Below are 72,089 nucleotides of genomic sequence, written 5' to 3' on the forward strand. Positions count from 1 at the left end.
AGATGCCATCAGCCAGATTGCCCCATGTGAATATAGCTGTCTGATCATATGAACGCTAATCTGGTGATCCAAATGTCGTTCCACCATGTGAGTTGTAGTCCACATGACGCAGTATCCTTAGGTGACAGCTGGACAAGCGGAGGCACTGATGCATTCATGATAATGGCCATACCAATGGCTTCCAGTGGATTGTTTGCTGTTGTGATGCTCTTCCAAACTTTACACGGTTGTATACATTTCTTTTATTTCTGTTTAGCACTTTTCTGGTTGTTAAGTGTATCTACTCTGAATCTTAATTTAACTACAGTCCTGTTGTGAATTGCTAGCAGTTTGCATTCGTTAGTGGCTAGCAATCATTAGTGGTTAGCTTTCACTAGCTAGGTCAACTACCCCCGCCATTACTTTTATAGCTGTTTCTTTTTTTTTACCTGTTTAATACTTCTGTTAGTTTTTCCAGTATAACTGCTGTGAATTTGAGGTCATTATTTTACTCTTGTGTAAATCCTAGGAGTGGCTAGCATTTTCAAAAGCAGTTAGCTTGCATTAGCTAGTTCGACCCCCCCCCGTTTTTAAATATTTCTGTTAATTTGTTAGTGTAACTGTTGTGAATTTTAGCTTGTGTTAATCTTAGGAGTGGTTTACTCATAGGAATTTTTTTTTTTTTTTTTTTTTTTACTGTTCCTAAAAGTCTACTTCTGCTTCTTTTTCAGTGTAACTGCTGTGAATTTTAATTTCTTGATTTACGTCTGTGTGAATCCTGTGTGAGCCTTAGGAGTGGAGTAGACTTAGCTTATTCATTATTGGTTAGCCCGGACTGGCTTGGTGATACTCTTGAATTTCCTAGTGCACAAAGAACACTATTTCTGTGTAGGCTCTCAGTTGTCCAGGTGGTTTCCATAGTAGAGAAGCTTGAATCTTCGACTGGACTGGGTTGCTTGATGTGAGGACGTTTTGCTTCAAATCACAGAAGCTTCCTCAGCTAAAATTCTTGCTCTGGTAGTCTGACTTCTGTCTTGACTCTTGTAGAGAAGACTAAACCAGAAGCTAACAAAAGCTGGAGTTTTTTTAACCTAACCAGACCCCACCAACCGAAAGGCTGACTGCTATAGGCTAGTGACTAAACAATAGCTCTAATTAGGACCTATTGTGCTCTAGTTAGCACTCTCCTAATGACAGGACGGAAGCCTCCCCTGATGGCTCCCTTGACAACTCTCTCCTGATGACGTGAATGACTCATTACCATGAACAAAAGACTGAAACTGCTTTGACCTGAGTACCACATTGTAAACAGGGGACAAAGCGTGTCTGAGACCCGCTCCACGGTTAAGGCTGGGTTTCAACTGCTTTACAAAGAATGCTTCCTTGACACCTCTCTCAAACCATTTCTTCTCTCTGGCTAAGATTTTAACTTCCTTGTCCTCAAACGTGTGATTAGTGTCTTTCAGGTGGAGATGAACTGCAGACTGAGGTCCACTGGCGACCTCTCTGCGGTGCTGGTATAGCCTTTTGTGTAAAAGTTGCTTCGTCTCACCTATGTAGTGTTCATTACAGTTTTCCTGACATCTGATATGATACACTACATTGCTCTGTTTGTAACTAGGGATCCTGTCCTTAGGGTGAACTAATTTCTGTCTCAAGGTGTTGACTGGTTTAAAGTAAACTGGAATTTTGTGCTGTCTGAAGATCCTCTGTAGTTTGAGACACTGAATTTCTTTTCCTGATCAGGAGAAAACAAACGAGGAGCATTCAGAAAGAACTGTCGTCCGTCCTGAGGGCCCCGCCCATTTGCCTCTCCTTTTTATTGAATATAGTTACATACAGCATATAGGAGTGACAATATCACAAAACAATGGAAAGACACAAAGTCTGGTCTCACATTGATATGAAAACTGTTATGGCTTTGAGCCCTCAGTCCCCTAAGCTTCACATAATAATGTCCAGCCCTGAATCGGTGTTCCGGTTACAATGCTCTTTCCTCAAGGCTGAACCATTAATTAAAGGTGCACATCTGCGCTTAGCAAAAACATGACCCTAGCAAAACAGTCTGCACATTCTGGCAAAACAGTCTGCACATTGACAGATCATCTGCTCACTTTCTCGTTTGACAGTTTTAATGATCAAATGATTAATTTAATGATTAAATAATTACTTAGTGTCAAATCATATACACTGAACGGCTCAAGTGATCATCAAAGGAATAATGGTACATGAACTTTCACACATGCATATATGTATATATATGAAAAATAGAGAACAGAATCAAAGACATGATCACAGAGAGTACATCAAAGTGAAGACATTACTATTTGATAATATATTGATAACATATAGAAAACCCTGTTATTCTTCCCCCCGTTTATCGAATTTCAATGTCTACATTGTCAACATCACAAAGCCACCACCTCCAACTGTGGACTTTCAGTGGCCCGATCATTTTCGCAGAAGCATCAAAACCTTACACCCAGAGGAAATAACGTACACAATTTACAGGACGCTCAGCCTAGATGGGGCGACCTGGAATATCATGTGATTGCAACAGGAAAATATAGTCAGGGTCCAGCAGCAAACCATCAACTGTAGTAGAAATCATCCATTGAACCAACGACCGCACAATAGGGATTATGCAACAAATCACAACACTCAATACGCCTAGAAAAACAGCGAGTGGGGTGAGCATCCTCAACAGGATGTGGTACCACGATCCTGAAAAGAGCCATGAGGTCTAGCTACTGTTTGTAACTAAGTCTCCAAGTACAGTGCGTCTTAACAACGTCAAATTTTGAATAGCCAAGCCAATGGACCCCCATCGCCGTCATTGTCAGGAATAAAAGTGCAACAGCTCTCACCCACCATGGCACATAGCCCGCCCGAAGTTGCAGTCAATTGATCTAAAACCATCCTATCCTGCATTTCCATGATCCACAGAGCTGTCAACTTGCCTTTTAGAGCCTCAACAGTGGAGTTCACAAAATAACTAAATCGATAATTTAGTGTCTCCACGCGCAGCATCACCTTGCCCATGCCCACCCAGGGAAAGAGTGATAGTAGGATCTTCTGGTCTGTAGACCACAGCTTTGCGTCTTGAGGCACATCCGTTCCCCATATAGGGTCATGGGGAGCCAAGTCTCGCTTGAAGCAATGACTGGTCGAGGGGTGAGCGGCTACGACGTAGGAGGGCTGAGCCGTGGTTATCGGGGTGCATCTGCCTGTCCATCCTGTGGGGAGGGCTATAAAGGCGTAGTGGCCACACAGCCAGTACATGTTCACCTGAGTGTAAGTCCCTGTCGGGTCCGGTGCTTGGAAGTAATCTACACACTTGCCCCCATAGGGAGCTTGAGTATGATTAAAGCTTCCATCCGGTAGGCGAGTGCACGGCCCCAGAATCACCTTACAGAATGGCTCAGTAACCTTGCCCATATCAGTGATCGGACCAGAGACCAAAGGCTGGTCATTTGCATAACAGATGAGTTGAGCTCCGGGATCAAGGAAAAGATTAGTATGAACAGGTGCTGTCAGTGACAGCTGCCCATTTGAAAAGGCTGCGAGGTAGGACTGGTTTGTTTGAGGATCAGGGATATACACCATTGGCGGTTTGGTGGACGTTGTGACGTCCCCAAAATGCTTTTTCTGATGCAGGAGCATGATTTTGCACATCTTTAAGGATCTGTAGATCTAAGCTGTCAGTTGCGGAAAGCAGGACCTCCAGCGCACCCTGGGCTGCCGCCTTGGCAGTCTCAATGCAAACCGATTTCCACAGGAGACAGGGTCCTGACCAGTGGTGTGTGCAGCACATTTACAGATGGCAACAGCTGTGGGAAGCTGGACTGCTTTCAACAATGACAGCACCAGTTCTTTGTGTAAAACAGGTTTCCCAGATGACGTAATCATCCCTCTATTTTTCCAATATTGAGCGCAAACATGGACCGTGGAGAATGCATATTGACTGTCAGTGTATATGGTCACTCTTTTCCCTGTCATTAATTTGCAGGCTTCTGTCAGTGCTATAAGCTCTGCAGCCTGGGCCGACAAATGGTTGGGTAATGATTGGGCAAGTAAAATTTTGTTAGTGGAAACAACAGCATAACCTGTAGCATTTGTACCATTTGGGTTTTTCTTACAAGACCCATCAGTTCAGAATCCAGCAGTGGGACATCCCTCAAATCAGGGCAGGGTTTATGAATTTCCTCAGAATCAGCAAGACAGTCATGTGGCTCGCCTTCACCCCCGACCGGAAGGAGTGTGGCTGGATTCAAAACAGAAAATCTTTCCATAGTAAGATGTGGCTGAGATAACAAGGTAGCCACACATGACAAATGTCTGGCTGGGGAGAGGAAAGTCATATTTGTCTGTAACAAGAGCGCAGACACAGCATGTGGCACTTTCAATGTCAAAGAATGAAACACACTACTCCGGCAGAGGCTTGTACAGCCAGAGAGGCGGCTGGGCAAAGGGCTGCACCTGCATTCTGCGGAGGGCGCCTCTGGCTCCCTCCCGGTGTCTCGTTATCTATTTCATTTTTATTGTAGAAGACACTCTTAAGATCGTCTTGTCCCTGCTTCAGTTTATTTTTGACTTTATTCTCAGCCTCACGCTGCCTGTAGGCTTCACTTTTCCACTTTAGTGCATTTTCTAACCCACACTTTTTTTTGCTATTTGCAGAGTCCTTAGCTTTCCTCTTTATATTGTCCACTAATTCTGTTGTTGCTTCTGGCTGTAGTTTCCCTGAGAAATTGAACTGTTTTTGCCACATGTTTAAATGTTTAGATGACCTGGGATATTTAACCTCCATACCTGAAATCATTAGACTGTGGCTGTGTGTCATGTTTACTGTGAGAACAACAGTGGTTACCCATTTTAGCTGTTCGTGGAGTTATCTCATAGGGACATCTAAACAAACTGGTTGTTCTTTTTTCACTGTTTGGTCACCGGTCAGTCTGAAAAGTGTCACCACCTCGACCTCTGAGAGGTGGGTGACCTTGCTTATGGCTTCTTTCCAGACTCGTAGGTTCACAAACAGGTGTAGTGCGTATAGAACGCTTAGAAACCTACTTCACAGACAGGGCTTCGTTTCTGCCAGTGGGTTAAAACTGGTGACAGGCCCCCGCGATTCAGTTGAGCACGTCCTCAGTCATAAAAACAGACACATTCACACAAACACATTCACACCGCTGCACTTCAGCTGTTATCACGTTTTAACTCCGCTGTTATCACACTTCTGCTCCAACCGGTTTTTATATCAGAATTTATATAATATATTTATATGTAATACATCACGATTTTACGGCTCGTCCACCGAAGGTTTCACAGACCTAACACTGTACAGTTTTTACGCGCTATTCAGGACCCGAAAGTGGTCTTTTAGTTGTCTCTTGCTTTATTAATTGCCAATTGTAACCGCTGCTGGCTCAATCTGGAGCCAACAGCCACATCAGGTGTCTGACACAGCGGGAAATGCAGCGCGAGCACGCGGCTCCGTAACAGATGGTCATTAACCGCTGCACCACCTGACTTCTCTCTTTCTCTCTCAGAGAGTAAAATTTAATGCTTTATAGCCAGTCTTTTGCCTCACACCTTACAGTGTTTAAGCCAAGAGACGAACCAAGAAAGACATTACGGGGTTTTTTCTCGCGGTGACTCACAGCCACACGCACACACGTGCACGTAAAGAAAAACAGTCTCACCCATGATCACATTCTGTCTACTACCGCTGAAGTACGTATGCCTTCACCCCGGTAAGCGTCGACCCATTAGGGAGGAGACCCATCCCCCGGAAAAGGGTCTGCAGGAACTGGATCCCGCGCCGCGGTCTTCCACAGGCATTCTCTGTCACGGGCTGACGAGTTTCTGGTCTGTTGGCATCCGGCTGTCGAAGGACCAAGATGGCAGAATTGTTCGGACCTGAAAAGAACAACCCAGTTTACAGAAAATGATCACGCAAGAGACACTGAATTTCTTTTCCTGATCAGGAGAAAACAAACGAGGAGCCTTCAGAAAGAACTGTCGTCCATCCTGAGGGTCCCGCCCATTTGACTATCCTTTTTATTGAATATAGTTACATACAGCATATAGGAGTGACCATATCACAAAACAATGGAAAGACACAAAGTCTGGTCTCACATTGATAGGAAAACTGTTATGGCTTTGAGCCCTCAGTCCCCTAAGCTTCCCATAATAATGTCCAGCCCTGAACCGGTGTTCCGGTTACAATGCTCTTTCCTCAAGGCTGAACCATTAATTAAAGGTGCACATCTGTGCTTAGCAAAAACATGACCCTAGCAAAACAGTCTGCACATTCTGGCAAAACAGTCTGCACATTGACTGAGTCAAAGATCATCTGCTCACTTTCTCGTTTGACAGTTTTAATGATCAAATGATTAATTTAATGATTAAATAATTACTTAGTGTCAAATCATATACACTGAACGGCTCAAGTGATCATCAAAGGAATAATGGTACATGAACTTTCACACATGCATATACGTATATATGAAAAATAGAGAACAGAATCAAAGACATGATCACAGAGAGTACATCAAAGTGAAGACATTAATATTTGATAATATATATTGATAACATATAGAAAACCCTGTCAGCTACTCTAGAACTACCCCTAAACCAAAACAGTTCAACTGTCAACCCCACTGAGGTCCTTAGTCTGGGTCTCATTAACATAAGATCACTATCCTTAAAATTATTGTTGATTAATGATCTAATTATTGATCGTCACTTAGATATGATTGGGTTATGTGAAACCTGGCTTAAACCTACAGTTGTCCTCCCCTTAAATGAGGCCTGCCCACCAGCATATACATTTAGTCACGTCCCTCATGGGAAACAAGGCGGGAGTGTTGATCTTATTTATAAATCTAGTTTTAGCTTATTAGCTGTTGGGGGTCACAAATATAACTCGTTTGAGCATCTGATTCTCCACTCTGCTCAGAATATTACGCATTGCGAAGGTCAGAATAATAAAAATCTGCCGTATTACTTTGTCACTGTATATAGGCCTCTTGGCCCATATTCTGAATTCTTAGATGAATTTGGTGTGTTCATCTCTAACTTGTCAATTAGTGCAGATAACATTCTGATCATTGGTGACTTTAACGTTCATATAAATAAGTCTTCTGATCCCCTCTGCAAATCATTTATGGAAATTGTGGATGCATTCGGATTTCGGCAATGCATTCGGGACTCAACGCACATTATTCGAAATACCCTGGATTTGGTTCTCACACGTGGTATTGCTGTCACAAATATTGACATCTTGCCTCTTACGTCAGTGGTCCATGATCACTCACTTATTAAGTTTACAGTTTCGCTGCCGTGTTTAGTGGAACAACAACCTTATATATCACTACGGCGATGCATCAACTCCTCAACTAAGACTGAACTCGAAGCTAGACTGCCTGATGTCTTAGCTTCACATTTGGCAAATATCCAATCAGTAAACAGACTTGTGGATAGCTTAAACTCAGTGCTCAAAACTACACTCGACATGATTGCACCACCTGTGTTAAAACCGGGCTCGCCCAAAACACAGTCACCTTGGTTCAGTGATTACCTGCGTGACCTCAAGCATAAGGCAAGAGATCTAGAATGGAAATTATGTACTTCAAAATTAGAATTATTCCACCTTGCGTGGCATGATGCTATCTTAGACTATAAGCATGCATTACTGGCTGCAAAGCGGACTTACTACTCTGATTTGATCAACAAAAACAAGCATAACTCAAAGTTCTTGTTCGACACAGTGGCAACACTTGTTCATGGACAACCAACTGTAGTTCACTTTCCTTTTACAGCACAAGATTTCCTGGATTACTTTGAGAAGAAAATAGAAAACATTAGGTTAAACATATCCCAGCATGCCTTAACCCAGACACTACACCCTGTTATTGAAATTGGTGCCATTACTGAGGTATTACCTAGATTTACAGAATTTGACAATATCTCTCTAGGCATGCCGATGAAACTCATAACGTCAACAAAAAGCACAGCGTGTTTATTAGATCCTATACCAACAAAACTGTTTAAGGACCTGTGGCCCACTGTTGGGCTGACTGTGCTGGAAATGATTAATCTTTGTTTAACTTCTGGATCTGTTCCTAAATGTTTAAAATCTGCAGTGATTAAACCACTACTTAAGAAGCCTAATCGTGATCCTAGTGTACTGAAAAACTATCGGCCGATATCAAATCTATCATTTTGCTCTAAAATTCTGGAAAACGTGGTGTCACAGCAGCTCTTCGGGCCCAGTCCCACTCGTGTTTAGGAAGATTTGTGTATGAATTGGGCACAAAATTGGTTCATATTCACTTAACATCCGCAATATCCGTGAAACATGCTTGTATGAGTCGGCCGACATCCGCACACATCTGCAAGTATCCGCAGAGGCACGTTTTTCCGTTGCCAGGATTTTTGATCTGCACCAAATTGTGGTTGCGGATGACAGCTGCCTTACATACACAATATACACTCAATACATACACAATCTATGCTCTGTATATCAGCCGTGATCCGCTGATATCCACAACTGACAGGGTATTGCGGCTTGGCAGCGAACTGGGACAGTGTGTAAAATGGATATATAGCGTGCCTATCACGTCCACATCACAAACTAAAGTAAGTTGTGGCGAATGCATACAGATTGGCCACAAATAAAGCATTTGTATTACGTCTGCTTTGCATCTGATTTGCGGACAATTTGCAAATGCATAACAAACAGAAATAGACATACCTGCCAGTAATTGCCAGTCCAGCTGTGGAGACGTACAGATGTAGTTATGGATCTCCAAAGACATAGTGTGAAAGTTGCTGAAAGTCCAACAACATACCAATCAACGTGTCCAAGTCCAGCAATTGCTCCAGAGGCTGTGGTGTTGGTGTGAACTATGATGCCGACAGGCCCGAGTGCGCTTCTTTTATGACCGCAATGCAGATGCCGCGCACGCGCAATACACGTACAACCGCTGTTGCCACCACACGCACACGATGCATTCTCAATACATGCGTTATACATCCATGATTGCTTGTCATATATTTGCTATACATTATTAATATATCCGTAATTTATACCGAGACATTTGTCATTTTTGGCCAATTTTGTTGTGGACGACAACGAACACACGTAATTTGTATACTCAGTTCATGCGTAATTAATCCTCTCCCCAGTGGGACCGGGCCTTTACTGAGAATAATCTCTTTGAGCCACTGCAGTCTACTTTTAGAAAATATTATTCCACAAAGACGGCTCTCACTAGAGTGGTGAATGATCTTCTGCTTGCAATGGATTCGGACACCACTATAGTTCTGGTGATGTTAGATGTTAGTGCTGCATTTGATACCATGGATCATAATAAACTACTTGGTAGGCTGGAAAATCATTTTGGGATTACTGGGAGTACCCTTGCATGGTTGACGTCATACTTGACCAGTTGTTCTCACTGTTTTTTGTACAGTAACACTACCTCTAACCTTAGTGACATGCATCATCAGCATCAATTTGACCAGTTAACGCTTAGCCTAGGCTCGTGTGTCATACATCACACTGACAAAATGAGGAACCTTGGGGTAATTTTTGATCGTACATTGTCCTTTGACCTCCACATTAGAAATATTACAAGGACTGCTTTCTTCCACCTGCAAAATATAGTGAAGATTTGTCCCATCCTGTCTGTGACTGATGCTGAGAGATTGTCATCAGAGGCTCTCCAGCTGCTCTGTCTGCTCACTTTCACTGATTGCTGTGTGTAATGGCGCAGGGCGCATTGGAGCAAGCAGCCAGATGGCTATTCAAACGGGCCAACTAGTAACACATCACTCCTAAAAACGATCTTTGGTTTATCACGTGGGATAAATCTGCCCTACGATTGGATTTTGGAAAACCACATGACGGTGAACCAATTCCGATTGGACACTCACATTGCCCACGTCATCACACAGCTTCTATGAGGAGTACAAAGATGGCTGACAGCTGGCTCGAAAGTCCGCGGAGTTAAATCTCATTTTGAATCATTTCAATCATCCCTGTTTTGACTCTGTTTAGGTTCTCAGTCATCCAGACGAAGATCAGAAGCTTCCGAAAAGTTTAGCTGAGGCAGGCAACTGTACTTGTTTAGCTGAGAAATGTTTCCCCACTGATCAAAGTGACCTCATCAGTCTGGGATAATACTGATAAGGGAATACCTTGAGCAGTTCCCTTATCTTGTGTAGCAAGGTGAAGTCCAGATTGAAAAGATGTTCCTGCTTGCTTGGCTAACAGGGAATTCCCCTTTGGCTGACTTGGTAGAGTTTTGGTCTTCAGTTCCCTTCGGCACCCTTCGAATCCCACCGCCGTCCCGGCCAGAAAGTTAGGTCCTCCGGTCACACTTGCTTCAATTAAACTTTCGGAAGCGTCCATGTTTTGAGCATTGTTCAAAAGTGTCCATGAAAAGTAACACATCACATGTTGTGCTGCCACCTGGTGAACACTGGCACCTCCTCAGCAGTTCAGCAATGTACATCTATGTCAGATTATGAGCTTCACATTCCAAAAGTGCAGTCATCTTAGGGTCTGTGCGTGCACTCGTTCATTACTAATGTACTATATGTGTCTGTTTTTTCTTATATAGAACCCACTGGTTTTACTGATTGAGAACTGAAAAGCAACACACCACTTGCAAGGGAAACATTATAATTTAACTTCAACACTGACAAGTAAAAAACCCAGCATGCATGCACATAGCTTTTTAACATGACCTCAATGGTGGCGTTTTTTTAAAAGCACTGTCTTTGAAAAAGAACAATTCAGATTAGCTTCATGTACTCTCTGCCACATAATGTATATCTGAAGTGGAAGGAATCTGTGCACAAGAAGAATTTCCTTGTAGTAGCAGGGGTGATATTGATCTTCTTTTTTTGAGGGAATGCGGAGTCCTGCTGTCTTTACACCCATATGGGAAACTGGTGAAAGTCCTGCTTTCTTTAAACACATCCCCAAATAGACATCATCAATGGGAAGAAGCTCGATGGAATGAGACATAGAGTATATGACCATAGCTGTGTAACCAGACAGGAGGAAGCCTCCACCTCCACAGTAGGGAGGGTATGACTCTGACTCGTACACCTGAACTGGTACATAGTATTTGCTCCATTTATCTCTAATTGGTCCCACATACTGAATCAGGTGACCTATATATAGGTGTTTGTCTCCATTATTGTCTTTGAGACCTTGGAGAAAATCCACCATGTTGTCCGTGTTGGCAAAGACATCATCATCACCATTCAGGAGAAAGCGGGCGTGTGGACAGTTTCTTTCCATCCATTCCAGGAAGAGGATCTGCTTCAAGGTGAGGTTAAAGAAGGAGTCGTAAAAGTCCCACTGAAGAATGTCATTGTACTCTTGATGTTCCAGCTTGAGGAGCTTGTTCAGCCTCACATTCTCAAAACCAACATCTGAGGTTCCTGAGATGAAGATCCGTCTGATCCACACACCATTCTGTAATCTCTCTTTCGCCCAGGTTTTGCGTAGCACCTCCCGTCTCTCGTAATTCGGGGGGGAGCTTTTGATAACCAACAGAAGAAATACATCAGAAGACCTGTTGGCTCCTCCACATTTGTTAGGAACATCCAGCAGCATGGGAAAATGACGACAGTGACGGTAGTAAAGAAAGTGCTGAATGATTTTCGGAAGAGTTTTGAAGTTTGCGATGTGCTGTGCCGACATATTTTGCTTGCAGGGTTCCCAGTTATATACATAGGGCTTATCACTGGGAGGCATCTTCTCACTGTCAGTACGGTCAGGGTCAAGGTTTTTCTCAAGATTCTTCATCTTGATTTGGAGATAGGCAGATAGGACATCATTATGATTTTTGTTGAAAATAAGGATCAACAGACAAATAACTCCCAGCAAGAGGATTGTTATTGACTTGATGTACGAGTATATCCTCATCTTTGTAAATCCTGCAACAATAAAAAAAAAAATAGGTTTAATTACCAAATAACAGCTGAACAGAACACAGTAGCATAAAATACTTGTAGTTTATGAGGAAACATGGTGAACTAAGGCTACTGATGCAATAGTTGTAATAAGTAGTAATTGCTAAGTAGCATAAGTAGGTACGACTTTTGGAAAGCATTCAGTCTAATATTTGAGCTTCATCTTGAGGAAATTATTTGAAATGTGTCACATTGCTATTTAAGTTGGGGGAAATGTCAGTCTAAACCAGGGCACACTGTGCAAAGGGACTGATTTACAGAGTTCAATAAGCATGAATGTGCTTTACTCTAAACATAATGTCAGAGGTTCACCTGTTAGGGGCCCATCACACTTGAATGAGCACGAGCCAAGCCGAATCATGTGGAATGTCAACAAAACCATAGTTTGTGCCACATGTGGGAGGGAATAAGAATTATGGGGAGCAGCTGTCTGAATACCCAGAGTGCACTCCGACCCACCCCGACTGATTCATGCACATGCTGTGCACCTGAGCTTCTGAATGCAGAACAAATGTAAGTGGAACACTGTAAGAGTCCATGGACTGTTACTGATCAGCGCTGTGCATAAAAAAACACATCACATCCAGATGGATGACAATCCATTTGAAAAATTTTCACTTTGCAGCATTTAGCATCAAGGATCGGATGTGGTTTGGCTCAGAATTATGTCCAGTACAGGTGGAAGATCACATGAGCTCACCCTGTGTTCAGACTCATCACATTAAAAACAAACCTCCCGTCTGTATTTTTTTTCTTTTGGTTTTCTCTGTGCAGCTCCACACTCTAAGAAATGAAACAAAGGGGTTGTAAATGTAATTAATACTATTATTTTAAATATACTTTTCATTTGTTTCATTTGATTTAATTAGTTTCAACTACAATATTATTTTGCACTTAATTGACAGTTATGTGGAAAAAGTTACCTTAACTTTATTAATTAAATTCAACGTTTTATTTCTTAGACATTTAGGCAATAAACTGTGGATGAAGTTAGTATAAGGGCTGCAAACTAACAACGGTCTGATTTTTGGTTCATTTTGGAATCAAACAGTTTAACACGCAAAAGAGCGATTTTGCACACAAATGGACGATCACAAAGTGTAACGTTGGACTCACCGGCATCAAAATGGACTATCCAGAAACCCATGGTTCAGTTCTAGCTGGTCTGGTGGCTTTCAGGTTGTTAAAATGTATAATTGTATGCAAGGGCGCAATTTAGAACTACAAATTGGGGGGGACAAAGTGCGAGGCCCACAGGGCCGAAGCCCATAGGCCGGGGGTCTGGGGGCCGCTTTAGGTCCCCAGAAGCCAACGGTTTCTAGATAAGCTCAGATGCATTCTGAGCATCCAGAACAGTAATTTTAATGTTTTGAGAAGACCATAAAGTGGACACCATTTGACTTATGCAATTTGAAACTGTGGATATAAGTACTTTATTCTGAGAATAGCCAGCACTGATTTTATTAACATCCTGGTGTAAATAAGGTAGGAATGATAGGTTCAGTTCTAATTACAAAAACAACTGCAATGTGGTAAAACGTATTCATGAATATGAAAGAACAGGCTCTTAATAATTATTAACTATCGCATACTGTATTTTTTTCCTCAAGATTTGTTTTTGCATAAGTTTGAAAAAACAACAGATCATAAGTTTAGGATAAATTATTTATCATGAATTTAATTTTCGAAGTGGCACTAATGACAACACTCATACTGAACCTAATTTTGCTTGCATAGACTGATTTTGGAGATCAAGCAATAATTGCAGATGGGCTTTCTGAGGTCCCAGATAGCTTTTCTGATTTCCTTTTCTAACTTTCAGAATTTAGTAAATTAGCATATGGTCCATTCATACTTATGTGTAGACACTAGTCCCTAGAGGCAACTATTTTTGGTTTCAGATCTGGGCAAATGCAGTCCCAGAAAATTCCGAATGTGACAAACAAGAAACAGGTGTTGTAAACAAGTCAATGCTGCTAAAAATACAAACTTGCAGAAACAAAGACAATTCTGACATGGTTTTGCACATAAGACTGGCATAGCATGTTTCAAGTACACACATATACGAGGGCTGTCAATAAAGTAACAGTCCTTTTTATTTTTTTCAAAAACTATATGGATTTCATTCATATGTTTTTACGTCAGACATGCTTGAACCCTCGTGCGCATGCGTGAGTTTTTCCACGCCTGTCGGTGACGTCATTCGCCTGTGAGCACTCCTTGTGGGAGGAGTCGTCCAGACCCTTGTCGGAATTCCTTTGTCTGAGAAGTTGCTGAGAGACTGGCGCGTTGTTTGATCAAAATTTTTTCTAAACCTGTGAGACACATCGAAGTGGACATGGTTCGAAAAATTAAGCTGGTTTTCAGTGAAAATTTTAACAGCTGATGAGAGATTTTGAGGTGATTCTGTCGCTTTAAGGACTTTTCACGGTGCGAGACGTCACTCAGCGCTCTCAGGCGGCGTCATCAGCCTGTTCAAGCTGAAAACCTCCACATTTCAGGCTCTGTTGATCCAGGACGTCGTGAGAGAACAGAGAAGTTTCAGAAGAAGTCGGTTTCAGCATTTTATCCGGATATTCCACTGTTAAAGGAGATTTTTTTAATGAAAGACGTGCGGACGGATCCGCGCGTCGGGACGCAGCCGACGCGGTGCGGCGGCACAGGAAAAACACCTCTGTGTTGATAACCATTTGTAAAATCCAGGCGGCTTTTGATGGCTTTCAGTGGAGTGAGTATATGAGAAATTGTTTAACAGGCAGGACATGTTCCAACTTGTCCTTAAGGCTTTCAACAGAGGTGTTTTTCCTGTGGCGGAGCGCCGCGGCGGCTGCGTCCCGACGCGCGGACCCGTCCGCACGTCTTTCATTAAAAAAATCTCCTTTAACAGTGGAATATCCGGATAAAATGCTGAAACCGACTTCTTCTGAAACTTCTCTGTTCTCTCACGACGTCCTGGATCAATAGAGCCTGAAATGTGGAGGTTTTCAGCTTGAACAGGCTGATGACGCTGCCTGAGAGCGCTGCGCGACGTCTCGCACCGTGAAAAGTCCTTAAAGCGACAGTATCACCTCAAAATCTCTCATCAGCCGTTAAAATTTTCACTGAAAACCAGCTTAATATTTCGAACCGTGTCCACTTCGATGTGTCTCACAGGTTTAGAAAAAATTTTGATCAAACAACGCGCCAGTCTCTCAGCAACTTCTCAGACAAAGGAATTCCGACGAGGGGCTGGACGACTCCTCCCACAAGGAGTGCTCACAGGCGAATGACGTCACCGACAGGCGTGGAAAAACTCACGCATGCGCACGAGGGTTCAAGCATGTCTGACGTAAAAACATATGAATGAAATCCATATAGTTTTTGAAAAAAATAAAAAGGACCGTAACTTTATTGACAGCCCTCGTATGTCAGAAGGTGGGGGGACATACCATATTCTGTCCCCCCTGGTTGAAAAGGTGCCTATCCCCCACCAAATTCCGCCCCTGATTATATGAAAATATATATACACACACACACACACACACACACACACACACACAGGCTGATTTTGTGTTTGTTGTTTTTTTGGGGGGGGGGGGGTGTCATGTGATCCACAGGTGTATGTAATCAGTGTGGGGGTGTATATAATTAAAGCGGCTGCCTCATTGTGGTGGGGCATTTTGTTTTTTTTTTTTGGTCACAAAAAAAACTTTGGCTTCTTCTTTTTTTTCTCCATCATTTTTTCAACCTTGCACACACGCAGAACTGCATGTATTGACTGTAACACAGGTGAACTGCAGCCTGACGCACGATGCACACACCGGCCAGACCCTGCGGGAGTGTCTTTTTTGGACTGTGTTTAAAAAGTTCCTCAACTTCAAAGCACACCCTTTTGCTGCACTCAGCCCACAGAGACGGGACCAGACACCAGAAAGAGCTCACAAAGACATCAAAGTCTGCAGCAACAGGCTGATAACAGCGATCACGTGACAACTGATAAAATAATTGTACGCCTCTAAAAACTTGAAATCCTTCATGGTCGTCGTCTCCAATATTTCATTCCTCAAAATATTGCTTTCGATCTTCGGGATAGTTTTTTCAGTTTCAATTTATTTTCATTTATATAGCGCCAAATCACAACAGAGTTGCCTCACGGAGCTTCACACAAGGTCTAACCTTACTAACCCTCAGAGCAGCAGTGGTAAGGAAAAACTCCCTCTGAGGAAGAAACCTCAGAGGGAGTTGACACGTAATCTGAAGCCATGTTCCCGTGCGTTTTCTCAGTGCATCTGCTTGGAGTCTGGAGTTTTCTGCCTACCGTCTGTGTGCGCATGTGCGGTAAAGGTGGAAGTAAATAACAACAGCGATCCCTTCTATTGCAATCCTATTGTGGTTCAGCAGCATATATTCCAGCTGCACTCGAGGTGCACTCTTGGTGCGTTCAGGCACATTCCACACATTCGGCCAGGGTTCGGCATGCTGAACGTCTCCCCGAATGTGATCAGAATGTCACGAACGGCATTTTCAAGTCTTCCGATTGTTTAGAATGTAGTCAGACTACGATCAGACAGCACTTCAACCGCCATTCAGTATTTCTCCAGTTTGACTGCATCTTGAATGTTCTGAAAACGAAGGTACCTTGACACCTCCCGAATGTGAGTCGAATTTTCATTCGGCCGGGATTCAACCTCATTCGGCCTCTAGTGTGATGGGGGTATTACATTTCGGAGCCTTGAGCTACGCAGAGTCAAACTGCAAAGCAGGTCAGCCAGGACAGAAGAGTAAAGCCCCCATCACATATAGCAAGAATGTGCAGGAACCAATGATGGCAAATTTACCATTATTGGATGCAGTTGGGAGGACAAGAGGCATGGTCAGCAGTGTCAGAATGCATCCAGACTACCTCGTCCACACCTGCACGATGGCATCCAAAACGCATGTAGACAACAGTTTAGATGACACGAACTGCTGTCAGATGTCCATAAAAGGTGCTGAAGATTGCCCGATGTCAAAATGTCTGGATGGCAAACATGGGACCAGAGTGGGAGGGAGCGCTGTGTTCCTCACATGCGCGCAAGTGTACAGTGCACACATGTGGGGCTGAAATTATCACTCATCTGTGTGTCTGTGTGTGTGTTCATAACAGCTGCATGAGCCACTAAGCGCGCGCGGGGCGCACGTGCCACTGGACACCTTTATTGAAAGTTTGCTGGCAGTGGGCCAAGCAGTCACACCATGCGTCAGACGCAGCATTTCCAGCGAACTTTAATTAATTTTTTCTTTTTTGCTCAATTCAGGAGCACAACTCAAGTCTGTACACCATGATGTCGGTTGGATTATCACATGGGATTTAATTTATGGTTATTTGCAGCACACAAGTGAGAGGATTTTCACCACAGGCTGTGGTTTGGTTCCTGTGCACTCTACGCTGTCCTGGTTCCATGCTGGAGGTGAGTTTCATGTTTAATAATCTTGTCATGGCCTGGGATACAGTTCCACGCCACACCTCCTACAGAGTTTAGAGGGTGATCAGGTAATAATATGTATATTACAGCGGTAAGATCTGTTCAGCTCCATGCCTGACGTGCGCTATGACGCATTACTGTGCATGAGACCATGGAGAGGCGCAGCGGCTCACAGTATTTTGGTTTGATTGTGCACTGTTCACATTCACTGTAAATGATGAATGTGTGCCACGTACATGTTATTACATATCAACATTTCCTTTGCCCTCTCTGGCCGGGGTCTAGTGGAGGTGGACATCCCACAACATGCCGGCAGGCTTTACTGTGACTGATCGATCTCAGAGCTCAATCAACTGTGATCACATCATTTCAGATGCTGTTTTGATGCCGTCAGAATATGTAGACTGCGATCAGATGATGCAAAACTGCATATAAACCGCCATCAGATATGTGTTCCATCTGTATGGCACCAAGAGTGTTTTGAACATGTGCAACACACTTGGGACAGCTGAGCAAATGGGACCAAATATGTAGATGTTCACAGACTGCCGTCCGTGGTCTTCGGACCGCAAGTCAATATTTCTCGATTGTGGTCGGATGCGTCATTCTGACTCAATTCGGCCGTAATTGGCGTATGTGTGATGGGGGTATAAAGTGCAAAAACCCAAGGTGCTTTAATCTTCACAGGTGAGGCAAACAAACAAGACTAGCAGGTGTAGAGAAGTTACAACAAAAATACTGCTTTCCACCCAACTCAAGTGCAAGAATCCAGGAGGTGAGATGGTGAAGAGAAAACTCAGACATCAAGTGAGAGAAATGTGTGCAAAAACATAATGGGATACTTAGAACTACACGAGATAACTGGTACAACTGGAGCCAAGTAACACACAACAATGGACCCGCAAAGCAAAGGCAAACGGGAGTCTTTCAATAAACAGACTAATAATCAACAGATGCAAAAATCAAGCAGACAGGAATATATGAATAACTAAAAGAACACAAGGGGGCGGCAAACAAAGACATCCACAGCTGACTGAAAATAAAGCACAACAATGACAAATAACCCAAGACAAACACGTCAAGAAATCAAATGCAAAAACAACTGTGGCATGAAAGTGTAGAGTAACCATGACGAAAATGACAAGAAGACTCAAACAAGAAGATGATCAAAAACTATGACAGCCATACAAAATAACCAGTAATAAAAAGTCAACACAAAGACTCAAAAAGGGAGACAGAGTGCACAACATGAAAACTAACCCATAAGGAAACTACATGGACAGAAAATACCAGACATATGAGGTCTATTAGATAAAAAACCGACACTTTTATTTTTTTTTTAACTATATGGATTTGAATGACGTGCGATTACACCAATCATGCTTGAACCCTCGTGTGCATGCGTGAGTTTTTTCACGCGTGTCGGTGACGTCATTTCCCTGTGGGCAGGCCTTGAGTGAGATGTGGTCCCGCCCTCTCGGCTGAATTCCTTTGTTTCACACGCTGCTCGAGACGGCGTGCTTTGCTTTATCAAAAATTTTTCTGGACCTGTGAGGAATATCCGAGTGGACACTATTCGAGAAATTAAGCTGGTTTTCGGTGAAAAGTTTAACGGCTGATGAGAGATTATAGGGTGTTTCTGTCGGTGTAAGGACTTCCCACCGACCGGGACGTCGCGCAGCGCTTCCAAGTGCCGTCGTCAGCCTGTTTTCGAGCTGAAAACATCCTAATTTAAGGCTTAATTCACCCAGGACGTCGTGAGAGAACAGAGAAGATTCAGAAGAGGCCGGCATGAGGACTTTATGCGGACATTCCACTGTTTAAGGACATTTTTTAATGAAAGACGTGCGCGCAAATTCACCAAGTCGTTTCCGTGACAACTTGGCGAATCTGTGTGCACCCCGACAGGAAAAACACCTCTGTGTTGAAAACCATTTGTAAAATTCAGGCGGCTTTTGATGGCTTTCAACAAGTGAGTAACTGAGAAACTGTTTAACAGCTTGGGCATGTTCCAACTTGCCCGTTAAGGTTTCCAACGGAGGTGTTTTTCCTGTCTCGACCCCCCGCGGTCAGGTCCGGCCCGACATGTGACTCTGCCCGCACGTTCTTTCATTACAAAATGTCCGTTAACAATGGAATGTCCGAATAAACTCCTCATGCCGACTTCTTCTGAAAGTTCTCTGTCCTCTGACGACTTCCTGGGTCAACAGAGCCTGAAATGTGGAAGTTTTCAACTTGAAACGGCGAGACGCTGCCGCCTCGAAGTGCAGATCGCCATCAGGCGCCGTGGGCCATCCTTACGGCGACACTACCAGACCAAAATCTCTCATCAGCCGTTAAAATTTTTACCGAAAACCAGCTGAATTTATCGAATGGTGTCCACTCAGTTGTGCCTTACAGTTTTGAAAAAATTTTTATCAAACAAAGCAGCAGTCTCTGAGCCATTCCTAAACAATGAAAAAATCGACGAGAGGGTGGGCGACTCTTCACTCAAAGACTGCCCACAGGCGAATGACGTAACCGGCAGGCGTGAAAAAACTCTTGCATGCCCACACGGGTTCAAGCATGTCTGATGTAATCACACGTGATTCAAATCCATATGGTTTTTGAAAAAAATAATAAGGTCAGATACTTTTCTAATAGACCTTGTATGTACCAGACAAATACCAGGCATCTTCCACACCAGCACCTGCCCCAAATGCAAACTGCAGACAGTCCTGGGAGTGTTGCACCTGGGATTTGAGGAACAGCTGCTCCAATGTTTTCATCGGGTGTGAAGTGAGTGCCATTGATCGTAAGTCATTCAGCTCGTTGGGCCAGTTCTTCTTAGGAACTGTAACAATGCATGAAGTCTTCCAGAGGGTGCATCTTCTCCCTAGCTGCAGGCTAAGATTGAAGGGACATTGTAGCGGTTCTCTGAGTTCAGTCTTGCATGTCTTCAGTAGTTGGGGACACACCTTGTCTGGGCCTGCCGCTTTCCTGGGATGAAGCTTCCACAGCTGTCCTCTGACCTGGTCCACAGTAGCTGCGGTTACATGGACCACAAGTAATCTGATTGAACAATCAGATTGAACTATCAGATCAAAATCACGCCATGTAAACAGCTCCTGATTGGATTGGCCCAATCCAATCGAAATTACTACTGGGTCAGAGGAGGTGGTGTAATCTGTTTCTAACCCAATTGGCTTCCATGTAAACAGCACGTTGGATTTCCCACCTGTGTGAAGCCTTGTTGCGTATGTCTGTACGTCACATCACCACGTGACGTTTCCTGCTCTGTGGTGGTGGCAAAACAGAGCTGGACTTTACAAGAGACAACGCTCCTCCTCAACGTATTAAAAGAATTTAAAATAAGTGGAGAAGCTTGACGGACGTAAGTTTGCAGCACAGACCTGTTGTGTCCAGAGTCAGTGGGTCAGTTCAGCAAATTAAAAACCGCTGGGAAGTAATGGGCGCTTTCTACAAGGAGAAGCTAAAAACGAGTAGAAGCTGCGCAGCTCCAACCAGCTTCTCTTATTATGAATTAATGGAGAAATAATCGGAGGACGACCGCTCTCCAAGGAGCGCAACCACTCTCCAAGGAGGACACTGGAGTAGAAGTCGGATTTCCACCAGAGGAAAGTTCACCTGAGACACTGGAAAGCCTGGAGGTAAGTCCTGATAAAATCACGCAAATGCATCATTCCTCATTTTTTAGCCAAATGTGTGGATTTAGTTCAAGTTAAGGTTGGGGATTCATGTTAAGTTATCCCAGGAGTTTATTAGCGGAGTAAACTGCATGAACACAGTCTGTCATCGAGTTAACGCTTGTTCACTTTAGTACATCACGTTAATTACTGCTCTCATATATACAGATGATGATGTAAACAGCACGTCAGAGGAGTCTGATGACAGCAGCTCCCCACAACCTGAAGACCACATAGAGGAGGTTCCGGCCAAAAAAGTGACCTTTTTAAACATTAATATGCTGCAAAATAAAACCACAGTGGGTTCTTGAAATTTCCCGTAGAGCTTGTTGAAAAAATATCATTCAAAGTCATTGCATATTTATTCATTTATTTGGAGTGCTTTATTTATTTTTTTAGAAATGGTAATATTACAAAGTTCCAGCAGAATATGACAGTTAATGTCCTTTAGACAGTTGAGACATAAACATACGAGGTCTGTGAGAAAAGTAACGTACCTTTTTATTTTTTCAAAAAGTATATGGATTTTAATCACGCGCGATTACATCAGCCAACTGTGAACTCTCGTGCGCATGCGTGAGTTTTTTCACAGCTGTCGGTTACATCATTCACCTGCGGGCAGGCTTTGAGTGAGGAGTGGTCCACAGCTCAAAACAGGCTGACGACGGCGCCTCGGAGCACGGCGCAACGTCCCGCTCCGTTGGAAGTCCTTAAAGCAACAGTAACACTCCATAATCTCTCATCAGCCGTTAAAATTTTCACCAAAAACCCGCTGAATTTCTCGAATGGTGTCCACTTCGACGTGCCTCACAGGTTCTGAAAAAATTTTGATCAAGCAAAGCACTAGTCTCTCAGGAAGTTGTCAGACAAAGGGATTCCAACGGGATGGGTGGACCACTCCTCACTCAAAGCCTGCCCACAGGCGAATGACGTAACCGACAGGCGTGAAAAAACTCTCGCATGCCCACGAGGGTTCAAGCTTGTCTGATGTAATCGCACGTGATTCAAATCCATATAAAAATCCATGAAAAAAATAAAAAGGTCCATTACTTTTCTCACAGACCTTTTGTTTTCCTGTTTTGTTTTGTGAAATCAAAAGCCGTGTGGACGAGTTACAACATATTTGAATACAGAAGCAGGATGATTCTTTGGTATAATACATAACCGACAGATCCACAAAGAGAAAAACAAGAACATTTTTTCTTTGCTAGCTGAAATTATCCATTCTTTCTAGAACGAAAGCCATCATCTGGTGATGCCAAGCTCCTGGGTGATCTGTCAGCCCAGCAGAGATCTTTCCTGGACAACATGCAACAGCAGCATGAGATTAATCTGGAAAGAGAAGAGAGGCTTCTTTCCAGGTTTATGGAAGAAAGTACCCGCTCAACTGAACGCATTATAGGGCAACTGTTTGATGGTCTTCAGGCTCTCCTTTCTCTGTGCTACTCTTCAGCTCCACATTTACATCAACAAAGTTAGTCTAGGACCTCGCTGAGACAAGCATATAACAGCCCGAAAATGACCACTCGTCCCAAGTGTTACTTCAAATACAGCTGGATTTTCTACACTGCAGCAGCTATAGATTTTCCAAAGTGCTCAATATGCTCAGAATGACCAGTACATGTTTAGAAGGGTCATAGAAGAGTGTAAAATTTCTAATTTTGATATTTTAGGAAAAAACATTAGGTCAAAGGTCTGGAATCGCCACATATTTAGTATCTTAAACTTTCTGTTGTGGATGTTCCCTGATAATCTTTAAAACATTTAAGACCTCTAGATACTGCTGTCTGCCAAAGATACAAGGTTTGTTTTATATTTTCCACTTTAAATGCATATTCCATTGGTAACACTATGACTGAAAATAAAAATTTCATTATATTTGGAAAGTGTTCATTTTCTTTTCATGTGTGGTTATACGATGATCCACTTATTTTAGCCATTTTCTCATAAAATATCAAAATAGAAATTTTGCACTTTTCTTTGACCCTCCCAAAGATGTACTGGTCATTTTCAACATATTCAACACCTTGGAAAATCTCTAGCTGCTGCTGTTTAGAAAATACATGTGTATTTGAAGTCACACTTTGGATGAAAAAGGGCGAGGGCATTTCGGGCTGTTTGTCCTGGATAGAGATTTTGGCACATATCTCAAGTTGGTCATTGGGGTCATATTAGTCTGGAACAGGTGAGTTAACCTCTCCTAAATGATGTGCACACATGTCTCAGTTAGGGCCTAGATTTAGTCCACCACCAATCACAGCCAGCCACCTGACCACCTGACCCAAGTTCCCACCTGCCACATCTACACACTCAGAATAATCAAAATAACAGTGACAGAGACAAAATGAGAAAAAAAATCCAGGAAATCACATTGTAGGATTTTTTAAGAATTTATTTGTAAATTATGGTGGAAAATAAGTATTTGGTCAATAACAAAAGTTCAACTCAGTACTTTGTAACATAATCTTTGTTGGCAAAGACAGAGGTCAAACGTTTCCTGTAAGTCTTCACCAGGTTTGCACACACTGTAGCTAGTATTTTGACCCATTCCTCCATGCAGATCTCCTCTAGAGCAGTGATGTTTTGGGGCTGTCGCTGGGCAACACGGACTTTCAACTCCACAAATTTTCTATGTGGTTGAGGTCTGGAGACTGACTTGGCCACTCCAGGACCTTGAAATGCTTTTTACGGAGCCACTCCTTCGTTGCCTGAGCGGTGTGTTTGGGATCATTGTCATGCTGGAAGACCAAGCCACGTTGCGCTCACTGATGGAAGGAGGTTTTGGCTTAAAATCTCATGATACATGGCAATGTTCATTCTTCACTTAACACTGATCAGTCGTCCTGTCCCCTTTGCAGAAAAACAGCCATAAAGCATGATGCTTCCACCCCCATGCTTCACAGTAGATATGGTGTTCTTGGGATGCAACTCAGCATTCTTCTTCCTCCAAACACGACGAGTTGAGTTTTTACCAAAAACTTCTATTTTGGTTTCATCTGAGCACATGATATTCTCCCCATCCTCTTCTGGATCATCCATATGCTCTCTGGCAAACTTCAGACGGGCCTGGACATGCAGTGTTGCCAAAGTTACTTTGAAAAGTAATCCAATTACTGATTACTGATTACTCCTTGAAAAAGTAACTTAGTTACTTTACTGATTACTCAATTGTAAAAGTAACTAAGTTAGATTACTAGTTACTTTTTTAGTTACTTTCCCCAGCTGTCGACAACAACTCTCTGCCACCTCAACATGACAATGATACTTCTTTGCCAAAACTCAAATAAAGACCTCTTTCTTGACCTCATATTTAACTGTTGACAGCACTGTAACAGTAAAACTTGCAATTTCTAACCTACATTGTTTATAAATGTAACTATTAAATTACTTCTAACATTTTTCTAACATTTAAATTCTCTCTAAACATTTTACTTGTCAAAATTATTATTATTATAAGTAGTATTAGTAGTTGTAGTAAAAAAAAAGGCTTCAAAACTGGACCTTTAATCTAGGGGTGTTCTGGGGTGGCACATCCTTGCCCCACGCCCCCATTCCATCTGGATTCGCCCCTGCTTTGGCGTTTGAGCACAAAGAATGGATAACATTTATTTATGCAGAAAACATGACCAGATTTACAGGTAAGAAAGTTTTATTGCGTTTTCACATCATGTGCTCCTCAGAAAGAGAGTTTAGGTGCATTTGAGTGGAAAATAGTGTTAGTTGTTGACGCGTCGCGGAGGATCAGCTGTTTTTAGCATCAGATATGGAGCGGCTCACCTCAGAATTCTAAATGAAGGATTAAAAAAGCATAAAAATGTCTTTGTAAAGTTCAGTGCAGATGTGCTGTTGTCAGTGTGCTTTAAGAGATGAGGATGAGTCGTAGCTGCTGCAGAAAACCGCAGATGAAAAGCTCAGCTCGCAAGTGGGCAGTGCAGTCGAACCCCGACCACCTGCCCACGGACCAAGTTAAATGCTGCTATCGACCTACAATGCAAAAATAATAGTAACACACAGTGACTTGGAGAAGTAACTTTAATCTGATTACTGATTTGGAAAGATTAACACATTAGATTACTCGTTACTAAAAGTGGTTAGATTAGAGTAACGCGTTACCGTCACTGTGGACTGACTTAAGCAGGGGGACACGCCTGGCACTGCAGGATTTGAGTCAGAACATGAGACAGAACATGTCCTGTGAGGCTTCATCACGGCGTTGCTTTGCGCCATGCGGCACCGCCGTGACGCGCGGAATTCCTCCGCACGTCTTTTCACAATTCCTGTGCTAGTCAGACGACGTCCCGGATAAAACACAGCATCCAGTTTGGAAATGAACGGCACATTCCACTGTTACAGGAGTTTTTGTTATGGAAAGAGGAGCGGAGGCTTCGCACGTCGCGGTGGTGCCGCATGGCGCACAGCAACGCCGTGATGAAGCCTCACGACATGTTCTGGCATGTCCAGGCACATCCACAATTTCTCGGATAATCACTTGATGGAAAAACCACCGACAGCTGTCTGAACGCCATCTCAAAGCCGTCCTGTGAGACCAAAACGGAGGTGTTCCTTTGTCTCGCTCCATCAGAAAATCGGTCGTGACGCGCGAAGCCTCCGCTCGGCTTTCCATGACAAAATCTCTTGTTAAAAGTGAAATCTGCCGGAAAATGGTTGATGTCCAGCTCTTGTGATAACCAGAGAAAGTGCACACGATGGTCTGGCTCCACAGAGCCATCCGTTTAGAAATGATCCGGTGGTTTGTGGCTCTCGATGGCGGCACAGAGCGCGGCGCGCCGAGCGTCCTTAAAGCCCTCCTTAAAGCTGTAGTAACACTCCTTATTCTCTGTGAAGCCTGTAAAATTTTCACCGAAAGCCAGATAAATTTTTTGAATGGTTTCCAGCTGCCAGTCTCTAACAGTTTCTGAAAAAATTCTGATGGAAAAAAAGCCCAAATCATCCCGCCATTTCCTGACAATGAAAATTCGCCGAGGGGGTGGACCACTCCTCACTCAAAGCCTGCCCACAGGCGAATGACGCAACCGACAGGCGTGGAAAAACTCACGCATGCACACGAGGGTTCAAGAATGTCTGACGCACTCACACGTGATTCAAATCCATATGTTTTTTGAAAAAAATAACAAGGTCGGATACTTTTCTAATAGACCTCGTATTTAGTGCTTTATTTGTGCCGTTAAGTTTTTCATTTGTGCTGCGTTAGTTTCTGAGATATTGCAAGTTTTATATACAGAGGATCACATATCTTGACCTGAATTGATTACGTCTGTGGTATGCAACATTTATAACGTGTTAATGTATATACGTGTATGATAACTAATGTAATAACATCTGAGGATGAGGATGTTCAACCTGTGTTATTGCTGAAAAATGTCTTTTTGAAATGACTTTGTACCTTTGAGTGTAATTTTTTAAATAAAAGTTCGGTGAAAAATGTAAAATATAATTTTATGTAATAAATGATGTATGAACTGTGCTTTGTCTTTACTTCATCAGTCACATTTCTGTCATCACAAGACATTAAATGCTATTGCTTGAAGATTTATTTAGGAGCGTGGAGTGGTTTTCATTTTTTTACTTGACTAAAAATGAACACTACGAGGTCTATTAGATAATAAACCGACCCTTTTATTTTTTTTTTTAACTTTATTGATCTGAGTCACGTGAGATTGCATCAGCCAACCTTGATCCTTAGTGCGCATGCGTGAGTTTTTTCCCGCCTGTCGGCTGCGTCATTCGCCTGTGAGCAGCCTTTGTGTGGGGAGTGGTCCTGTGTGCTCGGCGGATTTTTCTTGGAAGGAAAATGGCGGAACGATTGGAGCAGCGCTACTGCATCAAATTTTGCCAGAAACTTGGCGACAGCCAAGTGGAAACCATCAGAAAAATAAAGACGGCTTTCGGGGATGACGCTATGGGCACCACACAGATTAAGGAGTGGTACAACCGGTTTAAAGACGGACGCGTAACGGTGGAGAGCGCCGCGCTCCGGCCGACCATCGACGTGCCGAAATGACGAGATCATTTCCAAAGTGAACGCTGTGGTGATGCGGGACCGTCGAGTGACCATCCAAGAAATTGCGGACAAAGTGGACATCAGTACTTTTTCGGCACATTCAATTCTTACAGAAGATTTGGGCATGAAGAGAGTGGCTGCGAAGTTCGTGCCGAGGTTGCTGACGGCGGAGCAAAAGCACCTCCGTGTGGAAGTCTCACAGGACATGCTGGACTCCAATCACACTGATCCCAGCTTTATGGACAGTATTATCACCGGCGATGAGTCCTGGGTGTACGGGTACGACCCGGAAACAAAATTCCAGTCGTCACAGTGGAAGCATTCCACGTCGCCACGACCGAAGAAGGCGCGCCAAGTGCGCAGCAACGTGAAGGTAATGCTGACTGTTTTTTTTTACTCCTGCGGTGTGGTACACCACGAGTACGCACCACAGGGTCAAACAGTAACGAAGGAGTATTACAGGGATGTCCTCCGTCGCCTCCGTGAAGCTGTACGGCGCAAGAGACCGGAGTTGTGGGCCACAGGAAATTGGCGCCTCCACCACGACAACGCCCCAGCTCATTCCTCCAACTTGATTCGGACTTATTTGTCTAAAAACCAAACTCCTGTGGTTCCACAGGCTCCATACTCTCCTGACATGGCCCCTTGTGACTTCTGGCTGTTCCCAAAAATTAAAAGACCATTAAAAGGAACACGTTTTGAGACGAGGGAGGACATCATGGCTGCAACGACGGCGGAGCTGCGCGCCATCCCGAAAGAGGCGTTTTTGGAATGCTTCCAACAGTGGCGACACCGCTGGGAGAAGTGTGTGGAGTCCCAAGGAGTGTACTTCGAGGGTGATTAGGTTTCCAACCCTCCAGGTAAGCCAGTTTTTTTTTCCCGGCCAAAGGTCGGATACTTTTCTAATAGACCTCGTATTACAAACATTCTATACTCCCCATTAAAAACTGCACAAAACAGCAGTGTTTCACAGTGAATCAACAAGTATTCTGAAAAAAACAAATTCAATGACCTTTACACAATTTTACCATCTCAGTAACCCTCAGACAAATCTGATTTCAAGACACAGTAAATGGACTTGTAAAATACAGAGGTTTTAGTTAAAATGCAGAGTTAGTACATGATAGAGAGAAAACTGACCCACCTTTCGTCAAAAAAGTGACAGCTGCCAATCAAAATCGGCCACGTCACTAAGCCCCGCCCCCTCTATGACGTCATAGCCAATCAGAATCGATGACGTCACTATGTCCCGCCCCTAAGCCCCTCCCCTAGTCCCGCCTCCAAGCCCCGCCCCTTATGACGTAACAGCCAATCATAATCGATGACGTCATTATGCCCCGCCCCTAAGCCCCGCCCCTGATCCCGCCTCCGAGCCCCCGCCCCTTATGACGTCACATCCAATCAGAGTCGATGACGTCAGTATGTCCCGCCCCTAAGCCCCCGCCCCCGGCTCCTCCCCTAGTTCCGCCCCTGGCTCCTCCCCTAGCCCCACCCCCAAGCTCCTCCCCTAACCCCGGCCAAGCACCGCCTCCAAGCCATACCTCCCCTCCCACCCAGGGTCTAATATTTTAATGTCATTTTATTTCATGAATTAAAGAACGATTAAAAATACCTAGATCTTTTTAATGTATTAAAGAATTAACTAATTCTGAAATAATTAAACATAAATCACTGTCTATTATTTAATGCCCCTTTAATATCTTTAATTCTTAAATTATTACGTTTCCTTTTCTGTTTTTTAATTCGTAAATTAAAGAAGGGGGTACAAATACCCGTCTCTCTCGGCTGTAAGTCTTTGCAGCAAGACGGTCAAATACCCACGCATAGAGCCGCTCGCGGAAACATGACCCCACGGCTGTAAAACCTGTTGCAGACGCTGTGTCTGTGTGAGTGCGTGTGTGTGTGCGTGTGTGTGTGTGTGTGTGTGTGTGTGTGTGTGTGTGTGTGTGTGTGTGTGTGTGTGTGTGTGTGTGTGTGTGTGTGTGTGTGTGTGTGGCGGGACACCCGCTGAGCGGAGATGCTGCCCCGAGGTGATGAACCCGAAGAACAATAAACAATGCTCCTTATCACTCACGCCAGATGATGTTTTCTTTTAAGATATTAGCCGATCGATCATGGGGCGCGGGACACCCGCTGAGCGGAGATGCTGCCCCGAGCCCGAACAATAAACAATGCTCCTTATCACTTACGTCCCTGGGAACGAGTCAGCGAGCATTTCCACTACGACCGGTGAAGAGTGAAGATGCCTGGACCCCCAGCTATGGGTATAAAATAGAATAAATTTGCGGAAAAAATCCTGGAAAACCATGTTGTTTAATTAAGTTTTCTTGTCTTCGAGCAGAGTGCGAAAACCGCATCAGCTTTCAGGGTAAGTGATTTAAGTAATCTGTTTTGATAGAAATGAGTGTTTTTAAATGATGCACGCCGTCTGAAACTGTTTTTTTTTTTTTTTTTTTAGACAAAACCACGCAGACGGTCCAGAGCGCGTTCGGACCCGTCCTCGGTAATATATTTGAAATAGTACAGAATATCCGCTTGCGAGGGTGATGCTTTGTATTCATTTATTTATGTTAATTCTAGAAATCAAGTCAGAGCCCCCTGAAGAAGTTCGAAGGCTGGAAGCCCCGACTTCACCACGCAGATGTAAGTACAGCGATCGAGATTAAATCACGATTAAAACTCTGGAATAACCCGATTTTTTCTGTCACAGCCCATGGAGAAGCGGGTCAGTGGGAGAGACCCGTAAAACGATCCGCGGATGTACACGGTAAGGAGTCGGAGTTTATGTATTTATTTATTTTAAATATTTAATAACTAACGATTTTCTCTTTTTTCAGCACGCGGTGGAGGGAGACCGTCTATTTTCCACAGAGACGCAAGGCTCGAAGATATTCTGAGCTGGGATTAACCTCATCACGCAACTTTCTTGAAAATGTGTAGTCTGTTTTTATTTTTTTATTTTTTCTCTTATTCCGATGGAACGGGAGAATTCATTTTGAAGAGGTATATTAACTGAATTTCTTGAGGTAGATTCTTCCTGCTACAGATTTTAAAAGATGGAAGGAGAGAATTCACATCGGGAAAATAACTTCGGACGTGTATTGGATTTAAACGCTTTAATAATCGACTCAGCAGGGAGCGCTCCTGGAGCAGATGGTCCATTACCCGAGGCGTTAAATTCGCCGCCTCAAAATAACATCGAGTCCGGAGAGAGACTTTTAAGCCGTGTTCGTTTAACACCGTTAAATGAGGCTCTTAACAATTTAGCGGCTGAACGAGAATCGGAAGAAATTAACCCCTACATCATTTCTGCGATTAACGCTATAAATTCGACGGTCCAGTCTGATACTGAAGAGCCCCCTGACCCCCCGCACACCTCACCTCCAGACGAGTCCGGTCCCGCGGCGTTGAACCAGGTACGTCTGACTCCGTTAAATAACGCCGTAAACCTCCTCGCGTGTGAAGTTAATCCTCACGTCCAATCCGCGGTGGATGAATTAAATCAAACGCCTAACGACGCTCGCGCTTTTTCACCTTTAAGAAGTCCCTCCCCGCGCAATGCGCGCGGAGAAGAGATTTTAAACAGAGCTCGTTTAACCCCGATAAACGCGGCGATCTCTGTTTTGATGGAAGACGGAGATGATGCACGACCGGGACCCAGCCGACACTCTCCCATGACGGGTGGTGGGGCTGCTAACGTCATCAGGAGACCTGCTTTTAACAATATCGAAATCAGGCTGCCTCTCAATTTCCAGCGCGCCGACGAAATTCCCGACTACGCGGAATTTTACCGTAACGTCGTTGGGGCTCTTCATAACTCGGTCGAAAAGGCTTTAACACACGCCAGGGCCGGGGACTTTATCCAAATGGAGATTCGTGGGGACTCAGTCTACAACGAGGCCGCTTTGATCAGCTCATATAACGACGCTGGCGATGTGACGGGCTTCCAAAATCTGTTAGAACGATTGATACAATCAAATTCCAACGTTTTAGCCGACGAGTCTCTGGAATTAGTGGTTCAAGTCATCCGCAACCAGAACGGCGCGGGGAAGCGCAGAATAGATGACCTCCTCCATCACGAGGTTCTGAGGAAAAATCCAAATGCCTTAATATCGTGTATAATCCTGACAACAGTTTATGTTTCGCGATAAACCTCGTTCAGTTATTGAATCCTCATCTGAGTACGCACGAGGCGGAGCAGCGCGGACTGGCGTTACAAAATAGCGTCGGATTAACGGAAGCTACGCCGGTATCTTTAGAGCAGGTGGGAAAATTTGAAAACGCTCTGGGTTGTAAAATTGTGGTGTTTTTCAGAGCCGAAGGGGAGAGAAAGCTGACAAAATTCCAGACAGGAATACCGGCGCAGCAGAAAACTCTTTTCGTTTTTCTGTTTAATAATCATTTTTACGGAATCATCGATTTAAAGAGATTTTTGGGAGTGAAATATGTATGTAAGTTTTGCTTTGAGGGGTACAATAACCACGCCTCCCATAATTGTCCGTCATATTGTAAAATTTGTGAATCCACGCAGTGTTATGAGAAAAATAACCCTGTATTCTGCAGCGAATGTAACAAGGAGTGTCGCTCTCCCACCTGTTACAGCCTGCATAAACAGCCGAAGTATCGTCCTTTCCGCCGGTAAGTTCGTTAATGTGTGTGATAACAGAAAAAAATGCTCTCGATGTAAACGTGAGTATTACATAGCGTTTTCTAAAAACAGCGCTCCGCACGTGTGTAAGCAGAAGAGGTGTCATATATGCGGCGAGGCTCTCCAGGAGCCGAGCGAGGGTCACCTCTGCTATATGACCCCGCTCAAAGCTGAAGAGACGCATTCAGAGAAATATGTTTTTTATGATTTTGAAACGTATGTCGATAATAACGGGGAACACGTACCGTTTTACGTCAGCGCTGTAACAAAGACGGGTGATTTTTGGAGCGCATGGGGGACAGACTGCGTAGCCCGCTTCTTTAAACATTTTAGAACGAGAAAATTCAAAGAATACGTGTTCATCGCTCACAACTCAAAAGGTTTTGACGGCTATTTGCTTCTAAAGTATTTAGTCCAGCAGGGCGTAACCCCCGCTGTGATTATGACCGGGAGTAAACTATTACTCATGACAGACGCCGCCTTTAAACAGAAATATATAGATTCGTTATCTTTCCTTACAATGCGCTTATCTCAGATGCCTAAAGCCCTGGGGATCCGGCTGAAAGACGAAATCATCCGCAAAGGTTACTTTCCGCACCTGTTCAGTTCAGAAAAAAATCTGAACTATGTCGGTCCGTACCCTGACTCAGCGGCTTACGGGGTCGCAAATATGTCAGAGGGAGAAAGAGAGGAATTTAACGCGTGGTACGTGCGGAAAAAAAACGCAATTTTCGATTTTAAAGCCGAGGCCGTTATGTATTGTGATAACGACACAAAAATCTTGGCTGCAGCCTGCTCCAAATTTATGTCTGAATTCATCGCTGAAACACTCGTGGATCCTTTTACCTGCGTTACAATCGCCTCGGCGTGTATGAAAGTCTTCCAAACTAACTTTCTTGCTCCAAAAACGCTGGCGATCCCCTCCGCCGACAATTATAGAACGAGGCATAAAAAATATTCGGACGTGGCCGTGCAATGGTTAGAATGGGTTGCTGAGACACAAAACATTATCATCGATCATGCTCTAAACAGGGGCGAGAAAAAAATAGGAGGTTATTATGTTGATGGGTATGCTCAGATTGACGGCCGGATAAAAGTGTGGGAGTTTCTCGGATGTTTTTACCACGGGTGTGCAAGGTGTTTTACACAGCATGAAATAAACCCTCTCACAAACACCTCATTTGGAGAGCTCCACGCAGCGTGTCAGAAAAAAATAGCCTTTCTGCGGGCTATGCCGGGCGTCACCCTCAACGTAATTTGGGAGCATCAATGGCTTGAAATGAGGCTGAGGGATGAGAGCGTTCGGTGTTTCCTCGCCCACAGGGGGTTACCGCCGCCCCTCGAACCTCGCGACGCTTTATACGGCGGTCGGACTTGCGCGGCCCGTCTGAGGTACACGGCTGAGCAAGATGAGACGGTCTATTACGTCGACGTGACCTCGCTGTATCCTTACGTTAACGTAAATTTCACATATCCCACGGGGCATCCGGAAATTATAGAGAGAAATTTCAGAGACCCCAGGACTTATTTCGGGCTCATCAAAGCCATCGTGTACCCGCCCCAGGGGCTAAAATTCCCCGTCCTCCCACACAGAACTCCTCACGGTAAACTGGTGTTTACTCTGTGTCGCACCTGCGCTGATGAAAATAATCAAGCTGCAGCGTGCACACACAGTCAGCAGCAGAGAGCTCTGTCTGGGACTTGGACGACCCCGGAATTCCACAAAGCTCTGGATACAGGCTATGCTGTAGCTAAGATTTTTGAAGTCTGGCATTTTGAGGAAAAAAGTGATAAAATCTTTGAGGGGTACATAAACACCTTCTTAAAACACAAGCAGGAAGCCTCTGGTTTCCCTCCCGAATTTGATAAAGACTCCGAGAGCAGAGAAAAATACATCACGGACTACTGGCTGAATCAGAAGATTCGTTTAGACCCAGAAAAAATCAGTCACAATCCGGCAAAACGTCAGATGGCTAAGATCTGCCTCAACTCCTTCTGGGGGAAATTCGCCCAGAGGGCAAATCTGACGCAGACCGCGCTCGTTAAAAATGCTGACGATCTGTTCAGGTATCTGTTTTCTGAAGAGTACGAGGTCACATATCTAACATTCCTCAGCAGTCAGGCGGCTATGGTTCAATGGAGGTACGGCCCGCGGCACGTCAGCCGACCGGGTAAAACCGTCAATATTTTCATCGCGGCGTTTACAACGGCGTACGCGCGTTTGACCTTGTACGGTTTATGGAGGCTGTGGCAAATCCTGACAGGATTCTGTATTATGATACCGATAGCCTGATTTACGTTTGTAGGCGGGGTGAAACCCCGCTGCCTACCGGTAATTATCTGGGGCAGCTCACCGACGAGTTGAACGGCGACGTCATCACAGAGTTTGCAGCGGCGGGACCTAAAAGTTACGCATATAAAACCGCACGAGGTAAAACGGTCATGCGTGTGAAGGGGATCACTCAAACCCACGAAAGCTGTCAGAAAATAAACTTTGACAGCGTCAAAGATCTGGTCGAGGGTTATATAAAAGATCCCGCCCTCGCTGCATCTATCATAACGCCGCAGCAGGGAATTAAACGTCATAAAAGCAGTTTCAGTTTGACAAACGTGTCATTTCAAAAATCCTTCAGGGTGGTGTATGACAAGCGGCGTCTTTTAAAGGACGGGGAAACCGAACCGTTCGGATTTTGAAACATGTCTCACTCTGGAAATACGGTGGAGATTGACCCCAGACTTCAGCTCCCATTCTCCTGTCTCATCGTTGGACCGAGTGGTTCGGGAAAGACTGTGTTTGTGAAAACATTGCTGGAAAATTGTAGCCACGCTATGAGACATGTGCCTGACAACATTGTATGGCTGTATACGTCTGAACAACCTCTGTATTCTGAACTGAAGAATAAAAATATTAAATTTGTAAGAGGACTCCCTGACTCATTTCTGGACGACAGCCTTTTCCCTGAAGGTCAGAGCCATCTGGTTATTTTGGACGATCTCATCTTTCAAGCAACGGATCATCCTGAAGTTGTAAGAATTTTCACCCAGTACAGACATCACCGGAATATGAGCGTCATCATGATCACACAGAACGTGTTTCATAAAGGGAAATACAGTCGAACCATCAGTTTGAATTGTAATTATATGGTGCTGTTTAAAAATCCCAGAGACAAGTTACAGATGAACATTCTGGCTCAGCAAATGTTTCCCGGCAGAAAACAATTTTTTTTGGAGGCACTTGATGATGCTACGAGCGTACCTTACGGGTATTTATTACTGGATTGCACGCAGGAGTGTCCAGATCAGTTCAGACTGAGATCGGGATTACTCCCGCACGAGTGGCCCACAGTTTATTTACAGAAAGATAAACGGATATGAGCTCTCTTTTAAAAAGGAACGCCCCCGCTCTTAAAGCGCTAATCAGAGCCGGGGCGAGGGAGCGTCACCACAGCCTGAAGACCTGCAGGGCGGAGCTTCTGAAAACTTTATCCGAGATCGCTTTGAATATATTAAAGGGGAATATCGCCTTGAGCGACTCTCAATTCCGGGCCTTGAAAAAACGAAAAAGAGTTTTACGTCTTCTGGCCGACAGAAAAACCAGTTATAAAAAGAAGCGGGGAGCGCTGATTCAGACGGGCGGCTTTCTCCTGCCTCTGCTCGCCGCGGCCCTGCCCGTTATAACGAGTCTAATAGTACCCAGAGGATAATGGCGTTCAAAGCGGCGCAAAAGATGTTTTTACTCACTCCACAGCAGATGCTTCAACTCAGTCATTCCGTTCCGCCGAGCGGAAATAACATCAGACAAACGGCGGAAAATGATTTAGACTCGCGAATGCGTGGTATACTGGAAGAACGTACTCACTCTCCTTATGAAAAAATTAAAAAGTATGAGGCTCTGCTGCAGCGCTATTTAACCCTGATCAAGCAGGGGGAACTCGAATCACGCGTTTCACCCCCGCAAGAGACTCGCGTCGCTAAGCAACCTGAGGAGGAGGGGGTGGAGGAGGAGGAGGAGGAGGATGAGACTGTCACAGAGGTCCTGAAGAATATCCCCTCCAGAGAGCGTAGAAACGCTGAATATATTATGAGGAAATTATCGAAGGGTGATACGCGCTGGAGTCCGTCGGGGGAATTTATTTACAAGGGGAAAGTCGTGAGGGGGTCTCACGCCATAGATCTTATGAAACATCTCGGATCCTCGTTCAAGAAATCAAGCCCTCCTACAGGCTGGGTGAAGTTCCTCAATATTTTACAGGAGCGGAACATCCCGGTGGCGTGCGTATCAAACCCGCAAGCCCGCGAGCAGCTTCAGAAGCTTAAAAAAGGCCGGAGCAGCTCGCCGGATGAATCCCTTCTTTTAACCGATTCGCCGGCCAGGAAGAAACTTAAGAAAAAAAAAGACTTCCAACGCTGGGAAGGTTTCTCACCATAAAAGGAGGGTATCGAATTAAAAACTGACTGGATATTATGATCAAGATTCTTTAAAATACATCGTAGTCAGTCACGTTTTTGTATATTGTTACTAATAAAACACAGACTGAAACTCATCTCCGGCCTTCATCACTTTTATTCGGTATACGGTTTAAAAAACAACTTTCAACACTTCTCTACTTAATAACAACGATGCAAAAACATTAAAGGTATGATCGGGTGTGCATTTTCTACACATTCGGAACATTTTTCACAAAAAACACATAAAAAAAAATCAAAGGTCAAAGGTCAAAGCTTCTTTCTACGTTTAAAAACGGGGGTTTACATCATGCAAACGCGATAAAACTTTAAAGGTATGATCGGAAGGCCGCTCTCACACATCCACCCCGTTTTCAGGCAAAAAAAAACACATACAAAAAATTTAGGATCAAAGATTAACACTTCTTTCTGTACTTAATAACAATGTTTTAAAGCGTGCAAACGCGATAAAACTTTAAAGGTATGTTCGGAAGGCCGCTCTCACACATCCACCCCGTTTTCAGGCGAAAAAAACACATAAAAAAAATCAAAGGTCAAAGGTCAAAGCTTCTTTCTACGTTTAAAAACGGGGGTTTACATTATGCAAACGCGTTAAAACTTTAAAGGTATGTTCGGAAGGCCGCTCTCACACATCCACCCCGTTTTCAGGCGAAAAAAAACACATACAAAAAATCAAAGGTCAAAGGTCAAAGCTTCTTTCTACGTTTAAAAACGGAGGCTTACATTATGCAAACGCGTTAAAACTTTAAAGGTATGATCGGAAGGCCGCTCTCACACATCCACCCCGTTTTCAGGCAAAAAAAAACACATACAAAAAATCAAAGGTCAAAGGTCAAAGCTTCTTTCTACGTTTAAAAACGGAGGTTTACATTATGCAAACGCGTTAAAACTTTAAAGGTATGATCGGAAGGCCGCTCTCACACATCCACCCCGTTTTCAGGCGAAAAAAACCACATACAAAAATCAAAGGTCAAAGGTCAAAGCTTCTTTCTACGTTTAAAAACGGGGGTTTACATTATGCAAACGCGTTAAAACTTTAAAGGTATGATCGGAAGGCCGCTCTCACACATCCACCCCGTTTTCAGGCGAAAAAAACACATACAAAAATCAAAGGTCAAAGGTCAAGGCTTCTTTCTACATTTAAAAAACGGGGGTTTAAATTTTCCAAACGCAATAAAACTTTAAAGGTATGATCGGGAGAGCGTTCTAAGACGGGGGTTACATTTTCACACGGAAAAACATAAAAAAATAGGAACGCCGGTTAACACAAGCCGTGACAATATTTAAACTCATGCAGAGGCCCTGCTAGCTGGTTACAGGAGGTATTGCAGCTTTTCTTAAGGCAATAACGATATCTTTTCACAAAATCAGAAACCAAATCATCGTTCGCGATAGTATTTTCGGAGTATAAAGACACCACGTCCCGGTACGACTTCCCACTGGCTCTGTTATACAGATAATACACGCAGTGTTGTCCGCATACGTCGGATAACTCGTGCTGAAGCTGCTTGTTGTGATACAGAATGTTTTTAACATCTGGGAGATTCTCCAGATATTGCAGGATGCTTTTAGGGTAGTAATCAAAGTCAGGGCTGAGGCCGAACGAGTCAAAAAATGTGGCTCGACCATTTTTTTCAACGGTGAGCGCTAACCAGTGTTCTCCCGGTAAATGTCTAGGGTGGGTGTTTACAATGAAATATACGGGAGGGCCCGGCTTGATCCGGAATAACTCGTCAGACGCAAAAACACCGGCAAACAGGTCTCCTATTAAGCCCCTCATAACTGCGTCCAATTCCAGGGTGTTCATCAGTAAAAATCCACAAGGACCTGTCGCTTGGAATTAATCTCCAGGAGAGAATCATAACACGCGTACACTATCAGCGTGGTGGTATGCGGAGTCGCGACTCTGAATCTCATTTCAAGTCGCAGGGTGCCTGTGGAGACGGGGCTCAGAGCGCCGCTGTCCTCCTCCGGGTTTAAATTGAAGACGTACAGCGCGTAGCCGCGCGCAAAATCCTCCCGGTCTATACAGAGAGGCTGGTCTTTGAGGTGTCGTCCGGTCGCGGTGTAGAGATTGTAAAACTCCCTGACAGAGAGTTCGTTGTTAAATTCAGGCTGGAAAGCTTTAGCCGGCAGCTGTCTCCCGTTTTGACTGAGTGCGAGGTACTCCAGGTCATAGTGTGCAAATTCAAACGGGGACAGATCTCTTCTCCCACTGAATGCATTGTGATTCACCATACCCAGAACCACATATTTGGGCATGGTTCCTAAAAACAGGTTCTCCTGGTTGCATATCCTGGAATGGCTGGGGATCACGTAAGTCTTAACGTTGATTCGTGATAACGGGTACACGGCGTTCCCTTTCATGAGAGCCGCGGAGTGGCCCAATCTCACTGCAGGGGATACGGTGACTTTCTTAACGAATAGGGATGCGCCCAGAATTTTCAGCTTGAAAGTGGAGGCCGCCAGCCCCATCAGGCAGAAAGCATCGCTGGCTCGAATTAATTTAACTCTTAGATCAATGTTATTCAGAAGAAGCCTCTCGCAGAAAAATATGTCCGCGTGCAGCGGACCCTGAACTTGAAATTCACGCGATTCGGCGCTAAAGCGCGCTCTGCTCACGAGGCCTTTATTCGGGCCCGCGTCATCCACAGCGGTCGAATTGTGCTGACCCGGGGTGTCCTTGTAAAACAAACCGCCCGTGAACTGCGATTTCAATGAAGCGGGGGAAAAGTTCAGCAGCGTCTCAATCATTGCCCTGTACGGGTGCGTCGCGCTGGACTGGGAAATCAGCCGGTCACCCAGAGTCACGTCGACTTGTGAGAAAATCGTATTGAGAGGATAATTTATGACGCCCACGCGGGCGTCATTAGCCAGGTCAGTCCCGTCGGCGTTTGTAATTTTCATTCGCAGATAAAGCAGCGTATTATTGAGGTCTAAATACCTCTCACCGTCTCCGGGGATAAAAAACTCGATAGGGCCCATGTCCGTCAGGGCTGATAACGGGCTGACTTCAACGTATTGGCTTTGCTCGATGGACAGCTGGGTCCCGGGGACGGCGAATAAATCCAATTCGCTCATGGTGCATTCGGGGGAATTATTTCGCAAAAGAGACATTGTTTAAGAGAAAATATCCCCGGACAACCTCCTCTTCTTATGCTTCCTTCGAACTGTTCTGCTTTTTCCGGGGGTCTTTCGCTTTTTAACTGTTTTGACCCGTTTCCCCGGGGGGCGTTTCCGGGGCCTTCTTGAGAGCACCATGATCCCGGACCCCCGCTGCTGCTCGGGCTCCTGACTCCGTCCGGCCCTCTCAACAACGCGGCTCACTACGTCGGAAGCGATGCTTCGGGCTGCGTTTTTCAGGTGAGGTTTGGCGATCGTGTATCCTTGTTTAATCAGCGGCGACACAAATTTGAACAGTTTCGAAAATATGTTCCCGAGCCCGCGCCCGTACATAACAGGAGCGCCGTGGAAGCCGTGAAGGCCATTCCCGACTTGATTTTCATAGTAAGGCACAAATCTATAAATGTCGGCTTTGTGCGCTGCCCCAGCCATTTTTTTTTTATCCCGCCGGTTTAAAATGTAATGTCACAACCACTTTACCGTATCTGAAATCCACCGTTTGATCTTGATCGCTTTTGATTTCGATGCGTATTGTCTCAATATGTCTTTTGGAGACCGGGATGTAATAAGCGGGGTTGAATTTCTTTGTAATTATTTCCCCGAAACGACCTCCAATTTCGAACGCTCGGAGGAGAGGAGCAAAAGCGTCACCCACCGCCTGAGGCTGTACAACGTCTGTATAACAGAACAGGTGATACATCCCTGCTTTTATATCGGGGTAGCGGGGACAGCTCGTGACCCCGGGTCCGCATCTCAGCCATTGATTAGGGTGCATCCCCAGCATGTACGCCGTCGGGGCTTCAAAATATACCTGGCTGGTACCGTCTCCTTCCCACAGAAACTTTTTCTGGATATCGTCATATTTTAAAGTCAGATTCGGATCTATAGTCTTCAAACGAGGGTTTATCAGCCCTGCAATAACCTCAAAGTTATCATAATATCCCGTGTCAAAATATCGCGAGTGAACGGCGAGTTTGTTCTTGCCCGTAATTTTCATCACCTGGAACGTACAGGAAGGCTTTTCCGGGATATTTAACCAGGTGTGCGGATAACAAATTTCCGTCAGCGCCACATCCCAGTCACCCTCTAGATCCAGGTGTCGAGCCAAGTCCACCTGGTAGCATGAAATTGTGTTGTCCGGGAATACTTTTAGGCTGGCGTTTGAAGGCAGAGTCATATAAAATCCGTGTTTCAGATCCCGATCCATTTCTCATATGTCGGTTGAAGATGGAAGTTCTCATATTTATACGGCCATCAGCTGGTCCGCGGGAACCCAGGAGTTAAATTTCTCGGGCCAATTTTTCCATCTGACAAATACAAATTTCTTTCCCTTGGTAAAACGTTCACGAATAATTTCTTGAACCTGATACGGTCTGTCTTTTGCTATTTTAACCTTCTGCAATTCCGGTTCATAGAATGAGCCTTCAATGATCTCACCGTCATAATCTTTCAATTTATAAACGGGCGGCGTACGTTGTATACATTCTGACACCGTGAACATTTCATCCGTAAAACTTTGTTCATATTTTTTATCAAAAACTCCCCTGAGCTTGGAGACCCTGACTATATCTCCGACCTTATATTTACACTTCACAGGCCTCCTGCGTAGGGTGGATGCCCCATACAAATTTTGAAACACTTGATCGACATTTCGATCATTAACCTCATTCGGCCTCATCTTAATGCTTTTATGATAACTCTCGTTATAAGCCGTGAGTAAAGACGGTAGGACGTCGATGTATCTTCTCGTGTTTTTAGCAGTAAAATATCTCCACATTCTCGTCTTTAGCGTGCGATTAAACCTCTCGACAACCGAGGCTTTCAGATCACTTGCGGTGGCAAAATGTAGAATCCGGTGTTTTTTCATTAAATCCTTGAACGATTTGTTAAAAAACTCTTTCCCGGCATCAGTCTGCATCTTCAGAGGCACCCCGCTCTGCTTTAAGAGTGAGGCAAAGGCCTGTGAGACTTCGCGCCCTTGCTTTGACTTCAGAGGTCTGGCATACGCTTTTTTTGAGAAGATATCGATAACGGTCAGCAGGTACTTGTACCCGTCGTTAAAATCTGATAACCCCTGCATGTCGCATAAATCCGCCTGAAATTGGTTAAGCGGGTTTGTGACAAATACTCTATTTCTTGGAAAATGCGTCCTGGCAGGTTTGTGTAATGTGTATGCATCTTCCCCCGACAGGAAATCTCTGATATGCTTCATACGAATTTTAGAGCTGTGTTGATCATGCAGAGCCCTGCGTAAACGCTCCGGCCCTCCAAAACTCCCCGGATTTACCGGACTATAATATACATCCTTCATTAAACCCTCATCACCCATCTTTTAAGACGGATCTCTTCAGAATGATGAACCGGATAGTCCTTTTGCATTTTTATATGTTTTAGCGACCATAAATATTAGTCTTTTGTTTTAAATTGAACTCTGATTCAGCACCGCGGAGAGCGCTCACAGAGCAGCCTCGAGCTTTTAATAAGACCGTGTTAAAACCCCTCATTAATTCATACGAGCACCTTTTTTCCACCAAAACCTCGTTTGTATGACTCTGTCTTGCAATATGAAGCGCCTTGAGGCAACTGTTTTGTTGTGGTTTTGGCACTATATAAATTTGATTTGTAAAACATTTCACCCTTTTTCAACAATATTATAGGAAAGAACACAGGCCGTATAAGGTTTAGAATATATGCTTTATTACATTCATTAAAGTCACGCACAGAGAAAAAAGCAATTGTTCATGTTTATTAAACACAACATGTGTGAAGGAAAAAAGTATACGTTTTAAATAGGAGCTCTTGGAAACGTTAAATTGAACTCTGATTCAGCACCGCGGAGAGCGCTCACAGAGCAGCCTCGAGCTTTTAATGAGACCGTGTTAAAACCCCTCATTAATTCATACGAGCACCTTTTTTCCACCAAAACCTCGTTTGTATGACTCTGTCTTGCAATATGAAAAACATTTCACCCTTTTTCAACAATATTATAGGAAAGAACACAGGCCGTATAAGGTTTAGAATATGTGCTTTATTACATTCATTAAAGTCACACACAGAGAAAAAAGCAATTGTTCATGTTTATTAAACACAGCATACGTGAAGGAAAAAAGCATACGTTCACGTACAAAACTGGAAAACTCTCAGTAATACATCTCCCCCGCATTTACGGTTTATTTCAGTATTCAGCTGTAAAAGTGTAGGAACAATCTCCCCTCTGGACACCCCCATCTGTTTCACCCGGCACGCTATCACATCCACAAACAGAGTGTATAATGTAAGCAGATGCATCGTATTACACCGTGTAAAATCGTCAGTGGTCAAAACAGAGATTTTCAGTAATACGTTGTACAGAGATTTTTCAGATGAATGGAGAGCCGCGCTGTAGATATGATCTGTCCAGACTCCGGGCCCGGGGCGACGTCTGATAACGTCGAAAACCCTCTCCATAGCGCATAAAGGCGGGGCGTCTGGGATCTCCAGCCTGCGAATGACTACCCGCTCCAGCTTATACGAGAGTCCACGTATAATATAAACTTCCCGCAAGCTTTGAAAGAGAATCATCACACAATTACCCATGACTGTAAAACAATATAATGATATTTAAAAAAAAAAAAAAAAAAAAAAAAAAAAAAAAAAAAACAGGTTTTTCTTCAGTCGTCTGGGTTATAGACGGCTACCATCCCCTCCAGGTCGAGATCTGCGTCTTCACCGAAACATGTGTACAGTTCGTTGATCTTTGCTTCAAAAGTATCAGTGTATTTCAGCTCAGTGAGGATGTTTTCTACCACCCCCTGAACCCTCGCAGCCGATGGGTTGAGGAAGCGCTGGGCTAGGAGCTTTACCACAGCCGGGATGAAGGTCGGTCTCCAGAGTCTCACCATTAATCTCTCAAAATGTCCGGTAAAGAAATATTCATTTAACGGGTCCAGGCACTCGTGCTGGCGCTGGCTGGGGTGATCGATCTCACACCCGTAACAGAGTTTTTGTCTGTAACTTTTGATCACAGCCAAAAGTAAGTGTGCCACGCCGACTTTCACCGTTTTCAGGAATTCCTCTGACAGGAACCCGTCAGGCCGGTCAGATGCGAAAGATGTGGCGTATTTCTCAGCCGGCTCGAGGTCTTGTACCTCCCGCGGACTCGCGGCCTCCGTGACAGCGGGAAGAGACCCCACGCCTCCCGGGCTGGAAAGCGCGTGAGAAGGATGGATCTCGCCCCAGACCGCCTCGAGCTGAACTCCCCACGGGCTCTCGTACCCACCGCGGGTCCGTGAAGCCTGGCTCAGGGAGGGCCGGTCTCTTCCACAGTCGAGCGCGCAGTCACAAGCGATGTCGTCGGCCGCTGCAATGGGAGAGGTTGAGGAGCTCATGCTGGTTCGTCGTCCGATGCTTGAATGAGATGTGGTCCCCTGGTTTTTATAGAAATCCCCGTGCATGCGGGGAGGAGCTACGTCAGAGTTTTTTTTATTTTTTTTATTTTTTTTTATTTTATTTTTTATTTTATTTTTTTATTTATTTTTTTTAAGTAAAAAGAGGGGCCAAGTTTTTTCGGACTTCGATAACGTCCCTCCAGGCCAGGCACCTTGTAAAGAGGCCCGTAATCCTGTCGTTGCAGGTGTTGAACATCTCATGCCAGCTCTCAGCCGCAGCTGTGACGCTTCTGACGTGGCCGCTGGCACTAACCCGCTCCAACTTAATTTCACCCTCAGAGACAGTGTCAGGAGGTCCACGCTGGAATATCACCCTATAGCGAGGCCCCTGGGCGCTGAGCCAGGTGAGTTGGAAGCGTGTTTTCTTCTTTTCCGGCGTCCGATCTCCTGGAGGTTCAGGGTTGACCGTGTCGCGAATCATCGAGCCCGCCGCCGCGGAGAAGACACCCCAATCGGCGGAAGTAAGCGCCACCCGTGGGGTTCCTCGAGTGGCAGTCTCACCCTCGGCCAGAGTGAAGAAACTTACTTGGGCATAATACGGGTCGAACGTGTAAGTTAAACGTTCGTGCCCCTCCAGGCTGTACGTCAGATCTTCCTCCGGTATCGGCTGGCTCAGACGGCTGACGTACATTCTCGCTTTTTTTGGGGCAAGCGAGCCTTCTGTTGTCATGGTGATGTTAACCGGGGTCTCGCAGATGTAGCGGAGGATCGGAGTTCGTCTCGCCATGGTGAATGCTGTATGTCACTCTATCGTCGAAAGGGGATTTTTAAACCCTTCTTCGTCCGCGGGGCGTAATTCCTTACCTTTTGCTCTAAAAACACCGTTTGGCGTAAGTGATAAGGAGCATTGTTTATTGTTCGGGCTCGGGGCAGCATCTCCGCTCAGCGGGTGTCCCGCGCCCCATGATCGATCGGCTAATATCTTAAAAGAAAACATCATCTGGCGTGAGTGATAAGGAGCATTGTTTATTGTTCTTCGGGTTCATCACCTCGGGGCAGCATCTCCGCTCAGCGGGTGTCCCGCCACACACACACACACACACACACACACACACACACACACACACACACACACACACACACACACACACACACACACACACACACACACAGGGTCATGTTTCCGCGAGCGGCTCTATGCGTGGGTATTTGACCGTCTTGCTGCAAAGACTTACAGCCGAGAGAGACGGGTATTTGTTCCCCTTCTTTAATTTACGAATTAAAAAACAGAAAAGGAAACGTAATAATTTAAGAATTAAAGATATTAAAGGGTCATTAAATAATAGACAGTGATTTATGTTTAATTATTTCAGAATTAGTTAATTCTTTAATACATTAAAAAGATCTAGGTATTTTTAATCGTTCTTTAATTCATGAAATAAAATGACATTAAAATATTAGACCCTGGGTGGGAGGGGAGGTATGGCTTGGAGGCGGTGCTTGGCCGGGGTTAGGGGAGGAGCTTGGGGGTGGGGCTAGGGGAGGAGCCAGGGGCGGAACTAGGGGAGGAGCTGGGGGCGGGGCTTAGGGGCGGGGCATACTGACGTCATCGACTCTGATTGGATGTGACGTCATAAGGGGCGGGGGCTCGGAGGCGGGATCAGGGGCGGGGCTTAGGGGCGGGGCATAATGACGTCATCGATTATGATTGGCTGTGACGTCATAAGGGGCGGGGCTTGGAGGCGGGACTAGGGGAGGGGCTTAGGGGCGGGACATAGTGACGTCATCGATTCTGATTGGCTATGACGTCATAGAGGGGGCGGGGCTTAGTGACGTGGCCGATTTTGATTGGCAGCTGTCACTTTTTTGACGAAAGGTGGGTCAGTTTTCTCTCTCATGATATAGCTAACATGTTCATAATTGAACAGCTTTCACTTGCAAATGCACAAAAGACTGAGGTAAGTGTGTGTAGCTTGCTGGAGATTGATATGCTTGTGTCTCCAGGCAGTTTAAAGGTGCCAAAATTAATCTTTTGTGTGGATAGAATGAATTATTTTACCAAAAATAAAATCAAAACCACACTCCTGCCACGATCGACTGGTTTGAAACAACAAAAAAGCCCCTGTAATTCCCGACGGCACATGAACGCACCCTGCTCATCTCTGCTACTTTAGCATTGTGGGATAGCTCGCGCCACAGGTTGAGCTCGCCGGACTACTTTCGCCACTGTGCTCAGTGTGCCGCTCTCGTTGGAGCAACAACACAGAATGTGTCTTTGTCCCAGATAGATCTCTTTCAGTGCAGCTTCTTGTTCCAACTTTACCACTAATTTAACACTCAAGTCTTTCATCGCCAACTGTAAATAGTAATCAAAACATTCCAATCGTGTCTTTCTGAACTCTTCCGCATCAAACTCCATCGTGTCAGTGTTTATAATGCTCATAAACTTTTAAGTTTCTTTAATATTCATTATGGCCGCTCTTAAAACTTCAGTTCTCTTTATTATTTTATTACTGGTACATTTTAGAATTGATTTAGATGAGACATACTCATTATCTCACAGGAATATATCACAATTGTCTGGGAACTATTTTTTGCGCAGGAATTCATCAAGCACATCGACTGCGGGCGCATACTAACACAGAATCCCCAGAAACTGGGGAAAGTTGTTCAGCCATAAGGAGATTGTCCACTTTTAGTTTGTCATAAGCTAAGCTGTTGGTGCTTGTGAGAGTGTGGCTCACGCACTGTGTGTGTGTCCACCTTCGCGTGAAATTAAAACTTAAAATATCTCATACACAAAAGCAGCACAAACGAAAATTTTAATGGCACAAATCAGCACAAACAAAACACTGAAAAAGTAGACCAGTCTGATTCACTTTGGAGCAGTCTGGGGGGGGGGTGATGATGTTATCGCGCAAAAATAAAACTCTTAATATCTCAGAAACTAAAGCAGCACAAATAAAACTTTTAACGGCACAAATGAAGCACTAAAAAGTAGACCACTTTGGTTCATTTTGGAACAAGCTGGGGAGATGGTGACCTCTGAATGACCTTAAAGATCGTCTTTAATATCTCAGAAACTAAAGCAGCACAAATGAAAATTTTAACAGCACAAATGAAGCACTAAAAAAAAAATCGACCAGTTTGGTTCATTTTGGAGCAAGCTGGGGAGATGGTGACCTCTGAATGACCAAAAAATAATCTTTAATATCTCAAAAACCATAGCAGCACAAATGAAAATTTTAACGGCACAAATCTGCACAAACGAAGCACTAACCACTCAGTGTGTTTGCTTGGATTTTTTTTTATATGGGTGGGGGTTCAGGAGCGGAAACTGAAACACAGTGCTTTGAACATGAGTAACACAAAGGGAAGGAGTCACAAAACAGGATCTGCAGCATGCACAGGTTGCTCTCATTACCATTAAAATGTTCAAAGAGTTGTCGCACTCCAGCCCTCACTGTGTTGTGTAATATGTGGTGATTAACATTAAAACTACCAGCCTTTAATATGTGGTGATTAACATTAAAACTACCAGCCTTTTCTCACTACTCATTTTTCTACTGGAGGGTGCCAAATGGCACCGCTGGGGTAATTTCCAACTTATTAGGTCACCTTTTCTTATGTGAATGCAGCCATTAGATCGGAATCTGCCAGTACCAGAAGTCACCAGCAGTTTGAGCAGTTTGTTGATTCTTATTCTTTGCCTTCAAATGATCATTTGTTACTCTGTGTTCCATTTGCCTGCACAGAACTGGGAAAAAGGGCTTTTGTTTACTCGGCTCTGTCTACGTGGATCATGTTGCAAAAAGACTGGAAATTAACTGAACTTATTTCATTGAGCATGTTTAAGTCCAGACTGAGAGCACTTGAGATGACCTCTTTAAATTGTAACTGTTTTTGTTAATCTTTTTTATTTTAATTGTGTGAATTTAATTCGAATTGTAGTGTAACTTTTTCTGCCTCTTGGCCAGGACTCCCTTGCAAAGGAAATTTTTAATCTCAGTGAGACTTTTCTGGTTAAATAAATGTAAATAATAATAATAATAATAATAAATTACTTTGATGGCCATGAATGTATGAAGCTAACGGCTTTTTAATATATACAAGTGCATCTCACAAAATTAGAATATTGTGAAAAAGTTCAATACTTTTTCTCAGATATTTTAGAAAGTGACACATAAACATTACATATAAACTAAAATGTTTCTGTAAGGGTTGTGAGTGGGACCCCAAAGCAGGAACACACAGCATGAAGTTCACCGACAAAGATGTAGTATCCAGATCAGATGGGAGATAATATACCTCTGGAAATAGAATTTTCTGGCTTGCTAAAAATGAAATTCAACTGTCTGACAAATAATAAAATTCTGTTCTGCTTCTGACCAAACAGAGCTTGGCTGTAGGTTGCTTATTCACAACAGAATTTATGTAGTATGTTGTCATAGTAATTTTAAAAAGTCAACAAACACTGTGGTTGACGCTTCTGGTGCTTAATTTATGATGTCTGGGTTTATATTTCTAGTGTCATCTCCTGTGTTTTGTATTCTTGTGTAGTGTTTATATTAGGCATTCCTCATCCATGTTAATTAGTCAAGTTTTCCTATTTATTATTTCACTCATCTTCAGCCGCTTACTGCAGTTAAGGGTTGTGAGTCATGCGAAAGTACGCTGTATGTTCAGGAACATGCCGTTGGCCAGTGGCTGTGTTTTACAACCTGACTGACATGGCTCAGGGGCCTGTCACAGTGGCGTATTTGTAGAGCTGCTCATTACAGTGTATCGTCTACGCTGTAATCAAACCCGGCGCCACGAGGGGGTGTTTGGGGGCGACGCCCCCTCATGTCATCAACCCCGCCCCCTCGGATGTGAGAGTTACCAAAAAATAAAAATAAAAAAGAAAGAAAAATAAATACTGGCTACTGGCTGTAATGAGCAGCTCTCCGCCCACTTCACGTGGACTTTTTTTTTTTCTCAATACGCAGCAGTATGTTGAGGGCTATGCGCGTAGGACGGAAGAAATTAAACCTGTTTTCCTTTTCTTCGGTTTTACAGCACAGCATGGAGCCTTCACACGAGTACACACAGTGCCGTGCTACTGTCCACTAGTGTGAGCCCACCCACGCTCCAACACGGTACTGTGCGCCACTTCACATCTCCCTGTTGTTCTTCTGGAGCTATAAATACTGCAAGATCGTTGCTTCACTTTATCATACTGGACTCATTATATATGAGGACTGTTTCACTGTGTCGCATTGTTTCATAAAAGCGCTCTCTCTCTCTCTGTGTGTGTGTGTGTGTGTGTGTGTGTGTGTGTGTGTGTGTGTGTGTGTGTGTGTGTGTGTGTGTGTCTAATCACAGCTGTGACTCTTTAAAATAAACGCGCACTCGCTGCATGTCGATGCGCTCATCAAACGCCCTGATCGATCAGTCTGATCAAAGCTGAAAAGAGCTGTAACTCTAAAATAAATAATTTTTATGCAGCACTTGCTGCATAAAATAATAATAATAATAATAATAATAATAATAATGTCACCACACCATGCAGTAGAGAACAGAGCGCACTTCCACAGAGGCAGAAAATAGCACTGAAACTGGTGCGGCATGGCACATGCGACTGTGTGCACATATTAAAGGAAGGAGGCTTAAAGGAATAAGTGCCATTTGGCACCACTCTGGTAGTTCTATTAATCTGTAATTTTTTTTATTAATATTCAAGAAACATCAAGCAAGTTGTGTGTTAGCAGACAAGCACTCTTTTAAATCACTGTGTGAAATTTCAGCATATTTATGTTTAAAACAACATACTAAAAAACAGACAAGACAGACAGACAGAAGCCACAAAAAAAGCAAAAGTTACCTTTACTGACTTGTTTCACATCTGTTTTATTATGTAGGCCTTCATTAACGAACACTGAGAGAGAAAGTAGCCTTGTTCATGTTTGAACTACATATGATGCATCAAATACAGGTGAATAAATGTTTAGTTGAACTTTAATTTGGAATCTTTTACAAATGTTTTACAAATTAATTTTTGTGTTTGGACATTTTGCTAATAGGGTCAAAAATTCTGTTTCTGTTGTGATATAGAAATTATATATATATATATATATAAATAAACTGTCAGGCTTGGCTCTGAGTAAATACAGGTTTCATAATACTCATGAAATCAAAATGTTTCATCAAAAAATATAAAATTTTCATAATTTGAAATATGACCATTTCAAAATACAGCATTCTCAGTTTTTTAAAGACATTAAACATTTTTAATTCATAATTGAAATTACCTGCTGATTATCTGTGTCAGAAGGTGGTAGTCCGACTGCTGTGGTGAGGTGACAGTGATTGAAGTTCACTGGATTTTTTTTCTTGGTTTTGTCTGTGTTGTTGGGACACATCCTGTAAAACTGGTATGACAACATGGTATTTGTGTTCTGGTAATATATTCAGTGGATTCAGAAAATATTCACAGCACATCCCTTTTTTCCACATTATATGCCTTATTCTAAAATGGAGTAAATTCACTTTTCCACCTCAAAATTCTACTGACAACACCCCATAATGACAACATGAATTCTTTTTTAATTTTTGCAAATTTATTGCAAATAAAAAACAAAGAAATCATATGTACATAAGTATTCACACCCTCTGCTCAGTACTTTGTTGATGCACCTTTGGCAGAAATTACAGCCTCAAGTCTTCTTGAATATGAGCCCACAAGCTTGGTGCACCTATCTTTGGAGAGTTTTGCCCATTCCTCTTTGCAGTACCTCTCAAGCTCCATCAGGCTGAATGGGGAGCGTCGGTGCACAGCCATTTTCAGATCTCTTCAGAGATGTTCAATCAGATTCAGGTCTGGGCTCTGTCTGAGCCACTCAAGGACATTTACAGAGTTGCCCCGAAACCACTACTTTGATATCTTGGCTGTGTGCTTAGTATCATTGTCCTGCTGAAATATGAACCGTTGCCCTAGTCTGAGGTCAAGAGCGCTCTGGAGCAGGTTTTCATCTAGGATGTTTCTGTATATTGCTGCATTCATCTTTACCTCAATCATGACTTATCGTCTCTCAGTTCCTGCTGCTGAAAAACATCCCTACAGCATGATGGTGCTACCACAATGCTTCACCATAAAGATGATGCCTGGTTTCCTCCAAACATGACGCCTGGCATTCACACCAAAGAGTTTAATCTTTGTCCCATCAGACCACAGAATTTTGTTTCTCATGGTCTGAGAGTCCTTCAGGTGCCTTTTAGCAAACTCCAGGTGGGCTGCCATGTGCCCTTTACTTCGGAGTGACTTCTGTCTGGCCACTTTACTATACAGGACTGATTGGTGGATTGCTTCAGAGATGGTTGTCCTTCTGGAAGGTTCTCCTCTCTCCACAGAGGAATGCTGGAGCTCTGACAAAGTGACCATCAGCTTCTTGATCACCTCCCTGATGAAGGCCCTTCTCCCCAGATCACTCAGTTTACACGGACAGCCAGCTCTAGGAAGAGTCCTGATGGCTCCGAACTTCTTCGGATGATGGAAGCCACTGTGCTGATTTGGACCTTCAAAGCAGCAGAAATTTTCTGTACCCTTCCCCAGATTTGTGCCTTGAGACAATCCTGTTTTGGATGTCTACAGACAATTCCTTTGACTTCATGCTTGGTTTGTACTCTGACATGCACCATCAACTGTGGGACATGTAGACAGATGGGTGTCTTTCCAAATCATGTCCAATCAACTGAATTTACCCCAGGTGGTCTCCACTTAAGTTGTAGAAACATCTCAAGGATGATCAGTGGAAACAGGATGTACATGAGCTCGATTTTGTGCTTCATGGCAAAGGCTGTGAATACTTATGTACATGTTAGTTCTTAGTTTTTTAATAAATTTGCAAAAATAAAAAAAAAACTTTTCTGACATTGTCATTATGGGGTACTGTGTGTAGTTTGGGGAAAAAATAAATTTCATCCATTTTAGAGTAAGGCTGTAGCATAACAAAATATGGAAAAAGTGAAGTGTTGTGAATACTTTTCAGATCCACTGTATATTTTATCATTCTCCTATACAGGAAAATAATTAGTTATTGAAAAGACCCACATAGGGTTGATGCACAGTTACATTATTTTTAGGAATCGTGGTAAACAAACCTGCTGAAAGATAGGATATTTTGGGATTTTGGTGGGTTTCTGTGGAGTAGAACTGCTCTGGGTGTTGTGTGGGCCGCCAGAAGAGGAGGTACTGCTGGCCCACCACCAGAGGGCGCCCTGCCTGAAGTGCGGGCTTCAGGCACGAGAGGGCGCTGCCGCCACGGACACAGCCAGGGGTGACAGCTGTCACTCATTATCTCTTGACAGCTGTCACCCATCTACTCTACATCATCTCACTCCATAAAGACCGGACGTCATCTCCACCTCGTTGCCGAGATATCATCTACCTATGGAGGTAATATTCTCAGCCGTTGTTGTTCTAAAGGATTCGTAATTCTCTGAGTTGTTGCAGGAGTTCCTGAGGAGCCTACTGACAATGGGACGCTAAGTGTGGGGAGACGTGACGAGTGACGCACGTCCAACCTAAGTAGCCCTCAGTCTCTTCCTGTGTTAGAGGTGGAGGTGGAATAACCACCATAAGTGTTACTGGGTGTTCACACACCCACATCTGATTGTTTCTGTTCTTCGCCAGCAGTACCAGATCCGACACGCAGAGACGGTGGCCACCTGGGGACTCGGAACTTGGCGGCTCCAGTATTTTCCAGGTTCGGTGGCGGAGGAAATCGTGTGGTTCCGGTTCTTCTCAGGACAAACGTCTTCTATCCTCGAGCCTGCCCACACAACACCTTTGTTAATTGATTTTTGCACCTATTCTGTAATCTGCTGTGTTGAGTTGTGCTATTCACAACAGTAAAGTGTTCATATTTGGCTTCCTCCATTGTCCGTTCATTTACGCCCCCTGTTGTGGGTCCGTGTCACTACATTTTCCCAACACTGGGTCCTGGATAGCAACCACCCAGACACAGAACCAGTTTGTCCACACCCTTCAAAAGTAGCCATCTGTCAGGCATAGTGAAATGTGGTTGTCCCTTGCCCTTGTCGAACTGTGGTCCCCACTTCTGAGGCACTTGCATGCTGCCTCATGCCCAGATAAAATGTCCCACATTGTCAAAATGTTGAAGCTGGCAACACCCCCCCTCCCCCCATGCAAGCATTATATTATGTGAGCTGAAGCCAATTGTGACCTAATTGGTACCAATTAAGGACACTAAACAATAGTTACATTCCAGCCTCACTGTAACATAACCTCCACAAAATGTATAGTCGCCAACCCAGGATGGTAGCTATAGCCACGTAGGTGTCAATGAAGGATTACACAGGAGACAATTTTTAAACAATATTTTAAAATCCTTTGATCATATGGAAAAATTATCCCAAATTGTCTGATCATAAAAAATACACAAAGGTGTAGTTTGGGCTATCTATGACTGAATGTTATGGGGTAAAAACAGCTAAAATGGTGACGAAGCTAGACTTCAGTTTGTACAGGGGTCAAAGTTAAAGTTGCTCTAATTTTGGTAGTTATAGATATGTTATCTGTGTTCCAAAAATTAGAGTATCATTTAAAAGTTAACTAATTTTAGCTGATATTTCAAAAAGTGAAAATTGAGTATATTTCAGATTCATTTTATATAAACTAAAATATTTCAAGCATTTTTTATTTTTTATTTTGATAATTATGGCCTGGGTGGGAGAGTGGTTAGCACTGCTGCCTCACAGCAAGAAGGTCATGGGATCGCTTCCCACCTGTGCCTTTCTGTGTGGAGTTTGTATGTTCTTCCCATGTTTGGGTTACCTCCAGGTACTCCAGCTTCATTCCACTTCCAAAGACATGCAGGTTAAATTAAAAAGGAAATTTTAAATTGATCGTAGGTGTGCATAAACATCCTGTCCAGGGTGTACCACACCACTCACCCTGTGACTGCTGGGATGGACTCCAGCTCCCCGTGACCCTTAATTAGAGTAAGCAGGTATAGAAATGAATGAATAAATAATTATGCCCTATATCTCAAAAAATAGAAAAATACATATCTCAAAATATTACAATATTTAATTTCAAGTGTTACTAATTCACTCTTTCTGCAGTATAAACACTATGAATCTCTTTGTCTGGTTTAGTACATACAGCCATAATCACGGTGAAGACTGTTGACTTAATACCTGTCCAGACACCCTCCACAAGGAGGGTAAGCCAAAGATAAGATAAGATGATCCTTTGTTATCTCACAAAGGGGAAACATGCATTGTTGCAGCAGCAAGTTATAATGGAGTGTATAACAAGCTAAAGGCCCCTGACACTTGCGGGACTTTGATGCACGCACGTCGTCGTGATGATCCCAACCGCTGTGTTCCCAGCTGGACGCCGTGATTTGTTCCACAGGCTGCCACGCACTGAGCGCTGGGCTCTGCATATATAAAATAATTATTTTGTAACAGATTAATAATTTTCTCAGCAAGTTGGCTGCTGAAAACGGCTTGAATCGCTTCCCTAATCAAAGAGGAGCCTCCAGCCGGAGCTGTTCGCACGCGCGCGCTGAACGAGCTGGACACAGCCTTTGGAGCCGTCTAAAAAGGTAATTATTTCTCATGTTTACATTGTCATGGATTGGTAAAACAGTTGCATGTTCTTTCCTTCTTGTCTGCAGCTGTTAAAGTATGTTTATGATAGATTTAACATCTCATTATAATGCTTCAGACCAGCTGCGCTCTGATGCGGTGTGCTGCAACCACTCCCTCTGTTCACTTCTTCTTTACTCTACTTGATGAGCTGCACGTAGTGTTGGCGAGCAGATCGTGCCACGTTGCATGACATTTATGCGTGAAAGATTTTTTTTGGACATTTCAAAATTCTCTTTTGCGCAATTGCACATGCCAGCGCCCGTCTCACGTTTAGTCTGCACCAATTAAAAATGAGTTTACTCTCTTGCATGACACAGGGCATGCATGTGGGTGCATCAAAGTCATGTAATTGTCAGTGAGCCTTAAGAAAGATGAAATAAGTACCACATTTCAGACACCTGTGACAAAATAAAGACAGCGAGCTCACATAATTATTGCTTATTATAGTTATTATGCACAGTAATTAAAAATTCAGAAAGCCAGTTCAAGTATGCTGTGTGGGACAGATTGTGCAATCTGACAGCAGCAGGAAGAAAGGAGCTATGGTGCCTCTCCTTCACACACACTGGGTAGAGCAACCTGTAACTGTGCTGTCAGAGTACTCTGCACTGGGTGGTGCACATTCCTCAACATGCACACCATTTTCTAGCTTAGCTATCATCCTCTTCTCTCCTACCACCTGTACTGGATCAAGTTGGCACCCCAGGACCACACTGGCCTTCATAATCAGCTTGTCCACTTTCCTTCTGTCCACAGCAGAGATGCTGCTGCCAACAAACTACACCATAGAAAATGGTGGCTGCCACCACAGTATTATACAATGTCTTCAGCAGTGCCTCCTGAACCTCAGAGGGAGATCATTGCTGAAAGGGCTGGCTGTATCAAAGCATATTCATTGAAAGTTGACTGGAAGGGAAAGGTCTGGTGGGAAAAGATGCACAAGCATCAGGGATGATGTCAGCCTTGAAAAGATTGTCAAGCAAAACTGATTCAAGAACTTCAGAAGGAGTGGACTGAGGCTGGAGTCAATGCATCAAGAGCCATCACACACAGATGTGACCAGGACATGCCTACATACAAGTGTTGCATTCCTCATGTCAAGCCACTCCTGAACCAGAGACAAATTTCTAAGGTGTCTTACCAGGAGAAAAAGAACTGGACTATTGCTCCATAGTCCTAAGTCCTCTGTTAAGATTAAAGTCAATTTTGCATTTCATTTGGAAATCAAGGTCCCAGAGTGTGTAGGAAGAGTGGAAAGACACAGAATACAAGTTGCTTGAAGTCCATTGTGACATTTCTACAGTCTGGGATGATTTGAGGTGCAATGTCATCTGCTGGTGGTGATGGTCCACTGTGTTTTATCAAGTCCAAAGTCAAAGTAAATGTCTACCAGGAGATTTTAGAGCACTTCAAGCTTCCATCTGCAGACAAGCTTTATGGAGAAGCTGACTTCCTTTTCCAGCAAGTCATGGCACCTGCACTCAGTGTCAAAACTACCAGTAACTGCATGTACCCACTGTAAGTGTTACATACAGTAAATGAGTGGTCCCATAGACAGTGTCAAGAGGAAGATGAGAGACAACAGACCCAGCAATACGTTCAAAGAAGGCTGCCATCAAAGCAACATGGGCTTCCATAACAACCCAGCAGGCCACAGGCTGATTGCCTGCATACCATGTATTTCCTTCAAAAAGAGCCCCAACCAATTATTATTAATATTTTTATTATTATATATTTTTTTAATTGAGCTTGTAACATATTACAATATTTTGAGATACACAATTTTTATTTATTGTACCTCTAGGCCATAATCATCAAAATTAACATTTTAGTTTGTTTGTAATGAGTGTAGAATTTATTTTAAAAAGTTCTGAAAATACGAGACAAAAAATATTTAACTTTTTCATGATATTTTACATTTACCACATGCATCTATATTCATAACACAGTTTGTGTCATCAGATTTTGCTTTCCACTGCCAGATGTTTATTCAGTATGCATGGAAAGCAACTACTAATGCTAACTCCACATCAAATGTTGAGTTGTGTAACTTCAGTCACGTTCAGGTCAGGTCAGGTCTGGGACTACGTAATGATGTCATATGTTCGACCATAACGCAGAACCGTCATGGTTCCTGGTAGGTAATCTCAAACTCACACCGTCCTGTCACACCACCTTTAAATAGTAACACTGTTTGTCATGTTGTGAACAGATTTTAAGGCGATATTAACAATAGATTCCTGTAGGGTTGCGATGGAACACATGACGCACTGGCAGACAAGTCAGACCAGATGACCAAATGAAAGGGATCAAAGAGCTTGTCACATAAAACAAACTCCAGCATTAGAAATGTCTGTTTGCACTAGTAACTAGTGCAAACACAAAGACAAGCATTAAAGTCGACATGGCGCACCTGCAAAAAGGTACATTCTATAACTATGTCATGATGTGGCTCAGAAAGTGGGTGGACATAAAATGCAGACTCTCAGACAAAGCGTAAGAGTAAAAAGGAACTTTATCTTTTAAGCAGGTTGTTAACCCCCAAAATGTGAATCAGCTGCAAATCCTGAATTATCCGCAAACCCTTTCACTGCAAAAATGATTTTTCTTTTCTTTTTTCTTTTCTTTCTTTTTTTTCTTTTTTTTTTTTTTTTTTTGGCGGACTTCATCCATGCATTGATTACAGGGGGCTGAACGAGATCACGGTTCGCAACCGATACCCGTTGCCCTTATTAGATTCAGTGTTCACCCCCCTGCATGGAGCCAAGATCTTTACCAAATTGGACCTTAGAAATGCATACCACCTTTTTTTTTTTGGCGGGGGTCACTACCGCCTGAGGAGGTGATCCAAGCAGTTTTTGCTTCTGGTGTCAAGCGTCCGGTCTCGCTGCTGGTGTCCCGCTCCAGGGACGGTGTCAGGTGAGGAGTTTGACTGGGACAGTCCACCTGTCAAACTCACAGAGGACAGAAACCTCCCCCTCTGGTAAATGGCTCAATAATCTTCAGAGAAACATTGTAGAAAAACAAACAACACTAGTTTCTAACCTCAGGAAGGTAGATAATTAGCTACAACCTTATTATTTATCCATATGAGTCGTCCTCTGAGCTGGAACAGTAACTTTGATCTGAACGAGCTACTGCTGAGAAACGGACATGTAGGGACCGTCTACAAAGTACAAAAACAAGACACCAGAAAAATATTCAATAAATTCAGGTGGTGTCACCAAATTCACTGCACACAGTGGTCTCCTGCTGAATATACTACAGCACTCAGTTTGGAAAAACGTCATTGTGAATTGTACTGTGAACTGTAATATGTTGCAGTGACACACAATTTACTGCACACATCAGTGGGGTCCATTGCAGGCTGTCCCAGCTGGAACGGCCCATCGGTTCATGTAGACACGCGGCAGGAGATCTGAATGTCATGTTTGTCTGGCAGGACACGCGTGTTCTGTGAGTGGTGCGCTGCAGGACAATATGACAGGCCCACAGTGCGACAAATATGTCATTCAGTCAAGTAGCAGCAGAAATACACCATTTGGTCAGTTATGGTGCTTTTTTTGCTTTTTTAAAAAACACATTTATCTCCTTGTTGATTTTAGCCATTTCACACTCAGACAGTGATTGTAGCACAGTGGTAAAGTTTCTGTCTGGTAATCAGAGCTTGCAGGTTATAATCCCATGAGTGGCATTCATATTTTATTTAACTAGGGTTATTTGACCGCAGGGTTCTGTATTGTGTCCCCTTTTATTTATTATATATATCAACCCAGTGATATTCACTAATTCTACAGCTGGTTTTTAAAATTTTTCTCCACATAAGCAGCGTGATCTGGTGGATCATGTCCCAGCTGCTCGCACTGTGTTCCTGCTCGCACGACACCATCGCGTGTATGATACCGTCGCAGTGAGATCATGCACGCCTGCCTGTCGGCTCGATGTTTTCGTGGTTTGCTCATATGAGTTGTTCCGCTGTGATGCGCCCTGATTTGTACTTATTCGTACTATGTGTGAAGGGGCCCTAATACACAGCAAGGCAAAAAACAGGACTACGGCGAAATGTTGGAACAAGGATACAGTGTTCACAATGAACTGGCAAAAACTGACAAAACACCGGACAAATAAAACAGGTGCGGGAAGCATTCAGGAAGGGGCGTGGACAGACGAGACACAGATGAGAAACAACTGGTAAGAAATAGAGTGCAGTGACGAATGGGATGTGACTGAGACAAATCTAAAACCTACAGTGCACAAAATAACATACCTAAACACAGAAAGTAAAACCAGCGGTCAAATAAAACATCCACACAGAAAGAACCAAGGAAACACTGAAAAGTGAACAACAAAGGCTGAACAGAAACTATAACGGCACTCAACACATGGCTAAAGTATGAAAAACAGGAAATAAATGATAAACAGAAAATAAAGCCAACAATTAAAGTAACACAAACCAATGAACAAAAAAACAGGCCAAAAGGGATCAAAGAAAGGAAGACAGTCACACACAGGGGACAAAGCACAACACGCCCGGGCAGTGTGGTAAAGTTAGAAAGATATTCACAGATTCAAAGTTCACAGCTCAATAAATCATAATAGAAACACTGAAGAGTAACAAACAGCACTAGATTCTAACCTCAGGAACAAAGAACTACAACCTCATTTTCATCCAAATGAACCGTCCTCTGAGCTAGACAAATAACATTGACAAGCGCAATGCCTGTGGGGATCCACGGGCTCTAGTTTGGGTAATGTCTATAAAATGGGTTGCTGACATTTTCAAGGGTGGTAACAAATTAAGCTTCTATCATGATTTGGAATGGCATGTGAGTCCAGAATGTAATTATCAATGTCCATTGTTCAATATCTGTAATTTCTCCAAAAATATTATATATCCTATCAACGTTCTGTTTTGACGATGTTCATCCTTGACCCAAAATACATAAGCATACCAAACGGAAAATGTCAGATTTCCCGTTTCTCCGTGTACGAAATTATACACATGCACATGCACGTACACAGAGGCCACTTGGCTTTTAATATATAGATGTTTTACTGCCTCCTGCTGGAATGCCATGTGAGTCCAAAATTTTCTTATCAACATGAAACAAAAAGTGCAGCGACTATCTACAAAGTGCAAAATGAAAGGAGACACAAGGAGAATATTCAATAACTTCTTTGTTACAAGGTGTACTGTCAGCAAATTCACTTCACACATCAAACCTGAGACATCAGTGACAGCCAGGAAGACTGGATGACAACCATGAATAGGATGGTGACTACTGGAGAGTCAGCGACAGCTTGGAGAGATGGCAACCGGGACAGAATGGGCTGGCAACCCAATCTGTGTCCACCGAGAGGAGGATGCCAAACCAAGCTACGATGAATAAAATGGAAAGATACCCCCAGGGGTGCCCAAGGGGGGGGGTTGAGCACCCAAGTCGGATGGATACTTTGGCAACAGACCCTGGTAATGGACAAATGTCTATGAGAAAGCGGTGTACATGTGGCAAAGTCTGTAAGAACATCCACGGCCTAAAAATCCACCAAGCGAGGATGAGGTGTTTGCTGAGAGTAGGAGCAACACCATGCTCAGGTGTTCAGCCTGGTGAGACACAGGAGGAGTCTGGCCTGGAGTCACCCCACAGTGCCTGGAACCTCCAAATGTTGACAGCTAATCCCCCAAACATCAAGCCAGACAGAATATGGATTAAATGGCCAGCTGCCACTATGACTTCACTGTGGAAGCAGTTTGACAACGATGTTGACCAAATTCTGGAGGCAACGGCAAAGGGAGAGGCTGACTGGAAGCTCTAAGCCATGACTAAGATCGTTGTCAGCATTGCAGCTGAAGGGTTTGGCAAGGAGGAGGAATCAAATCAAATCAAATCAATTTTATTTATATAGCGCCAAATCACAACAAACAGTTGCCCCAAGGCACTTTATATTGTAAGGCAAGGCCATACAATAATTACGGAAAAACCCCAACGGTCAAAACGACCCCCTGTGAGCAAATACTTGGCGACAGTGGGAAGGAAAAACTCCCTTTTTGTTGGGAAGGTGTCGTGACACGGACCCACAACAGGGGGCGTTAATGAACGGACAATGGATAAGCCAATCTGTGTCCACCGAGAGGAGGATGCCAAACCAAGCTACGATGAATAAAATGGAAAGATACCCCCAGGGGTGCCCGGGGGGGGGGTGAGCACCCAAGTCGGATGGATACTTTGGCAACAGACCCTGGTAATGGACAAATGTCTATGAGAAAGCGGTGTACATGTGGCAAAGTCTGTAAGAACATCCACGGCCTAAAAATCCACCAAGCGAGGATGAGGTGTTTGCTGAGAGTAGGAGCAACACCATGCTCAGGTGTTCAGCCTGGTGAGACACACGAGGAGTCTGGCCTGGAGTCACCCCACAGTGCCTGGAACCTCCAAATGTTGACAGCTAATCCCCCAAACATCAAGCCAGACAGAATATGGATTAAATGGCCAGCTGCCACTATGACTTCACTGTGGAAGCAGTTTGACAACGATGTTGACCAAATTCTGGAGGCAACGGCAAAGGGAGAGGCTGACTGGAAGCTATAAGCCATGACTAAGATCGTTGTCAGCATTGCAGCTGAAGGGTTTGGCAAGTAGGAGGAATCAAATCAAATCAAATCAATTTTATTTATATAGCGCCAAATCACAATAAACAGTTGCCCCAAGGCACTTTATATTGTAAGGCAAGGCCATACAATAATTACGGAATAACCCCAACGGTCAAAACGACCCCCTGTGAGCAAACACTTGGCGCCAGTGGGAAGGAAAAACTCCCTTTTTGTTGGGAAGGTGTCGTGACACGGACCCACAACAGGGGGCGTTAATGAACGGACAATGGATAAGCCAAAAAGTAACAATTTAATGTTGTGAAGCGCACAACGAAGTACAGACGATAACAATAGTGCAGAATGTCAATCATACACAAGGTGGCATGTGGCAGGCTCGAAGATAGAAGACGTCTGGAGATAGAAGAGCCGGAACCCACACAGCTTCCACCACCAACGGATCTGAAGAACACCGGAGCCGCCAAGCCCTGCGCCCCAGGTGGCCACTGTCTTCAGCAGTCAGACCCAGTACTGCTGGCAGAGAACAGAAACAGTTTGATGAGTGTGAGTACGCACACTCAGTAATCCCACAGTCTGTGTTCAGTTAGGAGGGAGCACCTCCACCTCCAATCACACACCCGTGCAGCTCCTGTTTAACCACTTATCTGGTTTGGGGTGTGAGGTGAAGCCGTCGCAGTCCACACCAAACGCCAATACCGCAGAATAAGGACACCGTCACAGGAAAACGGCTGCAAATGAGATCAGACTATTACACAAGGTTTTTAGATTCAGCAGAGAAGTTACCTGTATGGTAGATGATTTCTCGGCGAGGAGGTGGAGTTGCAGTCCGGCCTTTATGGTGATGGTGATGGGTTGAATGAGTGACAGCTGGTGCTGATGAAGAGCGACAGCTGTCACTCCCAGTGGCTCCGGTGCCCTCTCGTGCTTGAAGCCCGCACTCCAAGCAGGGCGCCATCTGGTGGTGGTGGGCCAGCAGTACCTCCTCTTCAGCGGCCCACACAATACTTTTAACAGGAAGAAACCTCCAGCAGAACCAGACTCAGGGAGGGGCAGTCTTCTGCTGGGACTGGTTGGGGCTGAGGGAGAGAACCAGGAAAAAGACATGCTGTGGAGGGGAGCAGAGATCAATCACTAATGATTAAATGCAGAGTGGTGCATACAGAGCAAAAAAAAAGAAAGAAACACTCAGTGCATCATGGGAACCCCCCAGCAGTCTAAGTCTATAGCAGCATAACTAAGGGATGGTTCAGGGTCACCTGATCCAGCCCTAACTATAAGCTTTAGCAAAAAGGAAAGTTTTAAGCCTAATCTTAAAAGTAGAGAGGGTGTCTGTCTCCCTGATCTGAATTGGGAACTGGTTCCACAGGAGAGGAGCCTGAAAGCTGAAGGCTCTGCCTCCCATTCTACTCTTACAAACCCTAGGAACTACAAGTAAGCCTGCAGTCTGAGAGCGAAGCGCTCTATTGGGGTGATATGGTACAATGAGGTCCCTAAGATAAGATGGGACCTGATTATTCAAAACCTTACAAGTAAGAAGAAGAATTTTAAATTCTATTCTAGAATTAACAGGAAGCCAATGAAGAGAGGTCAATATGGGTGAGATATGCTCTCTCCTTCTAGTCCCTGTCAGTACTCTAGCTGCAGCATTTTGAATTAACTGAAGGCTTTTCAGGGAACTTTTAGGACAACCTGATAATAATGAATTACAATAGTCCAGCCTAGAGGAAATAAATGCATGAATTAGTTTTTCAGCATCACTCTGAGACAAGACCTTTCTAATTTTAGAGATATTGCGTAAATGCTAAAAAGCAGTCCTACATATTTGTTTAATATGCGCATTGAATGACATATCCTGATCAAAAATGACTCCAAGATTTCTCACAGTATTACTAGAGGTCAGGGTAATGCCATTCAGAGTAAGGATCTGGTTAGACACCATGTTTCTAAGATTTGTGGGGCCAAGTACAATAACTTCAGTTTTATCTGAGTTTAAAAGCAGGAAATTAGAGGTCATCCATGTCTCTATGTCTGTAAGACAATCCTGCAGTTTAGCTAATTGGTGTGTGTCCTCTGGCTTCATGGATAGATAAAGCTGGGTATCATCTGCGTAACAATGAAAATTTAAGCAATGCCGTCTAATAATACTGCCTAAGGGAAACATGTATAAAGTGAATAAAATTGGTCCTAGCACAGAACCTTGTGGAACTCCATAATTAACCTTAGTCTGTGAAGAAGATTCCCCATTTACATGAACAAATTGTAATCTATTAGATAAATATGATTCAAACCACCACAGCGCAGAGCTCCAGGAGAGCTCTGGAACATCTTACTCAATGAACCAGAGAGCTGTGAAAATCCAGAATATCAGGAAGGAGATGAAATCTCTGAAGTCCCAGTATAAGGTAGCAGGAGAAGAGGAACGCATTGGCCTGTTAATGTGCATCCTATGGAAGAAGATCAGAGTTCTTCACCGGGCAGCGTGGCATCAAAGGTGGCGACGCAAGAGGTTATGTAAACGAGTGCCCTTTATAGCCGACCCCTTCAAGTTCTCTACAGAGCTTCTGGGACAGAAGTGCAGCGGAAAACTTGCCTCCACACAGGAAGAAATTGACTGACATCTCACACAGATCTACAGCGACTGGAAAAGAGCTGGAGCTGGAAGAACTGTGCCCCCTGAACTGGATGCACAGTTTGACTTGTCGGAGCTGCAGCTGAAGTCGTCCACAGTGGTGGGCACAGTTCCGATAATCTGATAACCGATAATTATCGAAGAAATCCGATAACCGATAATTATCGAAGATAATGTTTTCATTATTGGATTATCTTTTTAGATAACTTTCAAAACCATTATCATACTAATTATCTTGATATATGATAATAATGATGATAATTTAATGATAAATTTTTGTCCAATAATTTTTAGACCGATAATGTGGTAAATAAAGCTGAACAGCTACAAATATTTATAAAACTTAAAATCAGTTGAGCACCTATCTGTTAAATGTTTTGTAGCTGATGTGTAATTCTACCCTCTGCAAAACAGAGAAGAGCTGCTTTAAGAAGAACACCCCCAAACCCCCCAGAAAAACTAATTTCTCTTAACCCCTTACTAATACACAGGCAATATCACCCACGTCATCCAGAGGCATACATTTTTAACTCATGGTTCAACTTTTAACCAAACTAATGTCAGACAAGTTATTTAAATTAATGTCATGTCTGAAGTGTTATTAAGTGAAAATATCAGATATATGTTTTAGTTTTAAAGTAACGCGCTAATTTTTAAGGTTTTAGTGTGGATATATGCTGTGCCCAGCAGTGCATTATGGGTAGGATAGGGTAATCTCAGCATGTTCACGACATGAGAAATGCATTTGAAACACTCTGATCAGGCTCTATGGACAACAACATTAAAATATAGTGCCTAAAACTCTTGTGAATATATTCTCGGGGTTTATAGATGTTGTTATTGTGTCTACGTTTATTAAATTCCACTCATCTTAAATGTAGCAGACATGGATTATCTGGAATTTTGTTTTGGTAAGTTTTCAAGGTCTCTACTGCCATCTACTGGCCAGTAGTGTTCATTTGCCCTATCGACGTATCCCATAATCCCTTGCCTGCCAGAGAGTCACTGCAGTCAACAACATACAGAGAATCAACACGATGACAGTTGTAAATTAATATTATACTACAAAAATGTATTTTTTTTATGCTTTTCGTCTCTTTAATAAGAGACTGCTGCATGATACCCTGCAAACTTGCTAAAACAATTATAACAAATAATCCATGTCTGTTACGTTTAATCTGTGTGGAATTTAATAAATACAAACCGAATTTCAGACATATTATATATACTAGTCTCGAACAAAGAGGATAAACAGTGTTGTAAAGAACAATAATCAAGACGTTAAAGAGCAAACTTCACTTTCCCCCAGAACGACATGATCAGGAAGCGATTGTAGCTCACAGCAACTCCCATTGAAAATAACGGAGAGACAGCCTGTGATTCTCGCATGTTTACATAAAATAAACACAATAACAATGTCTAGAAACCCAGAGAATAGATTCACGAGAGTTTTAGGCACAATATAAAAATAGTTTTATGTTGCGATGTTAATGGTGTTGTCTGTGTTGTGTGGGCCGCTGAAGAGGAGGTACTGCTGGCCCACCACCACCAGATGGTGCCCTGCTTGGACTGCGGGCTTCAAGCACGAGAGGGCGCCGGAGCCACTGGAAGTGACAGCTGTCGCTCTTCATCAGCACCAGCTGTCACTCATTCAACCCATCACCATCACCATAAAGGCCGGACTGCAACTCCACCTCCTCGCCGAGAAATCATCTACCATACAGGTAATTCTCTGCTGAATCTAAATCAAACATTAGTCTGATCTCTTTTGCAGCCGATTTCCTGGGACGGATTCCTTGTCTGCTGTGTTGGCGTTTGGTGTGGACTGCGACGGCTTCGCCTCCCACCCCACCCAGATAAGTGGTTGTCTCAGGAGCTGTCCGAGTGTGTTATCGGAGGTGGAGGTTCTCCCTCCTGACTGAACACAGACTGTGGGATTACTGAATGTGCATACTCACACTCATCAAACTGTTTCTGTTCTCTGCCAGCAGTACCGGGTCTGACTGCTGAAGACAGTGGCCACCTGGGGCGCAGGGCTTGGCGGCTCCGGTGTTCTTCAGATCCGTTGGTGGTGGAAGCTGTGTGGGTTCCGGCTCTTCTATCACCAGACGTCTTCTATCTTCGAGCCTGCCACACGCCACCTTGTGTATGATTGACATTCCGCACTATTGTTATTGTCTGTACTTCGTTGTGCGCTTCACAACATTAAATTGTTACTTTTTGGCTTATCCATTGTGTGGAATTTAATAAATACAAACCGAATTTCAGACATATTATATATACTAGTCTCGAACAAAGAGGATAAACAGTGTTGTAAAGAACAATAATCAAGACGTTAAAGAGCAAACTTCACTTTCCCCCAGAACGACATGATCAGGAAGCGATTGTAGCTCACAGCAACTCCCATTGAAAATAACGGAGAGACAGCCTGTGATTCTCGCATGTTTACATAAAATAAACACAATAACAATGTCTAGAAACCCAGAGAATAGATTCACGAGAGTTTTAGGCACAATATAAAAATAGTTTTATGTTGCGATGTTAATGGTGTTGTCTGTGTTGTGTGGGCCGCTGAAGAGGAGGTACTGCTGGCCCACCACCACCAGAGGGCGCCCTGCTTGGAGTGCAGGCTCCAAGCACGAGAGGGCGCCAGACCTAGAAGAAGTGACAGCTGTCATTCATCCCCTGCACCAGCTGTCACTCGTTCATCATCATCACCACCATAAAAGCCGGACTGCAACTCCACCTCCTCGCCGAGAAATCGACTACCAGTACCAAGGTAATTTCTCTGCTGACTAACACTGTGTGTGTAATAACTTGAACTTCTATTGCAGCCGTTTTCCTGGAGTGTTGCCTTATCTGGAGGATTGGCGTTTGGTGTGACAGCGACGGCTTCGCCTCACCCCATCTCAAATAAGTGGTTGACCAGGAGCTGCACGAGTGTGTGTGATTTGGAGGTGGAGGTGCTCCCTCCTAACTGTGTTTGGACTGTGAATTACTGAGTGTGCGGACTCACACTCACACATCATATCTCTGCTTTCTGCCAGCAGTACCAGGGTCGACAGCCGAGGACAGAGGCCACCTGGGGACTCGGGACTTGGCGGCTCCGGTGTTCTTCAGACCGTTGGTGGTGGAAGCCGTGTGGGACGCGGCTTCTCTCTCGTCGGGGGTCTTCTATCTTCGAGCCTGCCCACACGTCACCTGGTGTTTATTGACTGTGAAGATTACTGCACGTTTCGTTGTGTATTATCATAACATTAAATTGTTACTTTTTGGCTTACTCATTGTCCGTTCATTTGCTCCCCCTGTTGTGGGTCCGTGCTACGACACCTTCCCAACAATCCATTGTCCGTTCATTAACGCCCCCTGTTGTGGGTCTGTGTCACGACACCTTGCCAACAGTCTGTGTGCAGTGGACGGTTAAAGTGCAGCCCAATCAGACCGCCTCAATGCAGTTCTCAATGTTACTGAGATCTCGCAGCGCGGCGACCTCTCCGAGGTTTTGTGGGATTTCAAAACGTCAATAGGGCGAATATCCAACATTTATGTGTCAAGACAATATTGAGTGCACATTTTACAATATAATAAAACGTGCGCACAACATCATAAAACGTGCGCACATTCTCTCCACATGCAAAACATTTTGCGATGACACTTCCAGGGCTCTGTAAAAATTCCTGTTTTCACAAATAAAAAATTGAATATTTTACAAAAGCACATTTATCTGTAAACACCAACACACGACACACGTCACATTAAGGTGTTGGTTTACATAATAAATGACTAAACCAATCAGTGTTTAGCAGAGGCACATTTTACCCAGAATCCTTTGTGATCTGTCTGTGTTTGTTACAAAACGTCAGAATTAGTGCATTATTCAACATTAAAAGCTGTATGTTATATTTTAACTTTGTACAAATGACAGAATTGACATTAATGGAGTTATTCTATCGGTATTAATGTTATTTATAAATCAAAACCATAAGTCAGCACTCCGTCTGACCGGAGCATTGTGATTGGGTAGAGAGCTGGGCTTTGTGGCTGTTCTCAGTTTGTGTCTGTGCTGGCAGCTATGTAGTAAACAAGAGCTTCCAGCAGGGGGCAAGATGTTCAAAGACAGAAGTGCGGGCTCATTGTTTGGGTCTATTGTCACTTTTGATGCTACCAGAAGCGATCGTGGTGTTAAAACTCAAATTCAGTTTATTAGTAGTTGCAAATGTACCACAGACAATAGTGGAATTTATCGGTTATCGGTTATCTGTAACTTCTGATACATTTTTGGGTGGTTTATCATTTTATCTTTATTAAAGATAACTTTTCAGTTATCTGATTATCTGTTATCGAAGTTAATTTTTTTGGTTATCTGTGCCCACCACTGGTCATCCACAAAGCAAGGGCGAAAACTGTACCAGGATCAAGTGGCACTTCATACAAAGTGTACAAGAACTGTCCTAAACTCCTACTGTGACTGTAGGAAATCCTGCGAGTTTTCTGGAGAAAGGGAAAGATCCCAGATCAATTGCGAGTGAAGTGGTGTGGATCCCAAAGGAGGATGACTCCTCTAAGGTAGACCAGTTCCACATCATATCCTTGCTGTGTGTTGAGGCAAAAATCTCCTTCAGTGCCATTTCCAGGAGGGTGGGCACCTACCTGAAAAATATCACCTATATCGACATATCAGTCCAGCAGGGTGGCTTTTCAGGAATGCCGGGCATTGAGTTGGATGGCTGGCTGAAGGCAGTGGACAAATCCAGTCTACCTGAAAAATACAAAGCCTGGGTCTACCAGCATAGTATCCTTCCCCCGATACTGTGGCCCCTCCTCATCTATGCCATCCCAAACTCTGCAGTAGAGACCTTGGAGAGAAAAGTCAGTAAGCACCTCCGGAGATGGCTTGGGTTGCCAAAGAGCCTGAGCAGCATCACACTCTATGGGCACAACAACAAACCTCAGCTCCCCATCAGATCCTTGGAAGAGGAATTCAAGGTTTCAAGAGTGAGACAAGTGGTGCAGTACAGGGACTCGAGCGAGCCGAAGGTGGCCAAAGCTGGAATCCAGGTGAAGATGGGCAGGAAGTGGAGGGCAGAGGAGCTGTCCAAGAGGCTAAGGCAAGGCTGTGTGTCAGGAGCCTGGTGGGAGTGGTCACGAGAGGCCAAGCTGGATTGGGATCCTTTCCAACTGAAACTTCCCAGTTGAATAGCAAAGGGAAGGAGAAGCGGCACTTTGTTCAAGAGGAGGTGAGAGCAGTGGTGGAGGAGACAAGAGCCTGCAAGGCAATGGAAATGAGGCAGCAGGGGGCTTTGACAAGGTGCGAGAATGCGGTGGAGAGGAAGGTAACCTGGTCTGAGATCTGGAAAGCTGAGCCTCACCGCATTAAGTTCCTCATCCAGGCAGTGTATGATGTGCTTCCTAGCCCATCTAACCTGCACATATGGGGCATAGCAGAAACACCAGCATGTCCATTGTGTTCCAAGAGAGGTACCCTAGAGCACATCCTCAGCTGCTGTACAACGGCACTTGGAGAAAGACGATACTGGTGGAGGCATGATCAAGTCCTTAAGACCATCACTGAAGCTATCAGCACTGGACTGGTGTGGGCAAAGCAGTTCCATCCCTCCAAGAAATCCATCACCTTTGTCAGAGCTGTGGAGCAGGCAGGCCCTGTGAGAAGATCGCAGTCAGATATCCTGACCTCTGCTAGAGACTGGCTGCTGCTGGTGGACCTCGAACGGCAGCTGAAGTTCCCCAGCCACATTGCTGTCACCACCCTCTGACCAGACACTGTCCTTGTGTCAGAGCCGACCAGGCAAGTCATGCTACTGGAGCTCACAGTTCCATGGAAAGACCGCTTGGAGGAAGCGTTTGAGAGGAAGCACTCTAAGTACGCAGGGCTGGTCAGAAACTGTCAGCAGGCTGGATAGAGAGCAATATGCCTCCTAGTAGAGGTTGGATGCAGAGGATTTGCCGCCCGTTCCTTTTTCAGAGCCTTGAAGAGTTTGGGCCTCAAAGGAGAGTGAAAGAGAAGAGCCATCCGCAATACCATCTAAGCAGCAGAGAGGGCCTCAAGATGGCTGTGGCTCAAGAGAGGACAACCATGCATGGATTCGTAGTAGCTAATTAGCCATCTGGACACAAGCTAGGGTCTGATCAACCCCGGCTGGGTCACCAATAAAATTAATTTCCCTCTCACTCCCCCACGGGGAGGGTGGTATGTGTGTTCCTCAAGCTCGGGTCCTCTACCACAGGCCTGAGAGTCTGAGGGTTCGGCACAGTATCTTAGCTGTTCTTATGACTGCACTCTTCTGGACAGAGACCTCTGATGTTGTCAGATGGAAAAATGTGCAAAAATTGAATTTTAGTGAATTAGTGCATTTTATTGATAATTTTATTACTTATTTTAATGATTAAAAAAATCTTTGGCCTCCTTCTTCTCCTGGTGGCTCCATCCTCAGCATCCTTCTCCCTATATACGCTGGGTCCCTCCTCTGCACATGTCCAAACCATCTCAATCTCACTTCCCTGACTTTGTCTTCCAACCGTCCACCTGAGCTGTACCTCTGATACGTTCATTGTGAGTCCAGTCCATCCTCATCACTCCCAAAGAGAATTGTAACATCTTCAGCTCTGCCACCTCCAGATCTGCCTCCTGTCTTTTTGTTAGTGCCACCATCTCTAAAGCCGTACAATGTAGCTGGTCTCACTACTGTCTTGTAGACTTTCTGCTTCACTCTTGCAGATATTCTTCAGTCACAAAATCACCCCTGCTACCTTTTCCCACCCACTCAACCCTGCCTGCACTCTCTTCTTCACCTCTCTACCACACTCTCCAGGACAGCTGACCCCAAATATTTAAACTCATCTACTTTCACCACTTCTAGTCCTTGTAACAGCACTATACTGGAATGCCCCTGTTGCCAGGAAGCGCAGTGTGGTCAGCACCTTTGTGGGCACAGACAACCCCTGACTCCTTGCCAGATTGCACTATGGGCTGGCCGCGTTGTGCATACAACTTCATGAACAGTGGCCTTAACTGAAATCAGCTTATGAGCCAGTTACTGTCAAGTAAATCCTTGCATTCCCTGAATACATGGCCACATCAATTCAATTCAATTCAGCTTCAATTTATTTCATTTATATAGCGCCAAATCACAACAAAGCTGTCTCAACATGTTTCACACAAGGTCTAACCTTACCAACACCTACAACAAGCACATAGGCGACAGTGGTTATGAAAAACTCCCTCTGATGATTTGAGCAAAAAACCTCAAGCAGACCAGACTCAAAGGGGTGACCCTCTGCTTGGACCATGCTACCAACACACTTGACAATACAAATATATCGGGGGAGGGCTCCACAGATCCTGTTTATTTCATGATCATTACAGAAGAAGACACCTGCTCCCCCTTCTGGATGGAGCCACACCTCTGACCCGGAGAAAAACAGCATCAGGCATCAGAAAGACAACAAATACAGTATAATCTGTCAGCATTAATCAACAAGAAAAACCAAAGAAATACTAAGGTGATCAGTGATCATCGGTCACTAGCCCTAAGCTTCACTAAAGTTGAGGCCGCAACCTGCTCTGTTTACTAATAAAATTAATTTAAAAGGATTAAAAGCATAGTAACATACTATACCAGTGTGCTAGCCAGACGAATGGGAAAATAAGTGCGTCTTAAGTCTGTACAGAATCTGTTTTATTGATGCAGGGAGATCATTCCACAAAACAGGTGCACGATAAGAGGAAGTTCTGTGACCCGCAGAATTTTTATTCACCCTAGGGACACAAAGTAGCCCTGTGCCCTGAGAACGCAGAGCCCGGGCTGGTATGTAGGGTTTAATTTGGCCAGCTAAGTAGAGAGGTGCCAGTCCGTGAACAATTTTATAGCCTAGTAGCAGAACCTAAAAATCCGATCTTACAGAGACAGGAAGCCAGTGAAGAGGCGCCAAAATGGGTGTAATGTGTTGAAACTTTCTGCTTCATGTCAAAGGTCTGGCAGCAGCATTTTGAACCAATTAGAGACCCCTAATGCTGGACTGCAGCAAACCAGAAAATAGAACATTGCAGTAGTCCAATCTGGAAGAAACAAATGCATGAATCAGGTTCTCAGCATCAGCCATAGACAGAACTAGACGACTCTTCGCTATATTTCGCAGGTGGAAGAAAGCAGTCCTCATAATATCTCTAATGTGGAACTCAAAAGACAACATAGGATAAAAATTCCCCAAGGTTCCTCACTTTGTCAGTGTGTTGTATGTCACATGAGCCTACGCTGAGTGTTAGCTGGTCAAATTGATGCTGATGTCTCACTGGACCAAGAACCATCATTTCAGTCTTGACAGAGTTAAGTAGGAAATTGCTAGACATCCAGCTTTTCACTGATGCTAGGCAATCCTCTAAGGATTTTACGTGGATGAGATTGCCAGCAGTTATCAGCATGTACAACTGAGTATCATC

The 72,089-nt window shown here is 44.0% G+C and overlaps 1 protein-coding gene across 1 annotated transcript; it reads right to left on the reverse strand.

The window, feature by feature from the left end:
- Positions 1 to 9,873: 9,873 nt before the first annotated feature.
- On the reverse strand, positions 9,874 to 50,090 carry LOC117518803 (N-acetyllactosaminide beta-1,3-N-acetylglucosaminyltransferase 3-like). Its single transcript, XM_034180039.1, has 2 exons — positions 50,024 to 50,090; positions 9,874 to 11,940 (listed from the first exon to the last, which is right to left on the reverse strand). The coding sequence occupies exon 2, from the start codon at positions 11,927 to 11,929 to the stop codon at positions 10,739 to 10,741; it is 1,191 nt and encodes a 396-aa protein (XP_034035930.1). The 5' UTR covers positions 11,930 to 11,940; positions 50,024 to 50,090; the 3' UTR covers positions 9,874 to 10,738.
- Between the last annotated feature and the right edge of the window lie 21,999 nt (positions 50,091 to 72,089).

Source organism: Thalassophryne amazonica, chromosome 10 (assembly GCF_902500255.1).
Source record: "Thalassophryne amazonica chromosome 10, fThaAma1.1, whole genome shotgun sequence".
In the NCBI taxonomy this organism is placed as follows: domain Eukaryota; kingdom Metazoa; phylum Chordata; class Actinopteri; order Batrachoidiformes; family Batrachoididae; genus Thalassophryne; species Thalassophryne amazonica.

Coding starts and splice junctions, on each gene's coding strand:
- LOC117518803 (XM_034180039.1), bottom strand. CDS start 11,929: ATGAGGATATACTCGTACATCAAGTCAATAACAATCCTCTTGCTGGGA.